This window comes from Aegilops tauschii, chromosome 3 (assembly GCF_002575655.3).
Source record: "Aegilops tauschii subsp. strangulata cultivar AL8/78 chromosome 3, Aet v6.0, whole genome shotgun sequence".
NCBI lineage: Eukaryota > Viridiplantae > Streptophyta > Magnoliopsida > Poales > Poaceae > Aegilops > Aegilops tauschii.
Window position 1 is genome coordinate 509,540,010 of NC_053037.3, and position 72,089 is coordinate 509,612,098.

General features: G+C 44.6%; 2 protein-coding genes across 3 annotated transcripts; both read left to right on the top strand.

The window, feature by feature from the left end:
- The first annotated feature begins 29,798 nt into the window (after positions 1 to 29,798).
- LOC109761611 (peptidyl serine alpha-galactosyltransferase) lies at positions 29,799 to 34,536 on the top strand. Its single transcript, XM_020320423.4, has 8 exons — positions 29,799 to 30,240; positions 30,562 to 30,732; positions 31,183 to 31,426; positions 31,547 to 31,747; positions 31,846 to 32,312; positions 32,385 to 32,549; positions 32,829 to 33,072; positions 33,482 to 34,536. Exons 1-8 carry the CDS (start codon positions 29,936 to 29,938, stop codon positions 34,148 to 34,150), a joined length of 2,466 nt encoding a protein of 821 aa, XP_020176012.1. The 5' UTR covers positions 29,799 to 29,935; the 3' UTR covers positions 34,151 to 34,536.
- Positions 34,537 to 36,402: 1,866 nt separating this feature from the next.
- LOC109761608 (structural maintenance of chromosomes protein 2-2) lies at positions 36,403 to 45,751 on the top strand. 2 transcript variants are annotated; one of them, XM_020320420.4, is made up of 21 exons: positions 36,403 to 36,853; positions 37,375 to 38,055; positions 38,143 to 38,286; positions 38,371 to 38,661; positions 38,789 to 38,974; positions 39,079 to 39,243; positions 39,328 to 39,387; positions 39,511 to 39,573; positions 39,695 to 39,786; positions 40,788 to 40,884; positions 41,356 to 41,472; positions 41,559 to 41,777; positions 42,698 to 42,838; positions 42,939 to 43,106; positions 43,301 to 43,485; positions 43,621 to 43,714; positions 43,800 to 43,888; positions 44,014 to 44,239; positions 45,051 to 45,125; positions 45,248 to 45,384; positions 45,462 to 45,751. In XM_020320420.4, the coding sequence occupies exons 1-20, from the start codon at positions 36,536 to 36,538 to the stop codon at positions 45,362 to 45,364; spliced, it is 3,528 nt and encodes a 1,175-aa protein (XP_020176009.1). In that variant the 5' UTR covers positions 36,403 to 36,535; the 3' UTR covers positions 45,365 to 45,384; positions 45,462 to 45,751. The 2 variants fall into 2 exon arrangements, with proteins under 2 accessions (XP_020176009.1, XP_040260443.1); XM_040404509.3 differs by having other exon boundaries at positions 45,477 to 45,751.
- The last annotated feature ends 26,338 nt before the right edge of the window (positions 45,752 to 72,089 follow it).

Sequence of the window (72,089 nt, forward strand, 5' to 3'; positions counted from 1 at the left end):
GGTCAATAACCAACAGCGGGATCTGAATACCCATGTTGGCTCCGACATGTTCCACGATGATCTCATCGGATGAACCACGATGTCGAGGATTCAATCAATCCCGTATACAATTCCCTTTGTCAATCGGTATGTTACTTGCCCGAGATTCGATCGTCGGTATCCCAATACCTTGTTCAATCTCGTTACCGGCAAGTCTCTTTACTTGTACCGCAATGCATGATCCCGTGACTAACTCCTTAGTCACATTGAGCTCATTATGATGATGCATTACCGAGTGGGCCCAGAGATACCTCTCCGTCATACGGAGTGACAAATCCCAGTCTCGATCCGAGCCAACCCAACAGACACTTTCGGAGATACCCGTAGTGTACCTTTATAGTCACCCAGTTACGTTGTGACGTTTGGCACACCCAAAGTACTCCTACGGTATCCGGGAGTTGCACAATCTCATGGTCTAAGGAGAAGATACTTGACATTGGAAAAGCTCTAGCAAACGAACTACACGATCTTTGAGCTATGCTTAGGATTGGGTCTTGTCCATCACATCATTCTCCTAATGATGTGATCCCGTTATCAATGACATCCAATGTCCATAGTCAGGAAACCATGACTATCTGTTGATCAACGAGCTAGTCAACTAGAGGCTTACTAGTGACACGTTGTGGTCTATGTATTCACACATGTATTACGATTTCCGGATAACACAATTATAGCATGAACAATAGACAATTACCATGAACAAAGAAATATAATAATAACCATTTATTTTTGCCTCTAAGGCATATTTCCAACAGTCTCCCACTTGCACTAGAGTCAATAATCTAGTTACATTGTGATGAATCGAACACCTATTGCGTCCTGGTGTTGATCATGTTTTGCTCTAGGGAGAGGTTTAGTCAACGGATCTGCTACATTCAGGTCCGTATGTACTTTACAAATATCTATGTCTCCATTTTGAACACTTTCACGAATGGAGTTGAAGCGACGCTTGATATGCCTGGTCTTCCTGTGAAACCTGGGCTCCTTCGCAAGGGCAATAGCTCCAGTGTTGTCACAGAAGAGAGTCATCGGGCCCGACGCATTGGGAATCACCCCTAGATCGGTAATGAACTCCTTCATCCAGACTGCTTCCTGTGCTGCCTCCGAGGCTGCCATGTACTCCGCTTCACATGTAGATCCCGCCACGACGCTTTGCTTGCAACTGCACCAGCTTACTGCTCCTCCATTCAAAATATACACGTATCCGGTTTGTGACTTCGAGTCATCCAGATCTGTGTCGAAGCTAGCGTCGACGTAACCCTTTACGACGAGCTCTTCGTTACCTCCATAAACGAGAAACATATCCTTAGTCCTCTTCAGGTACTTTAGGATATTCTTGACCGCTGTCCAGTGTTCCATGCCGGGATTACTTTGGTACCTTCCTACCAAACTTACGGCAAGGTTTACATAAGGTCTGGTACACAGCATGACATACATAATAGACCCTATGGCCGAGGCATAGGGGATGACACTCATCTTTTCTCTATCTTCTGCCGTGGTCGGGCATTGAGCCGTGCTCAATTGCACACCTTGCAATACAGGCAAGAACCCCTTCTTGGACTGATCCATATTGAACTTCTTCAATATCTTGTCAAGGTACGTACTCTGTGAAAGACCAATGAGGCGTCTTGATCTATCTCTATAGATCTTGATGCCTAATATATAAGCAGCTTCTCCAAGGTCCTTCATTGAAAAACACTTATTCAAATAGGCCTTTATACTTTCCAAGAATTCTATATCATTTCCCATCAATAGTATGTCATCCACATATAATAAGAGAAATGCTACAGAGCTCCCACTCACTTTCTTGTAAACACAGGCTTCTCCATAAGTCTGTGTAAACCCAAACGCTTTGATCATCTCATCAAAGCGAATGTTCCAACTCCGAGATGCTTGCACCAGCCCATAGATTGAGCGTTGGAGCTTGCTTACTTTGTTAGCATTCTTAGGATCGACAAAACCTTCCGGCTGCATCATATACAATTCTTCCTTAAGGAAGCCGTTAAGGAATGCCGTTTTGACGTCCATCTGCCATATCTCATAATCATAGTATGCGGCAATTGCTAACATGATTCGGACGGACTTCAGCTTCGCTACGGGTGAGAAAGTCTCATCGTAGTCAACCCCTTGAACTTGTCGATAACCCTTAGCGACAAGTCGAGCCTTATAGATGGTCACATTACCATCCGCGTCTGTCTTCTTCTTAAAGATCCATTTATTTTCTATGGCTCGCCGATCATCGGGCAAGTCAGTCAAAGTCCATACTTCGTTTTCATACATGGATCCTATCTCGGATTTCATGGCTTCTAGCCATTTGTCGGAATCCGGGCCCGCCATCGCTTCTTCATAGTTCAAAGGTTCACCGTTGTCTAACAACATGATTTCCAGGACAGGGTTGCCGTACCACTCTGGTGCGGAACGTGTCCTTGTGGACCTACGAAGTTCAGCAGTAACTTGATCCGAAGCTTCATGATCATCATCATTAACTTCCTCCCCAGTCGGTGTAGGCACCACAGGAACATCTTCCCGCGCTGCGTTACTTTCCGGTTCGGAAGGGGTGACTATCACCTCATCAAGTTCCACTTTCCTCCCACTTAATTCTTTCGAGAGAAACTCTTTCTCCAGAAAGGACCCGTTCTTGGCAACGAAGATCTTGCCTTCGGATCTGAGGTAGAAGGTATACCCAATAGTTTCCTTAGGGTATCCTATGAAGACGCATTTCTCCGACTTGGGTTCGAGCTTTTCAGGTTGAAGTTTCTTGACATAAGCATCGCATCCCCAAACTTTTAGAAACGACAGCTTAGGTTTCTTCCCAAACCATAATTCATACGGTGTCGTCTCAACGGATTTCGACGGAGCCCTATTTAAAGTGAATGCGGCAGTCTCTAAAGCATAGCCCCAAAATGAGAGGGGTAGATCGATAAGAGACATCATAGATCGCACCATATGCAATAGAGTGCGATTACGACGTTCGGACACACCGTTTCACTGAGGTGTTCCAGGCGGCGTGAGTTGTGAAACGATTCCACATTTCCTTAAGTGCGTGCCAAATTCGTGACTTAAATATTCTCCACCACGATCTGATCATAAGAATTTTATTTTTCTGTCACGTTGATTCTCAACCTCATTCTGAAATTCCTTGAACTTTTCAAAGGTTTCAGACTTGTGTTTCATTAGGTAGACATACCCATATCTACTTAAATCATCAGTGAGAGTGAGAACATAACGATATCCTCCGCGAGCCTCAACACTCATTGGACCGCACACATCGGTATGTATAATTTCCAATAAGTTGGTTGCTCGCTCCATTGTTCCGGAGAACGGAGTCATGGTCATCTTACCCATGAGGTATGGTTCGCACGTGTCAAATGATTCGTAATCAAGAGACTCCAAAAGTCCATCTGCATGGAGGTTCTTCATGCGCTTGACACCAATGTGACCAAGGCGGCAGTGCCACAAGTATGTGGGACTATCGTTATCAACTTTACATCTTTTGGTATTCACACTATGAATATGTGTAACATCACGTTCGAGATTCATCAAGAATAAACCATTGACCAGCAGGGCATGACCATAAAACATATCTCTCAAATAAATAGAACAACCATTATTCTCGGATTTAAATGAGTAGCCATCTCGAATTAAACGAGATCCAGATACAATGTTCATGCTCAAAGCTGGCACTAAATAACAATTATTGAGGTTTAAAACTAATCCCGTAGGTAGATGCAGAGGTAGCGTGCCGACGGCGATCACATCGACCTTGGAACCATTCCCGACGCGCATCGTCACCTCGTCCTTTGCCAGTCTCCGTTTATTCCGCAGTTCCTGTTTTGAGTTACAAATATGAGCAACCGCATTGGTATCAAATACCCAGGAGCTACTACGAGTACTGGTAAGGTACACATCAATTACATGTATATCACATATACCTTTGGTGTTGCCGGCCTTCTTGTCCGCTAAGTATTTGGGGCAGTTCCGCTTCCAGTGACCACTTCCCTTGCAATAAAAGCACTCAGTCTCAGGCTTGGGTCCATTCCTTGGCTTCTTCCCAGAAACTGGCTTACCGGGCGCGGCAACTCCCTTGCCGTCCTTCTTGAAGTTCTTCTTACCCTTGCCTTTCTTGAACTTAGTGGTTTTATTCACCATCAACACTTGATGTTCTTTTCTGATCTCCACCTCCGCTGATTTCAGCATCGAATATACCTCAGGAATGGTCTTTTCCATCCCCTGCATATTGAAGTTCATCACAAAGCTCTTGTAGCTTGGTGGAAGCGACTGAAGGATTCTGTCAATGACCGCGTCATCCGGGAGATTAACTCCTAGCTGAGACAAACGGTTGTGTAACCCAGACATTCTGAGTATGTGCTCACTAACAGAACTATTTTCCTCCATTTTACAGCTGAAGAACTTGTCGGAGACTTCATATCTCTCGACCCGGGCATGAGCTTCGAAAACCATTTTCAGCTCTTCGAACATCTCGTATGCTCCATGCTTCTCAAAACGCTTTTGGCGACCCAGTTCTAAGTTGTAAAGCATGCTGCACTGAACGAGGGAGTAATCATCAACACGTGATTGCCAAGCGTTCATAACGTCTTGGTTCTCTGGGATTGGTGCTTCACCTAGCGGTGCTTCTAGGACATAATCTTTCTTGGCAGCTATGAGGATGATCCTCAGGTTCCGGACCCAGTCCGTATAGTTGCTGCCATCATCTTTCAGCTTGGTTTTCTCTAGGAACGCGTTGAAGTTGAGGACAACGTGGGCCATTTGATCTACAAGACATATTGTAAAGATTTTAGACTAAGTTCATGATAATTAAGTTCATCTAATCAAATTACTCAATGAACTCCCACTCAGATAGACATCCCTCTAGTCATCTAAGTGAAACATGATCCGAGTTAACTAGGCCGTGTCCGATCATCACGTGAGACGGACTAGTCAAGATCGGTGAACATCTCCATGTTGATCGTATCTTCTATACGACTCATGCTCGACCTTTCGGTCCTCCATGTTCCGAGGCCATGTCTGTACATGCTAGGATCGTCAAGTCAACCTAAGTGTATTGCGTGTGTTCCGAGGCCATGTCTGTACATGCTAGGCTCGTCAACACCCGTTGTATGCGAACGTTAGAATCTATCACACCCGATCATCACGTGGTGCTTCGAAACAACGATCCTTCGCAACGGTGCACAGTTAGGGAGAACACTTTCTTGAAATTATTATAAGGGATCATCTTACTTACTACCGTCGTTCTAAGCAAATAAGATGCAAAACATGATAAACATCACATGCAATCAAATAGTGACATGATATGGCCAATATCATTTTGCTCCTTTGATCTCCATCTTCGGGGCACCATGATCATCTTCGTCACCGGCATGACACCATGATCTCCATCATTGTGTCTTCATGAAGTTGTCACACCAACGATTACTTCTACTTCTATGGCTAACGCGTTTAGCAACAAAGTAAAGTAATTTACATGGCGTTATTCAATGACACGCAGGTCATACAAAAAATAAAGACAACTCCTATGGCACCTGCCAGTTGTCATACTCATCGACATGCAAGTCGTGATTCCTATTACAAGAATATGATCAATCTCATACATCACATACATCATTCATCACATCTTCTGGCCATATCACATCACATAGCACTTGCTGCAAAAACAAGTTAGACATCCTCTAATTGTTGTTGCAAGTTTTTACGTGGCTTGTATAGGTTTCTAGCAAGAACGTTTCTTACCTATGTAAAACCACAACGTGATATGCCAATTTCTATTTACCCTTCATAAGGACCCTTTTCATCGAATCCGTTCCGACTAAAGTGGGAGAGACAGACACCCGCTAGCCACCTTATGCAACTAGTGCATGTCAGTCGGTGGAACCTGTCTCACGTAAGCGTACGTGTAAGGTCGGTCCGGGCCGCTTCATCCCACAATACCGCCGAAACAAGATAAGACTAGTAGCGGCAAGAAGAATTGGCAACATCTACGCCCACAACTGCTTTGTGTTCTACTCGTGCATAGTAACTACGCATAGGCCTGGCTCTAATACCATTGTTGGGGATCGTAGCAGAATTTTAAAAAATTTCTACGCTCACAAAGATCCATCTATGGAGTATACTAGCAACGAGGGGAGAGGAGTGCATCTACATACCCTTGTAGATCGCGAGCGGAAGTGTTCCAATGAACGGGGTGTTGGAAATATGCCCTAGAGGCAATAATAAATTGGTTATTATTATATTTCCTTGTTCATGATAATCGTTTATTATCCATGCTAGAATTGTATTGATAGGAAACTCAGATACATGTGTGGATACATAGACAACACCATGTCCCTAGTAAGCCTCTAGTTGACTAGCTCGTTGATCAATAGATGGTTACGGTTTCCTGACCATGGACATTGGATGTCGTTGATAACGGGATCACATCATTAGGAGAATGATGTGATGGACAAGACCCAATCCTAAGCCTAGCACAAGATCGTGTAGTTCGTTTGCTAAGAGCTTTTCTAATGTCAAGTATCATTTCCTTAGACCATGAGATTGTGCAACTCCCGGATACCGTAGGAATGCTTTGGGTGTACCAAACGTCACAACGTAACTGGGTGGCTATAAAGGTGCACTACAGGTATCTCCGAAAGTGTCTGTTGGGTTGGCACGAATCGAGACTGGGATTTGTCACTCCGTGTAAACGGAGAGGTATCTCTGGGCCCACTCGGTAGGACATCATCATAATGTGCACAATGTGACCAAGGAGTTGATCACGGGATGATGTGTTACGGAATGAGTAAAGAGACTTGCCGGTAACGAGATTGAACAAGGTATCGGGATACCGACGATCGAATCTCGGGCAAGTAACATACCGATAGACAAAGGGAATTGAATACGGGGTTGATTGAATCCTCAACATCGTGGTTCATCCGATGAGATCATCGTGGAACATGTGGGAGCCAACATGGGTATCCAGATCCCGCTGTTGGTTATTGGCCGGAGAACGTCTCGGTCATGTCTTCATGGTTCCCGAACCCGTAGGGTCTACACACTTAAGGTTCGGTGACGCTAGGGTTATAGAGATATTAGTATGCGGTAACCCGAAAGTTGTTCGGAGTCCCGGATGAGATCCCGGACGTCACGAGGAGTTCCGGAATGGTCCGGAGGTAAAGATTTATATATGGGAAGTCTTATTTTGGTCGCCGGAAAAGTTTCGCACTTTATCGGTATTGTACCGGGAGTGCCGAAAGGGGTCCGGGGGTCCACCAGCCCCGGGGGGCCACATGGGATGTAGGGGGTGCGCCTTGGCCTATATGGGCCAAGGGCACCAGCCCCAAGAGGCCCATGCGCCAAGAGATAAGGAAAAGGGAGAGTCCTAAAGGGGGAAGGCACCTCCGAGGTGCCTTGGGGGGGGGGGGGGGGGGGGGAAGGACTCCTCCCTGGCCGCACCCTTCCTTGGAGGAAGGGCCAAGGCTGCGCCCCCCCTCTCCCTTGGCCCTATATATAGTGGGGGAAAGGGAGGGCAGCAGCAATCCAAGCCCTGGCGCCTCCCTCTCCCTCCCGTGACACCTCTTCCTCCCCGCTTGCGCTTGGCGAAGCCCTGCCGGGATCCCGCTACTTCCACCACCACGCCGTCGTGCTGCTGGATCTCCATCAACCTCTCCTTCCCCCTTGCTGGATCAAGAAGGAGGAGACGTCGCTGCTCCGTACGTGTGTTGAACGCGGAGGTGCCGTCCGTTCGGCGCTAGGATCATCGGTGATTTGGATCACGACGAGTACGACTCCATCAACCCCGTTCTCTTGAACGCTTCTGCTCGCGATCTACAAGGGTATGTAGATGCACTCCCTTCCCTCTCGTTGCTAGTAAACTCCATAGATTGATCTTGGTGATGCGTAGAAAATTTTGAATTTCTGCTACGTTCCCCAACAGTGGCATCATGAGCTAGGTCTATGCGTAGTTTCTATGCACGAGTAGAACACAAAGTAGTTGTGGGCGTAGATGTTGCCAATTCTTCTTGCCGCTACTAGTCTTATCTTGTTTCGGCGGCATTGTGGGATGAAGCGGCCCGGACCGACCTTACACGTACGCTTACGTGAGACAGGTTCCACCGACTGACATGCACTAGTTGCATAAGGTGGCTAGCGGGTGTCTGTCTCTCCCACTTTAGTCGGATCGGATTCGATGAAAAGGGTCCTTATGAAGGGTAAATAGAAATTGGCATATCACGTTGTGACTTTTGCGTAGGTAAGAAACGTTCTTGCTAGAATTGTTGGAAATATGCCCTAGAGGTAATAATAAATGGTTATTATTATATTTCTGTGTTCATGATAATAGTCTTTTATTCATGCTATAATTGTATTGTCCGGAAATCGTAATACATGTGTGAATACATAGACCACAACCTGTCCCTAGTAAGCCTCTAGTTGACTAGCTCGTTGATCAACAGATAGTCATGGTTTCCTGACTATGGACATAGGATGTCATTGATAACGGGATCACATCATTAGGAGAATGATGTGATGGACAAGACCCAACTTAAGCATAGCATAAAAGATCGTGTAGTTTCGTTTGCTAGAGCTTTTCCAATGTCAAGTATCTTTTCCTTAGACCATGAGATCGTGCAACTCCCGAATACCGTAGGAGTGCTTTGGGTGTGCCAAACGTCACAACGTAACTGGGTGACTATAAAGGTGCATTACGGGTATCTCCGAAAGTGTCTGTTGGGTTGGCACGGATCGAGACTGGGATTTGTCACTCCGTGTAAACGGAGAGGTATCTCTGGGCCCACTCGGTAATGCATCATCATAATGAGCTCAATGTGACTAAGGCGTTAGTCACGGGATCATGCATTGCGGTACGAGTAAAGAGACTTGCCGGTAACGAGATTGAACAAGGTATTGGGATACCGACGATCGAATCTCGGGCAAGTAACATACCGATTGACAAAGGGAATTGCATACGGATTGATTGAATCCTCGACACCGTGGTTCACCCGATGATATCATCGTGGAACATGTGGGAGCCAACATGGGTATCCAGATCCCGCTGTTGGTTATTGACCGGAGAGGTGTCTCGGTCATGTCTGCATGTCTCCCGAACCCGTAGGGTCTACACACTTAAGGTCCGGTGACGCTAGGGTTGTAGAGATATATGTATGCGGAAACCCGAAAGTTGTTCGGAGTCCCGGATGAGATCCCGGACGTCACGAGAGGTTCCGGAATGGTCCGGAGGTGAAGAATTATATATAGGAAGTCCAGTTTTGGCCACCGGGAAAGTTTCGGGGGTTATCGGTATTGTACCGGGACCACCGGAAGGGTCCCGGGGGTCCACCGGGTGGGGCCACCTGTCCCGGAGGGCCCCGTGGGCTGAAAGTGGAGGGGAACCAGCCCCTAATGGGCTGGGGCGCCACTTTGGGCCTCCCCCCATGCGCCTAGGGTTGGGAACCCTAGGGGGGGAGTTTCCCCTTGCCTTGGGGGGCAAGGCAACCCCTTCCCCCTTGGCCGCCGCCCCCCCCTTGGAGATCCCATCTCCAAGGGCTGCGCACCCCCCTTGGGGGCCTATATAAAGGGGGGGAGGGAGGGCAGCACACTACAGCCTTTGGCGCCTCCCTCCTCCCCTGCAACACCTCTCTCTCGCGCGCAGAAGCTCGGCGAAGCCCTGCCGGAGAGGCGCTACATCCACCACCACACCGTCGTGCTGTTGGATCTCCATCAACCTCTCCTTCCCCCTTGCTGGATCAAGAAAGGAGGAGACGTCGCTGCACCGTACGTGTGTTGAACGCGGAGGTGCCGTCCGTTCGGCACTCGGTCATCGGTGATTTGGATCACGGCGAGTACGACTCCGTCATCCACGTTCATTGGAACGCTTCCGCTCGCGATCTACAAGGGTATGTAGATCCACTCCTTTCCCCTCGTTGCTAGTAGACTCCATAGATGCATCTTGGTGAGCGTAGGAAAATTTTAAATTATGCTACGATTCCCAACAGTGGCATCATGAGCCAGGCCTATGCGTAGTTACTATGCACGAGTAGAACACAAAGAAGTTGTGGGCGTTGATGTTGCCAATTCTTCTTGCCGCTACTAGTCGTTTCTTGTTTCGGCGGCATTGTAGGATGAAGCGGCCCGGACCGACCTTACACGTACGCTTACGTGAGACAGGTTCCACCGACTGACATGCACTAGTTGCATAAGGTGGCTAGCGGGTGTCTGTCTCTCCTACTTTAGTCGGAACGGATTCGATGAAAAGGGTCCTTATGAAGGGTAAATAGAAATTGGCAAATCACGTTGTGGTCATACGTAGGTAAGAAATCGTTCTTGCTAGAAACCTACAAACCACGTAAAAACTTGCAACAACAATTAGAGGACGTCTAACTTGTTTTTGCAGCAAGTGATATATGTGATATGATATGGCCAGAAGATGTGATGAATGATATATGTGATGTATGAGATTGATCATATTCTTGTAATAGGAATCACGACTTGCATGTCGATGAGTATGACAACCGGCAGGAGCCATAGGAGTTGTCTTTATTATTTTGCATGACCTGCGTGTCATTGAATAACGCCATGTAATTTACTTTACTTTGTTGCTAAACGGTTAGCCATAGAAGTAGAAGTAATCGTTGGCGTGACAACTTCATGAAGACACAATGATGGAGATCATGATGATGGAGATCATGGTGTCATGCCGGTGACGAAGATGATCATGGTGCCCCGAAGATGGAGATCAAAGGAGCATGATGATATTGGCCATATCATGTCACTATTTGATTGCATGTGATGTTTATCATGTTTTTGCATCTTATTTGCTTAGTACGACGGTAGCAAGTAGGATGATCCCTTATAATAATTTCAAGAAAGTGTTCACCCTAACTGTGCACCGTTGCGAAGGTTCGTCGTTTCGAAGCACCACGTGATGATCGGGTGTGATAGATTCTTACGTTCGCATACAACGGGTGTTGACGAGCCTAGCATGTACAGACATGGCCTCGGAACACACGCAATACACTTAGGTTGACTTGACGAGCCTAGCATGTACAGACATGGCCTCGGAACACGGAGGACCGAAAGGTCGAGCATGAGTCGTATAGAAGATGCGATCAACATGGAGATGTTCACCGATCTTGACTAGTCCGTCTCACGTGATGATCGGACACGGCCTAGTTGAGTTCGGATCATGTTTCACTTAGATAACTAGAGGGATGTCTATCTGAGTGGGAGTTCATTAAATAATTTGATTATATGAACTTAATTATCATGAACTTAGTCTAAAAATCTTTACACTATGTATTGTAGATCAAATGGCCCACGTTGTCCTCAATTTCAACGCGTTCCTAGAGAAAACCAAGCTGAAAGATGATGGCAGCAACCATACGGACTGGGTCCGGAACCTGAGGATCATCCTCATAGCAGCCAAGAAAGATTATGTCTTAGAAGCACCGCTAGGTGAAGCACCAATCCCTGAGAACCAAGACGTTATGAACGCTTGGCAGCAGCGTGCTGATGATTACTCCCTCGTTCAGTGCGGCATGCTTTACAGCTTAGAACCGGGTCTCCAAAAGCGTTTTGAGAAACATGGAGCATATGAGATGTTCGAGGAGCTGAAACTGGTTTTTCAAGCTCATGCCCGGGTCGAGAGATATGATGTCTCCGACAAGTTCTTCAGCTGTAAAATGGAGGAGAACAGTTCTGTTAGTGAGCACATACTCAGAATGTCTGGGTTGCACAACCGCTTGTCTCAGCTGGGAGTTAATCTCCCAGATGACGCGGTCATTGACAGAATCCTCCAGTCGCTTCCACCAAGCTACAAGAGCTTTGTGATGAACTACAATATGCAGGGGATGGAAAAGACCATTCCCGAGGTGTATTCAATGCTGAAATCAGCTGAGGTAGAGATCAGAAAAGAACATCAAGTGTTGATGGTGAATAAAACCACTAAGTTCAAGAAGGGCAAGGGTAAGAAGAACTTCAAGAAGGACGGCAAGGGAGTTGCCGCGCCCGGTAAGCCAGTTACCGGGAAGAAGTCAAAGATTGGACCCAAGCCCGAGACTGAGTGCTTTTATTGCAAGGGAAGTGGTCACTGGAAGCGGAACTGCCCCAAATATTTAGCGGACAAGAAGAAGGCCGGCAACACCCAAGGTATATGTGATATACAAGTAATTGATGTGTACCTTACCAGTACTCGTAGTAGCTCCTGGGTATTTGATACCGGTGCGGTTGCTCATATTTGTAACTCAAATCAGGAACTACGGAATAAACGGAGACTGGCAAAAGACGAGGTGACGATGCGCGTCGGGAATGGTTCCAAGGTCGATGTGATCGCCGTCGACACGCTACCTCTGCATCTACCCACGGGATTAGTTATAAACCTCAATAATTGTTATTTAGTGCCAGCTTTGAGCATGAACATTGTATCTGGATCTCGTTTAATTCGAGATGGCTACTCATTTAAATCTGAGAATAATGGTTGTTCTATTTATTTGAGAGATATGTTTTATGGTCATGCCCCGCTGGTCAATGGTTTATTCTTGATGAATCTCGAACGTGATGCTACACATGTTCATAGTGTGAATACCAAAAGATGTAAAGTTGATAACGATAGTCCCACATACTTGTGGCACTGCCGCCTTGGTCACATTGGTGTCAAGCGCATGAAGAAGCTCCATGCAGATGGACTTTTGGAGTCTCTTGATTACGAATCATTTGACACGTGCGAACCATGCCTCATGGGTAAGATGACCAAGACTCCGTTCTCCGGAACAATGGAGCGAGCAACCAACTTATTGGAAATCATACATACCGATGTGTGCGGTCCAATGAGTGTTGAGGCTCGCGGAGGATATCATTATGTTCTCACTCTCACTGATGATTTAAGTAGATATGGGTACGTCTGCCTAATGAAACACAAGTCTGAAACCTTTGAAAAGTTCAAGGAATTTCAGAGTGAGGTTGAGAATCAACGTGACAGGAAAATAAAATTCTTACGATCAGATCGTGGTGGAGAATATTTAAGTCACGAATTTGGTACACACTTAAGGAAATGTGGAATAGTTTCACAACTCACGCCGCCTGGAACACCTCAGAGAAATGGTGTGTCCGAACGTCGTAATCGCACTCTATTGGATATGGTGCGATCTATGATGTCTCTTACCGATTTACCGCTCTCATTTTGGGGTTATGCTTTAGAGACTGCCGCATTCACTTTAAATAGGGCACCGTCTAAATCCGTTGAGACGACACCGTATGAATTATGGTTTGGGAAGAAACCTAAGCTGTCGTTTCTAAAAGTTTGGGGATGCGATGCTTATGTCAAGAAACTTCAACCTGAAAAGCTCGAACCCAAATCGGAAAAATGCGTCTTCATAGGATACCCTAAGGAAACTATTGGGTACACCTTCTACCTCAGATCCGAAGGCAAGATCTTCGTTGCCAAGAACGGGTCCTTTCTAGAGAAGGAGTTTCTCTCGAAAGAATTGAGTGGGAGGAAAGTGGAACTTGATGAGGTGATAGTCACCCCTTCCGAGTCGGAAAATAGCGCAGCGCGGGAAAATGTTCCTGTGGTGCCTACACCGACGGGGGAGGAAGTTAATGATGATGATCATGAAGCTTCGGATCAAGTTGCCACTGAACTTCGTAGGTCCACAAGGACACGTTCCGCACCAGAGTGGTACGGCAACCCTGTCCTGGAAATCATGTTGTTAGACAACGGTGAACCTTCGAACTATGAAGAAGCGATGGCGGGCCCGGATTCCGACAAATGGCTAGAAGCCATGAAATCCGAGATAGAATCCATGTATGAAAACAAAGTATGGACTTTGACTGACTTGCCCGATGAGCGGCGAGCCATAGAAAACAAATGGATCTTTAAGAAGAAGACGGACGCAGATGGTAATGTGACCATCTACAAAGCTCGACTTGTCGCTAAGGGTTATCGACAAGTTCAAGGGGTTGACTACGATGAGACTTTCTCACCCGTAGCGAAGCTGAAGTCCGTCCGAATCATGTTAGCAATTGCCGCATACTATGATTATGAGATATGGCAGATGGACGTCAAAACGGCATTCCTTAACGGCTTCCTTAAGGAAGAGTTGTATATGATGCAGCCGGAAGGTTTTGTCGATCCTAAGAATGCTAACAAAGTATGCAAGCTCCAGCGCTCAATCTATGGGCTGGTGCAAGCATCTCGGAGTTGGAACATTCGCTTTGATGAGATGATCAAAGCGTTTGGGTTTACACAGACTTATGGAGAAGCCTGTGTTTACAAGAAAGTGAGTGGGAGCTCTGTAGCATTTCTCATATTATATGTGGATGACATATTATTGATGGGAAATGATATAGAATTCTTGGAAAGTATAAAGGCCTATTTGAATAAATGTTTTTCAATGAAGGACCTTGGAGAAGCTGCTTATATATTAGGCATCAAGATCTATAGAGATAGATCAAGACGCCTCATTGGTCTTTCACAGAGTACATACCTTGACAAGATATTGAAGAAGTTCAGTATGGATCAGTCCAAGAAGGGGTTCTTGCCTGTATTGCAAGGTGTGCAATTGAGCACGGCTCAATGCCCGACCACGGCAGAAGATATAGAAGAGATGAGTGTCATCCCCTATGCCTCGGCCATAGGGTCTATTATGTATGCCATGCTGTGTACCAGACCTGATGTAAACCTTGCCGTAAGTTTGGTAGGAAGGTACCAAAGTAATCCCAGCAAGGAACACTGGACAACGGTCAAGAATATCCTGAAGTACCTGAAGAGGACTAAGGATATGTTTCTCGTCTATGGAGGTGACGAAGAGCTCGTCGTAAAGGGTTACATCGACGCTAGCTTCGACACAGATCCGGATGACTCGAAGTCACAGACCGGATACGTGTATATTTTGAATAGAGGAGCAGTAAGCTGGTGCAGTTGCAAGCAAAGCGTCGTGGCGGGATCTACATGTGAAGCGGAATACATGGCAGCCTCGGAGGCAGCACAGGAAGCAGTCTGGATGAAGGAGTTCATTACCGACCTAGGGGTGATTCCCAATGCGTCGGGCCCAATGACTCTCTTATGTGACAACACTGGAGCTATTGCCCTTGCGAAGGAGCCCAGGTTTCACAGGAAGACCAGGCATATCAAGCGTCGCTTCAACTCCATTCGTGAAAGTGTTCAAAATGGAGACATAGATATTTGTAAAGTACACACGGACCTGAATGTAGCAGATCCGTTGACTAAACCTCTCCCTAGGGCAAAACATGATCAACACCAGGACGCAATGGGTGTTCGATTCATCACAATGTAACTAGATTATTGACTCTAGTGCAAGTGGGAGACTGTTGGAAATATGCCCTAGAGGCAATAATAAATGGTTATTATTATATTTCTGTGTTCATGATAATAGTCTTTTATTCATGCTATAATTGTATTGTCCGGAAATCGTAATACATGTGTGAATACATAGACCACAACCTGTCCCTAGTAAGCCTCTAGTTGACTAGCTCGTTGATCAACAGATAGTCATGGTTTCCTGACTATGGACATAGGATGTCATTGATAACGGGATCACATCATTAGGAGAATGATGTGATGGACAAGACCCAACTTAAGCATAGCATAAAAGATCGTGTAGTTTCGTTTGCTAGAGCTTTTCCAATGTCAAGTATCTTTTCCTTAGACCATGAGATCGTGCAACTCCCGGATACCGTAGGAGTGCTTTGGGTGTGCCAAACGTCACAACGTAACTGGGTGACTATAAAGGTGCATTACGGGTATCTCCGAAAGTGTCTGTTGGGTTGGCACGGATCGAGACTGGGATTTGTCACTCCGTGTAAACGGAGAGGTATCTCTGGGCCCACTCGGTAATGCATCATCATAATGAGCTCAATGTGACTAAGGCGTTAGTCACGGGATCATGCATTGCGGTACGAGTAAAGAGACTTGCCGGTAACGAGATTGAACAAGGTATTGGGATACCGACGATCGAATCTCGGGCAAGTAACATACCGATTGACAAAGGGAATTGCATACGGATTGATTGAATCCTCGACACCGTGGTTCACCCGATGATATCATCGTGGAACATGTGGGAGCCAACATGGGTATCCAGATCCCGCTGTTGGTTATTGACCGGAGAGGTGTCTCGGTCATGTCTGCATGTCTCCCGAACCCGTAGGGTCTACACACTTAAGGTCCGGTGACGCTAGGGTTGTAGAGATATATGTATGCGGAAACCCGAAAGTTGTTCGGAGTCCCGGATGAGATCCCGGACGTCACGAGAGGTTCCGGAATGGTCCGGAGGTGAAGAATTATATATAGGAAGTCCAGTTTTGGCCACCGGGAAAGTTTCGGGGGTTATCGGTATTGTACCGGGACCACCGGAAGGGTCCCGGGGGTCCACCGGGTGGGGCCACCTGTCCCGGAGGGCCCCGTGGGCTGAAAGTGGAGGGGAACCAGCCCCTAATGGGATGGGGCGCCACTTTGGGCCTCCCCCCCATGCGCCTAGGGTTGGGAACCCTAGGGGGGGAGTTTCCCCTTGCCTTGGGGGGCAAGGCAACCCCTTCCCCCTTGGCCGCCGCCCCCCCCTTGGAGATCCCATCTCCAAGGGCTGCGCACCCCCCTTGGGGGCCTATATAAAGGGGGGGGAGGGAGGGCAGCACACTACAGCCTTTGGCGCCTCCCTCCTCCCCTGCAACACCTCTCTCTCGCGCGCAGAAGCTCGGCGAAGCCCTGCCGGAGAGCCGCTACATCCACCACCACACCGTCGTGCTGTTGGATCTCCATCAACCTCTCCTTCCCCCTTGCTGGATCAAGAAAGGAGGAGACGTCGCTGCACCGTACGTGTGTTGAACGCGGAGGTGCCGTCCGTTCGGCACTCGGTCATCGGTGATTTGGATCACGGCGAGTACGACTCCGTCATCCACGTTCATTGGAACGCTTCCGCTCGCGATCTACAAGGGTATGTAGATCCACTCCTTTCCCCTCGTTGCTAGTAGACTCCATAGATGCATCTTGGTGAGCGTAGGAAAATTTTAAATTATGCTACGATTCCCAACAAGAATCCCATAGCAGCCACGTAAAACTTGCAACAACAATTAGAGGACGTCTAACTTGTTTTTGCAGCATGTGCTATGTGATGTGATATGGCCAGAAGATGTGATGAATGATATATGTGATGTATGAGATTGATCATATTCTTGTAATAGGAATCACGACTTGCATGTCGATGAGTATGACAACCGGCAGGAGCCATAGGAGTTGTCTTTATTTTTTGTATGACCTGCGTGTCATTAAATAACGCCATGTAAATTACTTTACTTTATTGCTAAGCGCGTTAGCCATAGAAGTAGAAGTAATCGTTGGCGTGACAACTTCATGAAGACACAATGATGGAGATCATGATGATGGAGATCATGGTGTCATGCCGGTGACAAAGATGATCATGGTGCCCCGAAGATGGAGATCAAAGGAGCAAAATGATATTGGCTATATCATGTCACTATTTGATTGCATGTGATGTTTATCATGTTTACATCTTATTTGCTTAGAACGACGGTAGCATAAATAAGATGATCCCTCACTAAAATTTCAAGAGACGTGTTCCCCCTAACTGTGCACCGTTGCGAAGTTTCGTTGTTTCGAAGCACCACGTGATGATCGGGTGTGATAGATTCTAACGTTCGAATACAACTGGTGTTGACGAGCCTAGCATGTACAGACATGGCCTCGGAACACATGCAAAACACTTAGGTTGACTTGACGAGCCTAGCATGTACAGACATGGCCTCGGAACACAAGACCGAAAGGTCGAACATGAGTCGTATAGTAGATACGATCAACATGGAGATGTTCACCGATGATGACTAGTCCGTCTCACGTGATGATCGGACACGGCCTAGTTTGACTCGGATCATGTATCACTTAGATGACTAGAGGGATGTCTATCTGAGTGGGAGTTCATTAAATAATCAGATGAACTTCATTATCATGAACATAGTCAAAAGGTCTTTGCAAATTATGTCATGCGCTTTAGTTCTACTGGTTAAGATATGTTCCTAGAGAAAATTTAGTTGAAAGTTGATAGTAGCAATTATGCGGACTGGGTCCGTGAACTGAGGATTGTCCTCATTACTGCACAGAAGGCTTATGTCCTTAATGCACCGCTCGGTGTGCTGAACCTCAGCGTCGTCTGTAGATGTTGCGAAACATCTGACATACACGTTTTGATGACTACGTGATAGTTCAGTGCGTATTGCTAACGGTTTAGAATTGTGGCACCAAAGACGGTTTTGAAACGTCGCAGAACATATGAGATGTTCCGAAGACTGAAATTGGGATTTCAGACTAGTGCCCGCGTCAAGAGGTATGAGACCTCTGACAAGCTCAATCGTTGAGCATGTGCTCAGAATGTCTGAGTACCACAATCGCTTGAATCGAGTGGGAGTTAATCTCCCAGATGAGATAGTGATGGTTCTCCATAGTCACTGCCACCAAGCTAGTAGAGCTTCATGATGAACTATAACATATCAGGGATAGTTATGATGATCCTTGAGCTATTCGCGATGTTTGACACCGCGAAAGTAGAAATCAAATAGGAGTATCAATTGTTGATGGTTAGTAAAACCACTAGTTTCTAGAAGGGCAAGGGCAAAAGGGATACTTCATGAAACAGCAAATCATTTGCTGCTCTAGTGGAGAATCCCAAGGTTGAACCCAAACCCGAGACTAAGTGCTTCTGTAATGAGGGGAACGGTCACTGAAGTAGAACTACCCTAGATACTTGGTAGATGAGAAGGCAGGCAAGGTCGACAGAAGTATATTGGATATACATTATATGAATGTGTACTTTCCTAGTACTCCTAGCAGCACCAGGGTATTAGATACCGGTTCGGTTGCTAAGTGTTAGTAACTCGAAATAAAAGCTGCGGAATAAACGAAGACTAGCTAAAGGTGAGATGACGATATGTGTTGGAAGTATTTCCAAGGTTGATGTGATCAAGCATCGCATGCTCCCTCTACCATCGAGATTTGGTGTTTGCGTTGAGCATGATTGGATTATGTTTATCGCAATACGGTTATTCATTTAAGGAGAATAATGGTTACTCTGTTTATTTGAATAATACCTTCAATGGTCTTGCACCTAAAATGAATCTCGATCGCAGTGATACACATGTTCGTGCCAAAAGATATAAAATAGTAATGATAGTACCACATACTTGTGGCACTGCCATTTGAGTCATATTGGTATAGAACGCATGAAGAAGCTCCATGTAGATGGATCTTTGGACTCACTCGTTTTGAAAAGATTGAGACATACGAACCATGTCTATTGGTATATATGCATGAAGAAACTCCATGCAGATGGATCGTTTGGACTCACTTGATTTTAAATCACTTGAGACATGCAAATCATACCACATGGGCAAGATGACTGAAAGGCCTCGTTTTCAGTAAGATGGAACAAGAGAGCAACTTGTTGGAAGTAATACATTTTGATGTATGCAGTCCAATGAGTGCTGAGGCATGCAGTGGATATCGTTATGTTCTTACTTCACAGATGATTTGAGTAGATGCTGAGTGTATTTACTTGATGAAACACAAGTCTGAATTATTGAAAGGTTCAAGTAATTTCAGAGTGAAGTTGAAGATCGTCGTGACAAGAGGATAAAATGTCTGTGATATGATCATAGAGATGAGTATCTGAGTTACGAGTTTGGCACACGATTAAGAAATTGTGGAAATTGTTTCACGACTAACACCGCTTGGAGCACCATAGTGTGATGGTGTGTCCGAACATCATAACTGCACCCTATTGGATATGGTGCATACCATGATGTCTCTTATCGAATTACAACTATCGGTTATGGGTTAGGCATTAGAGACAACCGCATTCACTTTAAATAGGGCACCACGCAATTCCGTTGAGACGACACCGTTTAGAGAAACCTAAGTTGTCGTTTCTTAAAAGTTTGGGGCTGCGACGCTTATGTGAAAAAGTTCCAGGCCGATAAGCTCGAACCCAAAGCGGATAAATGCATCTTCATAAGAATACCCAAAATAGTTGGGTATACCTCCTATTTCAGATCTGGAAGCAAAAGTAATTGCTTCTAGAAACGGTTCCTTTCTCGAGGAAAAGTTTCTCTCGAAAGAATTGAGTGGGAGGATGGCGGAGACTTGATGAGGTTATTGAACCATAACTTCAACTAGTGTGTAGCAAGGCACAGGAAGTTGTTCCTGTGGCATCTGCACCAATTGAAGTGGAAGCTTATGATAGTGATCATGAAACTTCGGATCAAGTCACTACCAAACCTCGTAGGACGACGAGGATGCGTACTACTTCAGAGTAATGCGTGATCCTGTCTTGGAAGTCATGTTGCTAGACAACAATGAACCTACGAGCTATGGAGAAGCGATGGTGGGCCCATATTCCGACAAATGGTTAGAAGCCATGAAATCCGAGATAGGATCCATGTATCAGAACAAAGCATGGACTTTGGTGAACTTGCCCGATGATCGGCAAGCCATTGAGATAAATGGATCTTTAAGAAGAAGACAGACATGGACGGTAATGTTACCGTCTATGAAGCTCGACTTGTGGCAAAGAGTATTTTCACAAGTTCAAGGAGTTGACTACGATGAGATTTTCTCATCCGTAGCGATGCTTAAGTCCGTCGGAATCATGTTAGCATTAGCTGCATTTATAAAATCTGGCAGATGGATGTCAAAACAAGTTTCCTTACCAGTTTTCGTAAGGAAAGGTTGTATGTGATACAATCAGAAAGGTTTTGTCGATCCTAAGGATGCTAAAAGGTATGCTAGCTCCAGCGATCCTTCCATGGACTAGAGCAAGCATCTCGGAGTCAGAATATACGCTTTGATGGAGTGATCAAAGTTTTTGGGTTTATACAAAGTTTGTTAGAAACTTGTATTTACAATAAAGTGAGTGGGAGTGCTACAACATTTCTGATAAGTATATGTGAATGACATATTGTTGATCCGAAATGATGTAAATTTTTTGGAAAGCATAAAGGGTTGTTTGAAAGGAGTTTTTCAAAGGAAGACCTGGATAAAGCTGCTTACATATTGGGCATCAAGATCTATAGAGATAGATCAAGACGCCTGATAATACTTTCAAAGAACACACACCTTGACATGATTTTGAAAGAGTTCAAAATAGATCAGCAAAGAAGGAGTTCTTGGCTGTGTTACAAGGTGTGAGTATTGAGTAAGACTCAAGACCTGGCCACAGCAGAAGAGAGAGAAAGGACGAAGGTCGTCCCCTATGCTTTAGACGTAGGCTCTACAGTATGCTATGCTGTGTACCGCACATGAAGTGTGCCTTGCCATGAGTTAGTCAAGGGGTACAATAGTGATCCGAGAATGGATCACATGACAGCGGTCGAATTTATCCTTAGTATCTAGTGGACTAAGGAATTTTCTTGGTTATGGAGGTGAAAAGGAGTTCGTCGTAAAGGGTTACGTCGATGCGAACTTTGACACTAATCCGGATGACTCTGAGTAGTAAACCGGATTCGTATAGTAGAGCAGTTATTTGAAATGGCTCCAAGTAGCGCGTGGTAGCATCCACAAGATGACATAGATATTTGTAAAACACACACGGATCTGAAAGGTTCAGACCCGTTGACTAACAACCTCTCTCACAAGCATAACCTGATCAAACCAGAACTCATTGAGTGTTAATCACATAGTGATGTGAACTAGATTGTTGACTCTAGTAAACTCTTTGGATGTTGGTCACATGGTGATGTGACCTGTGAGTGTTAATCACATGGTGATGTGAACTAGATTATTGACTCTAGTGCAAGTGGGAGACTGTTGGAAATATGCCCTAGAGGCAATAATAAATTGGTTATTATTATATTTCCTTGTTCATGATAATCATTTATTATCCATGCTAGAATTGTATTGATAGGAAACTCAGATACATGTGTGGATACATAGACAACACCATGTCCCTAGTAAGCCTCTAGTTGACTAGCTCGTTGATCAATAGATGGTTACGGTTTCCTGACCATGGACATTGGATGTCGTTGATAACGGGATCACATCATTAGGAGAATGATGTGATGGACAAGACCCAATCCTAAGCCTAGCACAAGATCGTGTAGTTCGTTTGCTAAGAGCTTTTCTAATGTCAAGTATCATTTCCTTAGACCATGAGATTGTGCAACTCCCGGATACCGTAGGAATGCTTTGGGTGTACCAAACGTCACAACGTAACTGGGTGGCTATAAAGGTGCACTACAGGTATCTCCGAAAGTGTCTGTTGGGTTGGTACGAATCGAGACTGGGATTTGTCACTCCGTGTAAACGGAGAGGTATCTCTGGGCCCACTCGGTAGGACATCATCATAATGTGCACAATGTGACCAAGGAGTTGATCACGGGATGATGTGTTACGGAACGAGTAAAGAGACTTGCCGGTAACGAGATTGAACAAGGTATCGGGATACCGACGATCGAATCTCGGGCAAGTAACATACCGATAGACAAAGGGAATTGAATACGGGATTGATTGAATCCTCAACATCGTGGTTCATCCGATGAGATCATCGTGGAACATGTGGGAGCCAACATGGGTATCCAGATCCCGCTGTTGGTTATTGGCCGGAGAACGTCTCGGTCATGTCTTCATGGTTCCCGAACCCGTAGGGTCTACACACTTAAGGTTCGGTGACGCTAGGGTTATAGAGATATTAGTATGCGGTAACCCGAAAGTTGTTCAGAGTCTCGGATGAGATCCCGGACGTCACGAGGAGTTCCGGAATGGTCCGGAGGTAAAGATTTATATATGGGAAGTCTTATTTTGGTCGCCGGAAAAGTTTCGCACTTTATCGGTATTGTACCGGGAGTGCCGAAAGGGGTCCGGGGGTCCACCAAGGGGGTCCACCAGCCCCGGGGGGCCACATGGGCTGTAGGGGGTGCGCCTTGGCCTATATGGGCCAAGGGCACCAGCCCCAAGAGGCCCATGCGCCAAGAGATAAGGAAAAGGGAGAGTCCTAAAGGGGGAAGGCACCTCCGAGGTGCCTTGGGGGGGGAAGGACTCCTCCCTGGCCGCACCCATCCTTAGAGGAAGGGCCAAGGCTGCGCCCCCTCTCCCTTGGCCCTATATATAGTGGGGAAAGGGAGGGCAGCAGCAATCCAAGCCCTGGCGCCTCCCTCTCCCTCCCGTGACACCTCTTCCTCCCCGCTTGCGCTTGGCGAAGCCCTGCCGGGATCCCGCTACTTCCACCACCATGCCGTCGTGCTGCTGGATCTCCATCAACCTCTCCTTCCCCCTTGCTAGATCAAGAAGGAGGAGACGTCGCTGCTCCGTACGTGTGTCGAACGCGGAGGTGCCGTCCGTTCGGCGCTAGGATCATCGGTGATTTGGATCACGACGAGTACGACTCCATCAACCCCGTTCTCTTGAACGCTTCCGCTCGCGATCTACAAGGGTATGTAGATGCACTCCCTTCCCTCTCATTGCTAGTAAACTCCATAGATTGATCTTGGTGACGCGTAGAAAATTTTGAATTTCTGCTACGTTCCCCAACACGGGGTTGATGGAGTCGTACTCGCCGTGATCCAAATCACCGATGACCGAGTGCCGAACGGACGGCACCTCCGCGTTCAACACATGTACGGAGCAGCGATGTCTCCTCCTTCTTGATCCAGCAAGGGGGAAGGAGAGGTTGATGGAGATCCAGCAGCACGACGGCGTGGTGGTGGATGTAGCGGGATCTCGGCAGGGCTTCGCCGAGCTTCTGCGAGAGGGAGAGGTGTTGCAGGGGAGGAGGGAGGCGCCAAAGGCTGTAGTACTGCTGCCCTCCCTCCCCCCTTTATATAGGCCCCCTGGGAAGGGGGGCGCCGGCCAGGAACCCATCTACATGGGGGGCGGCGGCCAGGGGGGAGACTTGCCCCCCAAGGCAAGTGGGGCGCCCCCCCACCCTAGGGTTTCCAACCCTAGGCGCAGGGGGGAGGCCCATGGGGGGCGCCCCAGCCCACTAAGGGCTGGTTCCCTTCCCACTTAAGCCCATGGGGCCCTCCGGGATGGGTGGCCCCACCCGGTGGACCCCCGGGACCCTTCCGGTGGTCCCGGTACAATACCGATAACCCCCGAAACTTTCCCGGTGGCCGAAACTTGACTTCCTATATATAATTCTTCACCTCCAGACCATTCCGGAACTCCTCGTGACGTCCGGGATCTCATCGGGGACTCCGAACAACTTTCGGGTTTCCGCATACTCATATCTCTACAACCCTAGCGTCACCGAACCTTAAGTGTGTAGACCCTACGGGTTCGGGAGACATGCAGACATGACCGAGACGCCTCTCCGGTCAATAACCAACAGCGGGATCTGGATACCCATGTTGGCTCCCACATGTTCCACGATGATCTCATCGGATGAACCACGATGTCGAGGATTCAATCAATCCCGTATACAATTCCCTTTGTCAATCGGTATGTTACTTGCCCGAGATTCGATCGTCGGTATCCCAATACCTTGTTCAATCTCGTTACCGGCAAGTCTCTTTACTCGTACCGCAATGCATGATCCCGTGACTAACTCCTTAGTCACATTGAGCTCATTATGATGATGCATTACCGAGTGGGCCCAGAGATACCTCTCCGTCATACGGAGTGACAAATCCCAGTCTCGATCCGAGCCAACCCAACAGACACTTTCGGAGATACCCGTAGTGTACCTTTATAGTCACCCAGTTACGTTGTGACGTTTGGCACACCCAAAGTACTCCTACGGTATCCGGGAGTTGCACGATCTCATGGTCTAAGGAGAAGATACTTGACATTGGAAAAGCTCTAGCAAATGAACTACACGATCTTTGAGCTATGCTTAGGATTGGGTCTTGTCCATCACATCATTCTCCTAATGATGTGATCCCGTTATCAATGACATCCAATGTCCATAGTCAGGAAACCATGACTATCTGTTGATCAACGAGCTAGTCAACTAGAGGCTTACTAGGGACACGTTGTGGTCTATGTATTCACACATGTATTACGATTTCTGGATAACACAATTATAGCATGAACAATAGACAATTACCATGAACAAAGAAATATAATAATAACCATTTATTATTGCCTCTAGGGCATATTTCCAACAACCCCATGTATATCCTCTCCTCCCTGTGCTTCTCTTGCCTGGGAGGCAACTCTTCAGTGTGCTTGACATGGTCCATCTTCTCCTCCCCATTGCTCTCTCTAATCCCCAATGTTCACATTTGGTCTGCTCTTGTCTTGTAGATGTGCAGGAAGAAAAGGGCCATAAGATTGTACAGGCAGAACAGGATGTTGTTCTGTTCAACCACATTGCCCCTGGTAAACACGATGTAGGCAGTGTGGCGTGGATAGCCGATGCTTTAAAATAATTGTAGCGTTGATCCACTTTTCACATACTGAATCCTAATAACAGGGAATAAGGGCTAGGATCAAATACAATGAGTAAGTAGAAAAATTAGAACGATAATTGTTGATTAGAAGCATTCATCCGGATGGATTTATGAGATGCATATATAATGATGGCTCCAGTTCAAGTGATGACATAGCAGTAGCTGAAATAGAAATTCAGTGAGCATCTTCGCGTTAGATTTCATTTAGTTTCAATTAGCATTGGGCACTAGCTGGTTTCAATCTTGCTACCATCTATTTGGGAGCCCCCTTCTAGAGGTTGGCACGGGTGAAGTGGCAGCCACTGATTGCATTGTAAACAACATGAATAGTGAGCCCGATGAGCAGGCTAACGGTGCGGGCGAGATCAGTTAGTATGACAGATAGAATGTTCATGCATATTGAAATGTGCCTTATTGACTAAATTTGATATTAACATGTGTCGTTCACCTTACGCGCAGATATGGTTGCAAAGGTTGAAGAAGAGTATGTCGATCGGAGCCTGAGCAAGCTATATTACCACCCCCAGCCAACAGTAAGTTCCTGCAAGACAAACACAACAACATGTGTGTGGCATAAGTAAATAACTGAGTTAATTTTGTTCCTATGATATGACCTGAAACATCTTCGCGTTAGATTTCATGTACTTACTAATGCTTTGACCTAAAACTGGAACCACTGTAGCTGTTCTGCTGCCAATATAACTTCGTTTGCATTTAGTTTGTCGTAATATTAATTCAGGTTCTATAGTCTGCTAGGTTAAGTTGTTTATTTAGTTAAGTTCCCATCTAATTGCCTGAATTAGTCATGTATGGAGAGCAGCTGAAAGTTAGAACAGGGTATGCAACAATAGTGTGATTTATGTTGCTGGAAGTACTGCCAATGCTCTTGTCATTTTTTAGCTTTGCTCTCGGTTTTGTTGGCAAGGGGTCTTTGGTCATGAATCCATTGTAGAATGGAAATAGTTCAGCACCAAGGGACAATCGAAATTACTATCATGATATTCTAGGTAGTAATTACTCAAAAATAATATTTTTTTGTTCTTCCATTTTTCTCCTTTAGTTTGGTATGATGATGAGTTGATGCCCCCGTCATGTAATTATTCCAAGATAGCCTGACTGTAATATTTCTGGGAGAAATATTATTACGAATGGAGAAAGCTTTATTTCAGGCATCTCAATTATCGTCCTAATATTACAGTCAGACTATCTTGGATGAAAGACATAGTTCGTGTGCATCATGACATTCCCTGCAATATTTCTTTCTACGTAATCATTCATGTGTGCATATGTGGGTATGTTTGTTGGTATCTACTCACTATATTATATACTGTGTTATTCAGAGATCCCGGGCCCTGCTGGGAGATCAAAGGCTGGAAGTGCATGCAAGACGGCATGTTAATCAGGCAGATTATCATTCAAAGTCTGGATCTACGATGTTTGTGGCGCAGGTCCTGTTTCTCTCATTCCTCCCTCCCAATCCTCAACTTTCTGGATCATGGACGTAATATGGGCACAGTCACATCTTTTTTTGGTAAATGCATATGAGCAACGAACTTGGGAGGATTTTTATTCTGTTGTTAGTTTGCTTCATCTAAATATATGATGTATTAATTTGTACGCTGATGAACAATTTGGCTGATACATATGGTTCCTTAGCTTATATTTCCGACCATTACAGTTAGGTGTCTTGATTGGCTTTGTGACTTGATAACATATTGTGGTTCGACCAGATTGGATTGCGAGATGCGACATTATGCAGGGGAGTCCTATTTTTATTTCAAAAGCTCGGTATTTTTTTACAATGGATGGCACAACTTAGGCACGCTTCGCTTCTTTGCCCAACCTGTTCCCGGAATGTTTATTTTAGTTCCTTCCCGCATCAGTTCTTTTTTATCTTTAGGCTGAATGATAGAGTGGAGATGTTAAACTCCTTCATGATTAGAACATGGTGATAAGGAGAACATCTTTTTTGAGTTATGATTTATTTGAGATGTTTAGACAACGATTGCTACTTTCAAATTGATTTGATATGTTTCTCTGAAGTTTCATTCATTTCATGTGTGTTCAGGTATATATATTAGAAGTTGTTATGGCTCACTTCCATTTATATCATGTTGACACGGCGAATCAGCTGGTTAGAATTCTGTATATTTTTCTTCACCTTGTGAGAGGCACATCTTTCAACCAAGAATGTCAATAGTGACTATCCAGAGGACATGGTAAGAATACAATCTCAACACTTGCATTTTCATCTCCTTCTACCTTTTTGTTTCTTGAGGTGTTAGAATTTGTGGGAAACAGTTCTGGATTTTTTTTGTGTATGGTAGTTTGCAAGTGAATTTGCGACTATTTTGGATACTGTCCCTAATTAAGGTTAATTAGAAATTGTGGATGCACACGTGGTTTGTGTTCTTTATCATGGGGTATCTGTTCTTTTGCACATAGGTAGAACGTGCAATATAAAGATTAATTAAAGGTATACATTAGTGTCTATGCATTTCTAATCTCTGTTGAACTGATGAAAGGATGCACAATTATGTTTCTACTTAGGAAAACCAGTTTGATTAGAGTTTTTCGTTCTCGTGAACTTTGGGACGGTCAATGTGATGTTCATTTAGCTTTCGACTATGCAATGTGAGGCAAGCCGCGCCCCCTATATCACGTTTGTGGTAAATGTAGCAAAGCTTGTGCCTACCCTTTTAGTATCAATATGGTTCAGATGCAATATTTTTTATTTCATTTTTTTGCTTCCATCACACACATATGGCATTAAAGTTCTTTATCATGTATGTAGGCAGAGTTGCTGTATCACTTACTGATGCTCTTATGGTAAACTGTACAATATTAAGGTGTTGGGCCCAGAAACAGGACGAGTAATCCTCTTTCAAGGTTAGTTTTGTGCCTACTTCTTTATGTACATAACTCGTGATTTGATGAATAGTTAAGTTCCCTATATTTTAGTATTTCTTTCTCTTTCTCTTTCTCTTCCTCTTTCCTATTTATGGTTCCGGAACTGAACTTCTATCATTTTCTACAAAATTAGAAGAGCAAATAATGTTTACAAATGATTATGATTGCTTATTTATTTTCTTGGTGTTAGATTACTAATGTGGAGAAATGTAATTACTTACATACCAATACCATGAGTCCGTTGTTCATTAATGTTCACCAAATGATGACAAATTTGGTAATTAATTGGTGTCTATTAGTGTAAACTTTATTGAAAAATATTTTGTGTTCCGGGCCTATGAGTCTTTGTTTTGTTTGTTTTCCAGAGCACACAGTAAATACAACAGAGCACAGAGCACAGAGCAGTAGCCTTTGGAGCAGGTTACAGTTTCTACTTGGTGTTGGAAGGATTTGGAGCAGGCTACATCTATGATGACACAGATTGGTTATGCGGGATCTCTTGGTAATGAAACTCTTTCATTGGTTGTACCTAATCTTGTATGTTCCATTCTTTTTCCTTTTGAGTGGACTGCTATATGGAATACCATCTATTTCTAATGAATTTATATGTTGCTTGCTGCCTTTTTTAATTAGATAGATCCAATAACTATACCAATTGATATATTTTTTTGTGACTGATATATGATTCAATGATATAAATGCTATATATTTTGTATCCGATATGCAAGGTTACTTGAATCTCCTCGCATATTTTTTTTGTCATTGTTGCTTTGTATGGAAAATAGCCTACTTAGTTGATTTTGGTTTAGCCCTGTATGTGGTTTGCTTACTCAATATTGACCTCAATGCCACTATGCCTGCTTCTGAAACTCTTTAGCACTGATATATATGCTCTGTTACTCTTAATCAAGCTGCTTTTGTACTGAACTTTATGTCATGCTGCACTTACTCAGGCTAAACCCTTCTGCTTTACCATTAGGACAACAAATAGTGGTTACTTCTCATCTGAGCATGAGCTGTGGTGAATGCGACCGATGTTTCGACCGCATATGAAGATGTAGTTCTTTTGGTTTATCAACTAATATTATCGTATATAGACGTGATGCCTGTACAGAGGCGATTTGAATCAGTATAGTAGCAGACTACCCTGTCCTTATCATAAATTATGTGTGATCACCGCTATGAGACAGTCCTTCAGATGGATTTACCACTTCATGGTTATTGTAAATTATGAACGAATTATGTAGTTTTAGTATCGGTTCTTTAATCTACTTCCTTTGCCTGTGTTATTCTTTGTTAATGCATACACAAAACCTGGATTTCTACTAACTTATCATTATCTGGTTGACCAAAATGTTGGGACCGGCACCCTCGCGCCAAGGCGCGATCCCGATCTAGTTACCCAAAATCGGCACTGGCTTTGACTTTTTAGGGTGTTTACGTAAACCCGCCTGGTTGGCGTACTCCTGAGCACCCGTCGCCTTCCGTCAGTAGACGAATCCTTCAGGGTCAGAGGCTCGGGCACAAAGCAGCGAGAAGACGAAGGTGAGGCCTAAGGCAGGATCCGGGCGCGAGATCCGCCACCCCACCACCAATGGCGGCGGCGATCGCCGGCGCGGTGGCGGCCGCGCTCCTGCTGCCGCTGCTGTGGCCGGCCGTGGCGGTGTCTGCCGCGGGGGAGGGGCGGCGGCTGCACACGCTCTTCTCGGTGGAGTGCGGCGACTACTTCGACTGGCAGGCGGTGGGGCTCCTCCACAGCCTGCGCAAGGCCGGGCAGCCCGGCGGCGTCACCCGCCTCCTCAGCTGCGCCCCCGACCAGCTCGCCTCCTACCGCGGCCTCCGCATCGGCCACACTCTCCAGGTCCCCTCCTACAGCCGCCACCCCCGCACCGGCGACTGGTAGGTAACTCTCCTCGCCGCTTGCACATTCAGCACGCATGCTCCTCTCCTCCTCGTTCCCCCATTTGCTACCCTGCGCCTCGCCGAAGCCGAGACGTCTGGGGTTAGGATTTGGGACGGAGTTACGAAATTAGTTACATCCCGCATGGTGTGCTTCTGCATTTGGTGAAGTTTATAGCGCTTGATTTGGGCGAAGTGCTTGATTTGGCAGGCCCTCTGTGGAGTGAACTAATTGGGGTATAGATGAATACGAGCTTCGAAGATTTCCTCATTTGGAATGGAAGTGGCCTTAGTGCGCCTTGTGTCATTTTGTGTGTGCAGGTACCCGGCCATCAACAAGCCTGCAGGGGTGGTGCATTGGTTGGAGCACAGTCCAGAGGCGGACAACGTCGATTGGGTCGTGATCTTGGATGCAGACCAGATTGTTAGAGGCCCGATTATTCCTTGGGAACTCGGAGCTGAAAAAGGCAAGCCTGTTGCAGCTTATTATGGGTATGGTTTCAGTCAGCAATTTAGAATTGATGATCCTTCTGTCCATTTTCTGCTTAATATGGTAATGAGGAATTGGGCGATGGTAGTAAATTTAGTTACTGAAATAGTACTGTACCACGTCAATGGTTTAGGCACTGGTGACTCATCCTTCCTCGTGGAGCATGCCTTTTGTACTGAGTGTCACTTTGTTAACTCAGGTTCAGTTTGCCGTTGGTATCTGGTACCAAGTGTTTGATTCTTCTTCGTCCTTCTTTCTAAACTTGTTAGAGCAACATAGAAAATTCTAGTATAAATTTGAATTGTAGCACAAAGCAAGTCTATATAACACATTACCTACGCAAACGTTATCTCTGGTTCCTCGCTTGGTAGCTAGGTATTTCATATCATTGTCTGACTGGAAGTCTGGAACTCAGCCTCCGATTTATCTTATTCACGTATTCTCTTAACTAGGTACCTGAAGGGTTGTGATAACATCCTTGCACAGTTGCACACTGCACATCCAGAATTTTGTGACAAAGTTGGCGGAATTCTGATCATGCATATCGATGACTTAAGGGCTCTAGCCCCTCTGTGGTTGTCAAAAACTGAAGAAGTGAGGCAAGATAAGTCCCACTGGTCAACTAATATTACTGGTGATATATATGGCATGGGGTGGATCAGTGAGATGTATGGGTACTCATTTGGCGCTGCAGAAGTAAGCTCGATTACTCTTCTTCGCTATATTATGCATTGTGAAAGCAAATATTACTTGAGTATATTTTATGTGGTTTTACATATTACCTTCATTGTATAATACTATAATCCTCTTCGACAGGTAGGTCTAAGACACAAGATAAATGATGACATAATGATCTACCCAGGCTATACTCCGAGAATTGGCACTGAGCCACTTATCCTGCACTATGGTTTGCCATTTAAAGTTGGAAATTGGTCCTTCAGCAAGTTAGAACACCATGAGGATGGTATAGTTTATGACTGCAACCGCTTATTTCCTCCACCTCCATTCCCTAGAGAGGTAAACAGTCTTCCTAACCATATTTTGGGATGTTCTCACTGGTAGGCAGTAGCTAGCTATGCTGTATGCGACTATTTAATCTTACTAACTTTATATAGGTTGAGGTGATGGAATCTGACCCAAATGTCAAACGGGCCTTATATCTAAGCATTGAGTGCATTAACACATTGAACGAAGGGCTTCTTTTGCATCACACATCTGTTGGCTGCCCGAAACCACAGTGGTCAAAATACTTGAGCTTCCTTAAAAGCAAAAGGTTCTCAGAGCTTACGAAACCAAAGTACTGGAACAGTCTAAAAGTTGAAAACAAATTGACTGTACAGCATGTTGCATTGTCCAAAAGCAGGCACCCAAAAACACACACCCTTTTCTCAACCGAATGTTCGTCGTATTTTGACTGGCAAACTGTTGGGCTCATGCACAGTTTTCGTGTAAGCGGTCAGCCTGGTAATATTACACGCTTATTGAGTTGTACAGACGAGGAATTGAAGAATTATAAGGGACGTGACCTTGCTCCCACACATTATGTTCCATCTATGAACAGACACCCATTGACAGGGGACTGGTATAAACTTCTGACTTAATACTGCGCTGAAAACTTTTGCTCAGTACATAATCTATTATTTGTTCTTCTTAGGTACCCAGCAATCAATAAACCAGCAGCAGTTCTCCATTGGATTAACCATGTGCAGACTGATGCTGAGTTCATTGTTATCTTGGATGCTGATATGATCATGAGAGGTCCCATCACTCCATGGGAGTATGGTGCAAAACTTGGTCATCCTGTTTCAACTCCCTATGAGTAAGATTCTTATCTGGTGCTGTGTAATTTGCAGCATGTGTTGCTGTGGTTTAGTGATATTACAATTCCTGTTTACAAGATATGTTGAGAGGTTCTTCTAGCATCACCTGCATGCTGAGTTTCCACAAATCTTAGTGCACATCCAAGAGTTCGTTGAACCAACTTACCTCTTGCGTACTTCAAGATTTGTGCAAGTCTCATTGCAGGTTGAGGCAGTGATGCATTTAATAACTGCATATGAGAGAACCATGTAATAATATCATCCTTTCTGTTTGTCAGTTATCTCATTGGGTGTGATAACATACTTGCCAAGATACACACTCGCAATCCATCTGCATGCGAAAAGGTTGGTGGTGTCATTATCATGCATATTGATGATCTCCGACGTTTTGCTATGCTGTGGCTGCACAAATCAGAAGAGGTTCGGGCAGACAAAGATCACTATGCGACAAACATTACTGGTGATATATATGCCTCTGGCTGGATAAGTGAGATGTATGGTTACTCTTTTGCAGCAGCCGAGGTATGTGTAGTGGTTTATCTTTTCCCCTTTTGTTCTTGCAACTGCAAGCATATGTCTGCAACTGGCTGCACCGCATTAGAACTTACTGGCTATATTGAATCATTTTAAAACCTCTAGATGTTTACATCAATGCAAATATGGTGCTTGTAACTTCTAGAGATAGTCTATGGAGAGCGTGCGCTAATAAGTTCGAGAAAGCTAGCATGGTTAGCTTCAGTTGGCAGTTAGATCTCACGGTGTCATTATAAGTTTGAAAGCTAGTATGGATAGCACCAGCTGGCAGTTAGCATTCATAAGTTCTAGAAATCTAGTATAGACAATGAACTATAAGGGCCGTGATCTTGTCCTTCTCTGAAAATTGGTTTATCCCCTTATCTTGCTGCTTGACTCTTCTTCACTTGTCATGCAGCTTAACCTAAGGCACATCATAAAGAGTGACATATTAATATATCCAGGCTATGTTCCTCTGCCTGGAGTAAATTACAAGGTTTTCCATTATGGGCTGAGATTTGGTGTTGGTGATTGGAGCTTTGACAAGGCTGACTGGAGAAATGCTGATATTGTAAACACATGTTGGGCCAAGTTCCCTGAACCACCTGATCCATCTGCTATCACGAAAGGCGATCAAAATGCACGGGAGAGGGATCTTCTCAGCATCGAGTGTGGCAAGGCTTTGAACAAGGCCCTATACTTGCACCACAAACGCCGAAATTGCCCTCGACTAAGCACCACCATAGGCAGCATCTCGAAGAAAATTGAGGAAGTTTTAACCTCCAATAAATCAGAGAGAGTTACACAACGGTCGTCCACGACTACAATTGGACGAAATGTGGAGCACATGGATGTGACCAGGCAGCAGGCTGTTGAAAGAGCCACAGACACTGTATCACGTGTACATGGATCAAAGAGACTAGCGAGATCATCAAAAATGTGGATTTTTGCTGTTTGGGCAATATCTGTGGTAGTTTTCTTACTGGTAATCTCGATGTTTTTCTCGGATCGAAGGAGAAGTGCTTCGAGATCTAGGGCTTCCAGAAGCCAGAAGGCCCACAATTTAACTATGAAACAAACAGTATGATCACAAGTTTATGCGTTTGCCAATACAGACATAAAGGGGGTACAGTACAAGGAGTCTAGAAGCTAACAACACCTACATGAGCTATTTGAAGAAGCCGGAGCTGATTAACCATGTGAATTCCTTATTTGTTGACAAGTTTTTTTAGTGCTATTAGTAGATTTTGTTGCAACTACTGTAGCTAACGTTGTTATGTTCAATTCCTATAGGTGTTTGTTTTGCTTGGTGTAATTGATACGCTTTTGTATTGTTTTCCCTAGTCAATTAAGGTGTCTATGTGTAGAAAGTTGTATGTGATTAACTAGCATACAGATAGAATAAACATTTTGGTCACACAATCCCTCTGGACTGTGCTATAGAAAATTACATACGTGTTTTCTTTGATTGCATCTTGTTTCCCTAGGTAATTTAGGATTGTGGTATACATACATATTGCCTTTGAAACTCTTGTGACAACTAGATCAGCACATGCCAGTACATTTTACATGATAATAATTGTTGTAATAACAGGCAAGTTTTTCTAATAACCAAAAAATAAGTACTCCCTCTATCAACTAATATAAGAGCGTTTAGATCACTAAGATCATAGGTTTATCTTTTCTCTCCTTAATTCTGGATCGACCAACTCCATTCATTGGGCGATGTGTAGAGTTGATGTGAGGTTGTAGGTGGACCTTTCTACAATATAGCTACACGGTCGGTCATTGCCGGTGGTCTGTATGGCGGTCGCATCGCTTCGGAGGCTGTTGAGCAGGCCATCAATGTGTTGCCGCTTCGGAGGCTGTTGAGCAGGCCATCAATGTGTTGCCGATGGTGCCTCGTCGGTGGCTGCGAGGGACAACCGTGTGGCCTTGCCGTCATCGGTGCAATGTGTGGCGCCCTGAGATAGAGGGTAGTACCTTCTCACTAGCTCGAATACGACCACTTAGGCCCTGTTCGGCAGGCCTTCACTCCCCGCTTTCCAACTCCTAACTCCGAAAAGGTGGCCTACAAGCCGCTTCGCCCCGCTCCGGGAGAGGCATGGAGCCAACACGTTCGGTGCCACTCCGTAGCTACTCCAACCGCTTCATGAGCTGAGCTACGGAGCGGAGGCCTGCCGAACAAGCACTTACCCTGCGGTTATGGCATTTGTTGCCCCCTAGGGCGCCGTGGTCCGCACAGCCGCTCTGTCTTCTAGTTTTTTCACATCTTTAAATGACAAAAAGTATTCTATAAAAACATCTCTAACAAATTCCCTTTCCCGTCCTTACTCTTTGAGTTGAGCCAAAAAAGCTTCTCCAACGACTCTCCTTTTTCCAGTAAATTATCGGTGATAAAAAACGCAACCTCTCCATATAGAGGGGTCAAGGGGGAGAATAACTCCCCCGTGTGAGGGATGTTGCCCCTCTCACAATACCATCCAACACCATGGGCCCATATGTCACACACTGTCCTCCCACCCGTTGTCGCCGCTGATTAGCACTGCCGTCCATCAGCACCACCGCCAACCGCCATGCCATTGCCGCCGTCTGCCAAAGAGAGAGGAAGGGTATCATACAATACTTCATTTATTTAGATGTAGACTCATTTTGCTTCGGGAGGCGTTATGTTACGGTAACATATTATGTTACCACAAACATCTACTACCTCCGTCCTGGTTTATCGGTCTTCATTGTATTTTGTGCCACATTTCAACCATAAATTTAACTAACAAAATGTTTATGTATGTCACAACAAATTATATCTTGAAAATTATGTTCAAATACAAATTCAACGATATAACTTTTGTTGACATGCATTAACATTTTGTTAGTTAAATATTTGGTCAAAGTTTGGCATAAATTTCAAAGTGGACCCCTAAACTAGGGCGGAGGTAGTATTTCTTTATTAACTACTCCCTTCATCCCATAATATAAGATGTTTTTTGACACTACGTGTACTTTCTATATAAACGAATTTGCTTTGGTATGCGTTATGTTACTAGTTAAGTTACTCCCACTATGACCAGCTTGAGAGGATATACTGGAACCTGTTGAAGATTCTCTTATAGAAATAGCATAACAAGTCAGAAAAAACACCCCGCAAAAATGTGATTTCGCAAAAACGACTCTATTTTTTTTTGATCAAGCAAAAACAAGTCTAGGAAAAACAGAGAACAAACGCCTTACGCGAAGCCCAACCAAAGGCCCATGTTACCATCTCAGCCCAGGAGCATATGATACCACCCGCCCGTCGCCATCTCTCCCTCGCCTCTACTTCCCCACTAGCAGTCGCCAGTCCACTCCACACGGCGGAAACCATTTCGAAACCCCATCCCGAAAATCCCCCGCCCCCCCGAAAACTTTCCCGCTCGAACCCCCCAAACCCTAGCCGGATCTCCCGCCGGCGACGCCCCCGGCGGCCGGCGAGATGCACATCAAGGAGGTCTGCCTGGAGGGCTTCAAGTCGTACGCGGGGCGGACGGTGGTGCCGGGGTTCGACCCGCTGTTCAACGCCATCACCGGGCTCAACGGCTCCGGCAAGTCCAACATCCTCGACTCCATCTGCTTCGTGCTCGGCATCACCGACCTCCGCGCCGTGCGCGCCGCCTCGCTCCAGGAGCTCGTCTACAAGCAGGGCCAGGCCGGCGTCACCAAGGCCACCGTCTCCATCGTCTTCGACAACTCCGACCGCGCCCGCTCCCCGCTCGGCTACGAGGACTCGGCCGAGATCACCGTCACGCGCCAGGTTACGCATCCCCACCCCCCTGCCCCGACTTGCGCTGCCCGCCTGTCCTTTTGACGCCTCCCTATGCGTGTGATTGGGTTCCGTGGGTGAATTTCTGAAGGGGATTTGGTGCGTCCCTTACACTTCTGTCCTTAGTGGTTCAAATTTGACGCTAATTGTTCAGTCGGGAGTTGTTGTCCGTCTGCCCGTTGGTTCTCGAGATCGTGATACTGACTGGAGGTGGATTTTAGAAAGGATTTTAGGAGTTTTGTACTATGGATATGGTCTAGATTTAGGTCGTTGCGGACTTTTGGCATTCCAGTATTTATGCGGAAGAATGTTTTCCACTAACAGGCAATAATGCCTTGTCAAATTTTCTAATTAATTCACATAATTGTGCATGGATCTGCTTTAACTTAAGTCGCTATCTGCAGTTTATTTAATTTTTGATAGGATTCTTAATCTTTGTAGTGTTTCTGTTGTGGACCATTAGTGCCTCCAGCTTTACTGAATACTGACAAGCTACTCTCTTGTATCTGTAGATTGTAGTTGGTGGACGGAACAAATACCTTATAAATGGCCATCTTGCACAACCTTCCCGGGTGCAGACTCTTTTCCACTCTGTGCAGCTTAACGTGAACAATCCCCATTTTCTAATTATGCAAGGACGTATCACGAAAGTGCTGAACATGAAGCCTCCAGAAATTCTTTCCATGTTGGAAGAGGCCGCCGGCACAAGGATGTATGAAATGAAGAAGGAATCTGCTCTTAAAACACTTGAGAAGAAGCAGAACAAAGTTGAGGAGATCAATAAACTTCTTGATGATGAAATCCTTCCTGCATTAGAGAAACTTAGGAAAGAGAGGTGCCAGTACATGAAATGGGCCAATGGTAACACTGAACTTGACCGACTGAAAAGATTCTGTATTGCATATGAGTTTGTTCAAGCTGAGAAGGTGCGAGAAAGTGCACTCAGTGATGTCAAACAAATCCAGGGAAAGATTGTTGAACTGGATGAAAGCACAGAAAAGCTAAAAGCAGACATAGATGAAATGGACAAAAACATAGCTACCTTAACTGCTGAAAAAGAAGCCAAACTGGGCGGTGAGATGAAGGTTTTGTCAGATAAAGTGGATAAGCTCTCACATGCACTTATTAAGGAAACTTCTCTGATGGATAATCAAGAGGAAACTCTAAGGTCAGAGGAAAAGGCTGCTGAAAAGGTAATGCATTATTTATTTTCACGTCCCTCAGTACCCACATTTATTCCAAAATACTTACAGTGTGGCATATATGCCATCTGTTTATAGATCCTGAAGAACATTGAGGACATCAAGAGATCTATTGTTGAAAGAGATGCAGCTGTAAAAAATGCAGAGGACGGTGCATCTGATATGAGTAAGAGAGCAGAGGATCTGACAAAGGAGATAGATGATAGCGAGAAAGAATATCAGGTATGCAAACTTTTGCAAATTATAGAATGTATAAACTGACAACTTGACTTTGAGTTCCTGGATACTAAATTCTACTTTACACAGGGTGTGCTGGCAGGAAAAAGCAGTGCGAATGAGAAGAAATGCCTAGAAGATCAACTTAGAGATGCAAAAGCTGCTGTTGGAGAGGCAGAATCTGGACTAAAGCAGTTGACGACAAAAATAAGCCATTCTGAGAAGGAGCTGAAAGAGAAGAAAGCTCAGATGAAATCCAAGCGTGATGAAGCTACTGCAGCTGAGAAAGAGCTGAAAGCTAGGACAAAAGACTTGGATGCTATCAAGGCATCCATGGGGTCTATAAATTACGGAGAGGGCCAGATGGAAGCTCTGCAAAAGGTATGCAAAAAAGATCATTTTCCTGTGGCATAAATGGTGCATATTACTATTTTAGAAGTTCCTTAACGGGTAAGCAATGTTTGGGAACTGTTTTTCATCACTCTTTGTGTTCTTCCATCATTCATAGGATCGATCAACAGAGGTAGAGGTGGTTCAAAAATTGAAGGACAAAGTTCGTGCACTTTCTGGTGAGCTGGGCAATGTGAACTTCAGCTATCAAGATCCTGTCAAAAAATTTGATAGATCAAAAGTCAAAGGAGTAGTTGCGCGGCTTATTAAGATAAAGGATAGCTCCACGGCAACAGCATTGGAGGTCTGTTTCAGCAAACTCCTCATTTTGGTTCTGAAGTTGATTTCCCCTTTCAGTGAAGGAACTGGTTTGGATGCATCAGTTTAATTCCTAGTCAAATTATGCAGGTTGCTGCTGGAGGCAGGCTATATAATGTGGTTGTTGACACAGAAACCACAGGAAAGCAGCTCCTACAAAACGGAGGGCTCAAAAGGAGGGTAACCATAATACCGTTGAATAAAATCCATACAGGCACTATACCTGATAGAGTCCAGCAGGCGGCTCGTAGAATGGTCAGTGAATGTTTTGTTTTCATTCGTTGGATATAACCTTTTTGCTGACTTTTGAGAATGTTATACTGATTTGTATGTATGTAGGTTGGAGCTGAAAATGTAACATTAGCTCTAGAATTGGTTGGCTATGACGAAGAAGTAAAGGTTAGTATTTTCATCCTATGATTGTATAATTTGTATTAGTTTTTACAGTATTCTGCACTATGTATATGCCTTGTCATTCATTATATCAACAATCTTAAATTTTGAAGAGATTCCTTATTGCAGAATGCTATGGCTTATGTCTTTGGCTCGACATTTGTATGTCGAAATATGGAGGCAGCAAAGGAGGTAATGTAGCTTTCTTCAGAAATATGTTCTAGTCATTCTAGTTCTAATTGAGTCTGCCTATCCAAGTATAATATATATTCAGTGTTGGTTCTTACTGATACAGTTGATTCTCTTGTTATAGATTGCCTTTAATAGGGAAGTTGGCAGTACAAGTGTGACTCTTGAAGGTGACATTTTCCAGCCTAGTGGGCTATTGACCGGAGGTAGTCGCAGGTAATATTATGTCACATTTCACATTTCACTTGGTGTTAATGTATGCATCTGATTTATTTTCAGATGAATTTTGAAATGGGTGTTCCTTTCCTTTGCCTTCCTGTTGTTTCGGATCATGTAGTACATTTCTTTTATCACCCCTCGGCTTTAAAACTGTCAAAGTAGCCCCAAAGGAATTGACTACTGTTTAAATAACCCCCGAGACGGTTTTGGCACTGTGGTAGGTGACATGGCTGAGGAGGTGGTATGTCACCTCCACATCATGTAAAATGTTAGGAAACAAAATAAGTCAGGAAAATTAGTTTACTTTTAAGTTGAATTTACAAAAAGCCTGTAATTTTAATAATTTTTAAAGGATTCCAAAACGGAAAAACTATACTTTTCGAATTGTTTGGAAATATGAATTGATCAGATTTTTGATTCTGGAACAGATTTTACCTGTTGTGTTGAAATTTCAAAATTAGGAAACAAATGAATTTCTTTTGTCATCCTGGGAACTTTTTTCTAAAATAGGAATAATTTTACCTGGGCCATTTCTTTTACCTGTTAGCTTTTTAGATGATGTGGCGGACAAGTAGGTGCCACATGCTGAATTGTCAACCACCCCGCCTGTCATGGTGGTAAAACCACACTCAGAACGATATATTTTGGGATCATTTTAATGGGATTCAACTGCTTAGGGGCTGCTAAGAGGGTTTTGAAGCTCAAGTGGTTATGTTGACTTGGCCCCAAAACCTCAGGGGGGTGATCTAGACTTTTTCTAAAAACAGTTGTTTTTCCTTAGCATTCTTAAGGGGCTCTAGGGTAGGCAGACATGTTCATCAGGCGTTATTTTTTTGGTACTTGTTGGTCATAGTCAAAATTTCGAGCAGATATTGGGCATCTTTGGCATCTTATAGTTGTATTTTCTGGAGACAAGCTAGATTACTTTCAGAAAACAAAACAAGTATATTGGATTTGTTGTCATTTTATCTACTAATCTGATGAGATAAACACTACAGAGGTGGCGGGGACTTGCTAAGGAAACTCCATGAATTAGCTAAAGCTGAGGCTGATCTCTCTGAACATGAGGACAGGCTCTCTGTTATTGAACAGAAGGTATTCACTTAATGCAATGCCACTACATGCTATCCTGTTTTCTTTTGAGTACATATGTATTTATAGTACTCTTCATGATCCGGGATCTTCTTATGTTATGTGATTATGTGATGTGATACTACAATATTCTCTACAAACCACATTTTGCTGTTAAATATCTGCCTTCATCTGTGAACTGAAAGTTTGTAAAACTTTGGTTTTGCAACATAAGAAATAAATGACATTAGCATGTATACACGATGGTCAAGAAGGAAAATTAATTTATGGTGCTACCAATTAAAATCTAATTGATCATGCATTGTACATTAAACACGCATTAGTTTTTGTTTGTTTAGTACTGATAATTATCTCTCTTCATTGGTATAAACATGTTATACATTGGCATCATAACATTGGTTAGATTGATTCTTTTTAATGGAATGCTTTACAATTGTCTGATAAGTAGATATTTTGATTTACCTTGTTTTGCAGATTGCTGTGCTCCTGCCTCTGCATAAAAAGTACGCTGAGTTGAAATCTCAGTTTGAACTCAAATCATATGATCTGTCATTATTTCAAAGCAGAGTTGAACAAAATGAACATCACAAGGTATTATTATTTTTATGCCACCAATATGGTTACCTTACCACATTCAGCTTCAAATTGGATCAACAATTGTTCTATTTGTACTTTAGTTAGGTGAACTTGTGAAGAAACTTGAGCAAGAACTCCAGGAATCAAAAGAAGAATTGAAGGAAAAACAAGTGGAGCATAAAAAATGTGTATCCACTGTTTCTGATTTGGAAAAGACAATTAAGACTTATGGCAGTGAACGTGAAGGTAGGCTCAAAGCTCTAGAAAAAAAGATAAAGTCACTGAAATCGGAAATGCAGGCCATGTCGAAGCAATTAAAGGTTGGTTTTCTGACTCTGTTTTTGCCATAGGTGATTTGCATTTGTCACTTGCAATATTATCTAACTTCTAGCTCTAGAATGATTTCTTTATGGTCAGTAGTGTTCTTTTATAGGATTGTCCTTTTCTTTCACGAATGGATTGTCCGGTTATTTTATGACATGCATGTTCTGTTAGATATAGATAACTGAGATACTTTCATTAATCTGCTTATTGTTAAAGATTATAAATTCCGTTGACTGCCATTAGTCAAACACAAGCTCCTGGTGTAGATGCGTGTAAGTTTGCAGGGTACCGTCCTGTTATTGGTCCAGAATCAATGTTCAAAAAAGTGGAAAGCGTAAGGCCAGCATTGGACGCGCTTAAGCACGCTTAAGCATTTTTTAAAATTGGCCAGAATTTGACTGTTTTTGAATAATATGCACAGGAAAATAGGAAACATAGCACATAGATAATTGAAATAGCATCTAAAATGCAGTTCATACCATAGCAAATACACATCACTCATCTGGTTCACACAGCAAGCAAAATAACAACTAAAATGCAGTTCAGTTCAAATAGATATAGCCTAATAGAGATCATGTTGCCAGAATCTGAAGGAAATAGTTCCCAAACGGACCCTAATAATAAGATAAATGGCATATTGCCATTATTGCGCAAGCAGCCAAACAGAAGTAGTTCAAAAACAGCCAAGTTCTGTCCATTTTTTTAAAATGGATTAATCTACCACTTAGGCTTAAAATGCTTTCTTTAACACTGTGCAGAATATATTTGGACTATAGTGTGCCTGGTGACTACTGAATTTTATGTATTATATTATGTTCACAACTTCATTCTGAGTTTTAGTTCAGTCCTGAGCATTAATCCCAGCAGTTTAATGAATAACATATCTGTTGTTTCTATGTTTGCTTATCCTGAATAGGCTTATCAAAGCGAGAGGGAGAGGCTTATTATGGAGAAAGATGCAGTTGCTAATGAACTTGCTTCGCTTGAAGAGCAATTGATAACTTCGAAAGCTCAGATTACTGCGCTGTCTGAAACCTGGGGCACACATAAGAGCAAGGTAGTTCAATATGCGGTGTAATGGCTTATTTGTACTTAACTACCAGGCGTTACATTTCATTAATTAAAGTATTTCCCTTTGTTTCACTGATCACATGCAGGTTGCTGCCACAAAGCTAGAGTATGACCAAGCTGAATCTGAGCTCAATATTGGTCGCTCCAAACTGAAGGAATGTGACTCACAAATAAACAGCATCTCCAAAGAGCAGCAAAAACTGCAGCAGCTACTGGGTGATTCGAATGTCGAAAGGAAGAAAATGGAAAATGAGGTACTTATTGGGTCTAATCTCTGGTGCATATTTTTGCTTTATAACTGAATTTTTTCAGTATTGTACTTACTGGGTATGTGGTGCATATTTCTACTTTATAACTGATGTTTTTTAATACTGTTCTGATTGTGTAGATGGTGAATATTTCTGCTTTTATAACTTACTGTTTTTTAACTTCTTAATATATCATACAGGTTAAGAGGATGGAGATAGAGCAGAAGGATTGCTCTTCAAGGGTTGATAAGCTAATGGAGAAGTACAGTTGGATTGCAACTGAGAAACAATTGTTCGGAAAAAGTGGTACAGATTACGACTTTGCATCGTGTGAACCACACAAGGCGAGGGAAGAACTTGATAATCTCCAAGCTCAGCAATCTGGGTACATCTTCTATCTAAAAAAAAGTGAAATAAGGAAAATTGCAAGTACATCTAATGTTTCTGGATAGTTGTTCTCTTATCAGCTGTTTAATTTTCAATGCAACGAACTGACTTATTACTTCACTGTCAAATGCAGTCTTGAGAAGAGGGTCAATAAGAAAGTTATGGCAATGTTTGAGAAGGCAGAGGATGAATACAATGATTTGATATCGAAGAAAAATATTATCGAGGTAGGTCTTGCACATCTAAATTTCTTGATAACCTGGGATTAATTTTGGTAGCAGCATGCAATATACCTTTTGTTGTCATCTTCAGAATGACAAGTCAAAAATCAAGAAAGTGATAGAAGAGTTGGATGAGAAGAAGAAAGAGACCTTGAAAGTTACATGGCTCAAAGTTAACAAGTAAGTAACCTTTCTGTAATCTTTCCCAGCAGATGCACCACTGCATGAATATTGCTCATACTCTGTAATGATAGTATTCTCTTTACTCACAAATGTACAAAGTTAACTAACCTCTGCTCCTGTAGGGATTTTGGGTCTATATTTGGTACTCTTCTACCTGGTACAATGGCAAAACTTGATCCTCCTGAAGGTGGTACCTTCTTGGATGGTCTTGAAGTTCGGGTGGCATTTGGAACAGTCTGGAAGCAATCTTTGTCTGAACTTAGTGGAGGACAGCGGTCCCTTCTTGCTCTTAGTCTTATTCTGGCGTTACTTCTTTTTAAACCTGCGCCGCTTTACATATTAGATGAGGTATGTCTGCATGTGATTTTGTATTTCAATTGCTTACCGGTTACCACCATCTCTAATCTGGCTGGTCATACTACAAACTAGCATAGCCAATTAAGATTAGCAAGACTGCGATGCAGTGTTCCTCGAAATCACATAACAGATTTTACAGAGACAGTTCACTGACACTCAAAATCAGCTTCAAGGCTGGCTGGAACTTGATCTGTCTTATGATCAGGCATTTTATGATGTTTGGATTTTGGAAATGATCAGTTAACAGTTAAGACTAAAACAACTATTACTGGCCTGAACATGATTCCATGACACCTGGCTGCAAACATTTAGTTTGCTGTTTTATATTTTTCTAGACCATGGTGGAAAGTATACCATGATATGGATTGGGAAGATTGATAGTCTGATACTGCATAGACTCCATAGTGCACCATTGCATGTTATTGTGATGTTTGATCTCCATTGCTTGATACAGTGATTCTGATCTTAACATATAGTGTGATATGGACCTAAAAGTTTGATTATTACCAACACTAGCTTTCAAAAAGAATCAGGCCAATATTTTTCATTTCATGCTCATATGGATAGACTGGTTTATCTAGAAGTCCCTCTTCTGTCTGGTTGGAACCTTTGTTCCTGGCATGCCACATTTGCTGTAGATGTAAATTCTTGAGTTTGAGCAAGATGATTCTACCATGTTTCTTCTTTTTAGTCCCATATGCTCTATGTTTGAGGTATTTGCAAGTTGTTTTGATGCACAGAATAAAAATCAAATTAATAATAATGTTCCTTTTCAACTGATCTGGATGTCCCTGTACTGCAGGTTGATGCCGCCCTTGATCTGAGCCATACCCAAAACATTGGTAGAATGATAAAGGCACATTTTCCACAGTCCCAGGTAATCTTGCTCCTCTAGATGGTGCAATCTTGTCATGACTCATGTTCAGTTACCGTCTGTATGTGTGTGTTGGGAACATTGTTTCATCCTTTCAGTTGACGATTCAAATTTGGTCATTGCAGTTCATAGTTGTGTCGCTAAAAGAGGGCATGTTCAACAACGCCAACGTGATATTCCGAACGAAATTTGTGGATGGGGTGTCGACTGTGACACGTACAGTCCCTTCGAAACAAAAATGATAGTCATGCTTTATCTGAAGGTATGCTCTGAACTCTAAATTAGGTTGCTTACGACTAAAGGCTGTAATCAAATAATGGCTTACCAATTCTTATTCAGGGGTGCCTAATTCAGGGACACGACTGTGAAGAACTCTTTGGTCATGGCAATCAACTAACCGGCTTCCAATGTTCTGCGGTAGTTGGATTCGCCACAAAGTCTCAAGCCCCTCACTTGTAGGCTATTGGCATCACAATATGTTTGCAAACCTTTGTACTAATTCAATATTAGAACATGTCGTCATGTTGATGTATATATTTTTTTCTTCTGTGTATCTTGGCCTGGTGGCGTATTATATTCACTCTATATTTGTAACTGTTTGTCTCTGTCTAGGGTCTATTTTTGTGTGATACTCGAGCACTTTTACTATTCTAGAGCTAGCTGTTTCCTAAATGGGTGCCATGGCTTCCTTTAGCAGAACCAGGGTGTTTTATATTCCATCCGTGAAAAGAAAGGGTGTTTTATATTTTGGGGATACAAAATATTCTTTTTGTCTCGTAATATGTTAAAAACACTCTTATATTATGGGACGGAGGGAGTAGCACACTCTGGAAGGTCACCAAACCGCAAATAACGGCTCTTTTGACTGACATCCAATCCACCGCGACTGTGCAAGACTGGCTTGGTTCTTTGCCAGATCTGCTTGCCTGCTGCATGCCATGCCGCAGACCAGCGCGTGCTGCAGGAATTAGAAAGGCCACCGTGAAAACAATCGATCTCAAGGCATTACTAGCCCGGGTTGGACACTGAAAGTGTTGGTGAGACCGTGACAACTGACAATCCCATCATTTCCGTACAATCACGTGGTACCGATTATATGAAGCACAAACAAGATTCTAGGAAGCACGCGGCACAGAAGTCATGAACTTGGTATGGTTTGGTACCTCCTGCATGGCTGAACCATCAAAATCTGCATGATCTGGGTGTGATGATCAAATGAACTGCATGCCAGCTCATATAAATAGTAGGACGTGGCTAGGTCTCAGTCGACTAAAATTTAATCAAGTCTTAGTTAATTGATACATGTAAGAAAGAGAAAAGAAAAATCTTAAAAGAAAAGTATGCACGGATCTTAATATAAGATCTCACTAATATAGCATCAACTGAGACATAACCAAGTCTCAGTCAACTGAAATTTAACAACACTGCAAATAGCAGTCTCCCAAAGTTTTAGGTCTTGGACTGCCAATTTTCCACCCTGGTTGGTTGAGCCTCGATCGACATGTACTCAGGCTTCCTATGTTGGTGCCTCTGGATTGAGATACAGGAGTAAACCAAGCCACTTTTTTTAGTTTTTATTAAGTCCGTGCCTGCCAAGCACCGATTTGCTTTAGTGCAACCATCTTGTAGGAGCCATGCCGGCTAAGTGGTCATCCTCCATGTGATTTGGAACACATGAAAAAAGGGGAACCGAAGGATGGATCGCGGCTAACCTACATCGAAGTGGCAAATATGGCCCTTGAGGATATGCGTCAGCGCGAGCTTGCTTTCGGAGCGCAAGGTGAGGTCATTGGCGTGATTCCCGCATAGTGCCCTTTTTCTTTAGTTTGTTCCCCTAAGAAACATCTTTCCTCTTGTAAATGCATGTTTCTCCGAGTAGGGTGTTTCGGTGGCCAGACTCATCTGCACCCGGTTAGAAAAAATTCAAAAAATTACAATTTTTTTGTGCGGTAGACGATTTGATGCGTGAGGCCCGCTCCAAATTTCAAATCATTTGAACATCTGAGCAGCTCTCAGCAAAAAAGACAAATCGGGCCAAAACAGTACAAGAACAGTAAACATTTTTACAGACCCCCAATTTGTCTTTCTTGCCGATAGCTCCTCAAATGTCCAAATGATTTGAAAATTGGAGCGGACCTCACGCATCAAATTGTCTACCGCACAATTTTTTTTGGATTTTTTATGATTTTTTTAGTATTTGTTTTGATTTTTTTCGTCAGCGTGGGTGCACATGAGTTTGGGTGCAGAGATGGATTTTCGTGTTTCTCCCTTCTATCTTAATGAAAAGGCAACGCTTTTGCCGGTTGCTTGAAAAAAATAAATCACCTTGTGAACTTGTAAAAATCATCACTGCAAACTCTATCTACCTTTTCCACTGCTGTATATGCATTTTTTTCTTTTAATGATGCGTGGGCACATTTCTCGAAACCGCAACTCTCCGATTTGAATGAGTTAGTTAAGATGTATCATGTATATAAGCCTAGAAGATTCACTTGTACTCCCAAAGAGTCATGAAGCTGAATCTTTTTGACTTTGGTGTCCATGTTCTCTTCGCATCGTCTCTTCTGCAAGCAAAAAAGGCCACATGAACTGCTAAGTGAGATTCACACTGCGTTTCTTTTGCGCCCCACCCCCATAACTAATATAGTAAAGTACACATGCATTGCACGCACGAACTTAAATAACCAAAGTAATGGATGAATAATGACATATCACATTATAACAGGTAACACATGTATGTTTGGAGTCATATATGCATATGTATTTGTAGATTTAATTCTCGTAGTTCATCCCCTTGAAAATCAAATTATAGCTACAAAATACTCGAAGACTGGACGATATAATACTACACAAACACATGAGAAATATATCCACCATAATTATTTTTGAGTAATTCTACAGAACGGTTTCAACGGATTGTAATTAGGTGACCGTTTTTGATTGGAGATTAGGAGGGAGGCGCGGCTCATCCCCATGGAAATCACGTGTGGGGGGGGGGGGGATTAATTAGCGTTGAGATGCCTGTATTCCTCCGTGCGTCTAGGATCATTGATTATCTTTAGGTATTCCATATTGCAATTTTGAGTAGCTAGTACTGCATCTTCAAAGACAAATGGAATTTTTGAATGATATGTCATAGCCTTGAACGAAAAAAAAACATAAATTCAAAGTCAAGAGCAATTCTTTCAGGGGAAAACAAACTTGGCGGAATATATGGCCGAGTGTAGAACAAATGAGAAGTGCCTTTGATTTGAGGTTTTTGCATATTGTGCATTGTAATTCATAAAGTGAAGATCGGAGTGGTAGCTCGAAGAAAAATGTTGAATAATTGAAGTATGGAATATTCTAGAACAAAGGATGTTTGTGTTTTGACGTTTGTGCATATTATTCGTTGTAAATTATAAAGTCTAAAAGAATGGTAATACATACAGAGGAATTGTTTTGTAAAATTTAAATGGAAGATTTTAGAACAAAGAGGAAGTTGTTTTGAGGTTTGTGCATTGTGATTAAGCTCAAACATGGAATCTTCTACATACTACACATGGCAAAACCTGACGGAGTGAAGAAGATATCCGACAACCAACATTGCTCAGATTTGTTACCTTTATACCGTCGAATTGACTTCATCCAACAATAAATATTCAAAGTATAGATATAGATGTTCTAGGCTCCGACCCAATGAACTATTTGAATGCCAGTCAAATTCTCAAAATTAATGAGTCAGTTTGACAAATTGGACGTAGTCCATTTCTCCAGATCAGATGAACCAAGTGTCGTTTTCTTGAGGACGGGGTGGGTGGGGTGAGGTGGTGTGGGGTTGAGCAGAGACGCGAGGTTCTTGAGTCGTGACCTTTGCCATGCTATTGCCTTGTTGGTTGTTGCTACAAAAAGTCTCAAATCCTGGGAAAATTGTGGTGGAGCTCAGGCTTCACGACACGCCTTATCTAGCCATCCATTTTCTACATCATGATACATGTAGGCATTTTCTGTCTTTTTAACCCCTTGTCGGCGGGCACACACAGGGTGAGGAACCCGAAGGAGAGTGGGGTCGGTGGGAGGCAGTAGGAGAATTGGCTCCCGTACGTCGCCGCCTTCTGCGACAGGAACGACTGCACACCGCTGCCGAGCTGAATGAGGCTGTCAAGCCTAGGGTTGAATGCATCCGTGTGGTTGCAGCCGAATTGGAAGCCTTTGATGGCTTTCGAGCCGGTTAGTGCGAGGGTGTCAGAGGCGTAGCTCCCTAGGGTGTAGGAGCTTTCCAGGTTAATCACGTACTGGCACTGGTCATGAGAATAACCTTTCCACTACCAGCCAAGTTGTGGGCACACCATAGAGGTACAGAAGAAGGGCGTGAGGAGCTTGATGCCGTAGAGTCGAACAGTGTGCCGACATGGGTGTTGTAGCGCACCAGAAGAGGTGGTTTTCCGGTGTCGATGCCGATGGTCTGGCCGAATGCCGGCGACCCAATCCCAATTGTGACCACGTACTCCATCGAGCCCAGTGCGTCTCCCATGAGGGGCAGCATGCTCACGTCAGACTAGTGCAACCCGTTCGCACCGCGGCTTGCTTGACGTAGCCCGCTCGGGCGACGTCATGGTGCAGCCGCTCCGAGAAGCTGCGCTCCTTGGAGGGCACCAGCGTGCAAGGTCGGTGTCGGTGGCTCGACGACACTATGCTCCAGCCGGTGAGAATGATTTTGAACAGAGTAACATATAATGTACTCAACTATAAATAACCATTGAATAAATACTACGTGGTAAAGTGTGCCGGGGGGGGGGGGGGTTGTGTGCATATGCCCTCTGTCCATGTCGATTTTATATTTTGCAAAACTTTTAAATAATTTATTTAAGCATATAGATATATTGGATCCTTATTTAATATGGGCCCAGGTCGGCACACCCCTGTTTCATTACTCAAAACCAAAGACCGAGAGAGGAAGAAGTGAATGGATGGAACTCGGCCAAGGTAAAGGATAATCATTGCAAAAGTGCATTTTGCCATGTTCACCAACTAAACTTTCCACCTCACATCAACTAAAATTGCCATGAAATACGTTCGGGTTGCTATGCTTAAACTCCGAAAGTTCGGAATTTATTATTTCTGCTTTTCTATCGGTCGGTCCAGAGCAAGGAAGAAGTTGCTTAGACGCACATGTTTACCACGTCCAAGTCGATTAGTATCATGTCCCTAAACTGCAGGTTGATGCTGCTCTTGATCTGAGCCATACACAAAATATAGGTAGAATGATAAAGGCACATTTTTCGCAGTCTCGGGTAATCTTGATCTTCTAGATGGTGCAATTCTGTAACTACTTATGTTCAGTTACCCCGTGTATGTGTTGGGAACTCTACCTCGTCTTTTCAGTTGACAATTCAAAGTTGGTCTTTGCAGTTCATAGTAGTTTCGCTAAAAGAGGGTATGTTCAACAACGCCAACATGATATCCCGAGTCCCGAACAAAATTTGTTATGGGGGTCCACTGTGACACGTACCTATTTCGTTAAACCAAATTTTATTATCATCATTCTAAAAACTGTTCTCTGGTTTCAGATTATTGAGTGCAACACTCCTAAGGCTGCCACGTACCTTTTCATTAAGTAATATGCACAGAACCACCATAATATAGACCTTATTAATGAAAATTCACCACTTTATAAAACATGGCAGAAGTCATCGCACCGAATAATTGATAGCCACAGAAAATACTAAGAAAATTTTGGTCACGTTATAGGTGGCAAATCGCCCACGTGCGGAAATAGGTGACGGCGCACCAAAAACGGCCATTAACGGCGCGGTTGGAGGCTGGGATCGGAACATGACTTTCTTTCTCTCACTCACGTGTGGATCGGATCAGGATCAACCGTTAATAGCGCGGTCCGTAGCGGACATCTCCCGGTCCGATCCGGATGCTAGCAGCGAGTAGGTCTTGGCTGCCATCAGATCTGGTGGGCTGGCTGCGGCCAGACCATGCGGGGGCACAACCCTTGACCTGGCCCGAGGCACACCAAGCGCTCCTCCCCTCGCCGCCCCCGCCAACATACAATTACTACCAATTACTTACCAAGCGCTCCTCTGGCCTATTTTTAATTAGAATAAGCCCAAAACAAACCTTGAACTTGTTGACGAAAACTAAATCGAATTCTGAGCTCCCAATCTCTGGAATCAGCACTCTGAACTCTCTGATCCCGGTCTATTTTGAACCTTGAGAGTGTTTAGCTGGAATTTGCTGATGTGGCAAGTCAAACACTGGGATCGATGACTAAGTCATGCGTTCTGATCCCTGCTTGTTTTGCTTGTTTTGCTTTTTTTATTTTATTTGGTTATTTCTTCTGTTTTTTAATTTCTTCACCGGTTTTCTTCGGGTTTTTTAGTTATAGTTTGTTAGTTTTCTTTCTCGATTTTCTCCGGTTTTCTTTTTTGTAATGTTCATTTCTTTCGAGAATGTTCAAGATTACAAAATTTTATTCACTTTCTGTTTTTTTTTTGAACTTTTTTTCTTGTTCCAAAATTTGTTCACAACTTTAAAAATGTTCCCATTTTTCAAAAAATGATTTATTTTTAAAAAATGTTTGAAACTTTCGAAAAAGGTTAAAATTTGAGAAATATAGAATTTTAAAGAAATGCTCATAAATTCAAAAAAAAAGTCCGCGTCTTACAAAATTTCTCGCTACAATACGTCCCAGTTTTCAAAAAAGTTCAAAGTTAGAAAAATGTTTGTGTACCTAAAAATGTTCGCTACATGGCTACAGTACCTGGTTTTCGAAATTGTTTGTGTTTTCAAAAAATGTCCAAGAGTTTTGAAAAATGTTTGAGCTCAATTTATTTGTTCTCAACTTTGCAAATATTCGCATTCTATTTTTTTTTCAGTATTTCCAAACAGATTGTTTCGTGTTTGTTCTCAGGATCTGGCGCTGCTGTTGGCTCATTTTAATACGCCAGGCTGCCTAACGACTTAACGAGACAGATGCGCTCGTTCATTGTACTGGCTAACATCCGGGTCGTGTAAATTGGAACGATCCGATAAAATTGGAACGAACATCTGGCTCGTTTGGTGCCTCGCCTACCTTGTCGTGGGTTCGAATCCCACTTAGCGCATACTTTTCTCACCTAAAAAAAAACCTGGCTCGTGTAGCCGAAGCGTCCGTGTTCAAATCCTGTCGGGGCACCTATTTTTTTGTTACATTTTAACTTTTTTTTTGAGCGGTAAAGCAAAAGCTTTATTGATCATAAACCACAGAATGTGGGATACAACTCGTATCATGGGGATGAACAAGGCACAGGTGGCGCCCCTGATCTAAAGAAAGCGAAAAACGAGCAAGTTTGTGTGCTTCTTTATTAACCAAACGACTCTCATACATAAAGATGCTATTGAAATTAGCAGCTCTGGCTTGGATCTCCTCGATGATGGCCCCATAGCTTCCTCTGCTAGCATTGTTCAGGTCATGTATTGCTTGCTTTGAATCCGACGAGATAACAACATTCTGCACCCCGAGATCCTCTGCCAGTGCTAGGGCTTCCCGACATGCCATGACTTCCAATGTGGCTGGGTCCTGCATACCGTATATGAGCATAGAGGAACTACCCATGTAATTCCCTTGGTCATCCCTGCAAACAGCCGCTGCCGCCCCCCTAGAGCGCGCCACTCCTGCATCGACATGAATCTTCACGAAACCTGGAGGCGGTGCCTTGGGTCGCATGCTTTGAGCTATTCCAGTTCGGGTGCTTGGTTGTGCTGGGGATGGAGACTTGATCATATCAAGTTCAGCAATGAACCTCTGAACGAACATATGGGTAGCCTGTGGGCTTTGGTAGATTCCTTCGTGAATCGCTTTCCTCCTTGCTGTCCAAACCGCCCAAAGTGTTACGGCCAGCTTCACAAACAGCGCATGCGATAATAGGTTCATCATTGTGAATAGCCACTGTTTTGCTGAAGGTTCTGTCGTGCCAGAGATTTTCTGAACTATCTCATCCTCTGTCAGCGCCCATATACATCGAGACGATGTGCATTCCAGCAGCGAGTGACGCCAGGAATCCTGTACTCCGCATAGTCCACATACACTCGACTGCGCCATGTTGCGATGGGCTCGAACATCATTTGTTGGAAGCGATTGTTTTGCAAGTCGCCATAGGAACATTCTCACTTTCCCTGGTACTTGAGTATGCCAGAGTTTCTTCCAGTCCCCGCTTTCCCTGTTCGTGGTGGACGACCCTGTATTGCCTTCCAACCATGCTTCCCTTCTCTTTCTAATCGACACCATCATGTTGTATGCAGACCTGACCGAGAACGCTCCATTCATCTCAAAGTTCCATGCCCAGCTATCTTCTATATTTCTCGTGCATAGCGGAATGCTCAAGATTGGCTGGATATCGATGTGGAGAAACACTTCCTGCAGGCGCTGGATATTCCATCTTGCTGACGTAGCATCGATGAGCTCTGAGACTCGAGATGGTGGGTTTTGTGTTAAACACCCATATGGCCTCATCATTTCATCCCTAGGGATCCAGTTTTCTTCCCATATGCTTGTTTCTGCACCCGTACCTATCCTGCGGATGAGGCCTAGGTTTAGGATGTCGCGCCCTTCGAGAAGTGCTCGCCACACTTGGCTAGGATGCGATCCTAAACTGGCCTTGAGAATTGTGGTGCCCGGGAAGTAAACACTTTGCAATATCCGTGCACTTAATGTCTCCGGGCTCTGTAAGATCCTCCACACTTGTTTCGCAAGCATTGACAAGTTGAACAGCTCAAAGTCCTTAAACCCTAGCCCGCCCATTGCTTTTGGCTGGGTCATTTCCTTCCAAGACACCCAGTGTGGTTTCCGCTGACCGTTCTTAGTGCCCCACCAGAACTTCCTAATCATCATGTTTAGGTTTTCACAAAGTCCTCTGGGCAGCTTGAAACAGGACATAGAGAAGACGGGTATGGCTTGAGCTACTGCCTTGACCAACACTTCTTTCCCGGCAGAAGACATCAATCTTTCAATCCATCCCTTAATTCTACTCCATAGACGGTCCTTCAGATACTTAAAGGCACCGTTTTTAGAGGATCCAACATCCGAAGGCATGCCTAAATATTTCTCATTTAGTGTCTCATTGGGCACTTGGAGCAACCCCTTAATCTCTCCTCTTACACTCTCCGGGACCCCTTTGCTGAAATAAACAGATGACTTATCATAGTTTATCCTTTGTCCCGTAGCCTGACAATAGGTATCCAGCACATGGTACACCTCCGATGCTCCCTCTCTATTAGCCTTGAAGAACAGCAGGCTGTCATCAGCAAATAATAGGTGGTTTACCTTTGGCGCCGTAGGAGCCACTTGCAAACCATTCAGATTGGATGACTCATCTTTGGATTTTAAAAGGCACGAAAGGCCCTCTGCTGCTATCAAGAACAAATATGGAGATATTGGGTCCCCTTGGCGAATACCCCTTGATGGTCTGAACTTCTGTAATTTCTTTCCATTGAACAGAACAGAAAAGGTGACATAATTTATTAGATTCATTACTATACCAACCCACCTTTCTGTGAAGCCCAACTTTAGCATAATTGCCCTCAGGTAGTCCCATTCTACTCTGTCATAAGCTTTCATCATGTCTAGCTTTAAAGCACAGTGTTGGTTTTTCTTTGCCTTGTTCCTTTTCATAAAGTGCAGGCACTCATAAGCAGCAATAATATTATCTGTTATTAGTCTACCTGGAACAAAGGCAGATTGCTCATAGGAAATTATCTCTGGCAGGACTATCTTCAGACGGTTAGATATCACCTTTGACGCAATCTTGTAAAGCACGTTGCAGAGACTGATTGGTCTAAACTGAGTTAGAGACGTAGGGCTCTTTACCTTAGGGATCAACACAAGCAAGGTGTTGTTGATGCATTCAGCCGATTCTGTACCATCTACTATTCGTAGAACAATTCTAGTGACTTCCTCTCCACACACATCCCAATGTCGCTGGAAGAATTGTGCGGGGAAACCATCTGGACCCGGCGCCTTAATCGGGAACATTTGAAACAGGGCTTTCTTCACTTCATCCTGTGTGTAAGGTGCATTTAAGTTGTCATTCATATCCTGTGTGACACGACGGGGGACTGTGTTGATAACCTCCTCCATGTTATGTACTCCCTCTGATGTGTACATATTAGAATAGAAATTGTTTGTCATCTCCTCGAGTTCTTCCATATTCTCTGTGGTTGTCCCATCTGGCATTTGAAGTGCTTTTATTTGGTTTTTCCGCCGGCGTCGGCTTGCCCGAAGGTGAAAGAAATATGTGTTCTTGTCCCCATGTGTGAGCCACTCTAATCTTGCCCTTTGTCTCCACAATATTTCCTCCCTGTGAAAAAGTTCTACCAAGCGATCTGAAATTTTCAGCTCTGCGTGTGTGGGAGCGTATCTACCTGGGATCATGCGCAATGATTGGAGTTCCTGTTTCAGCTTCTGTATCTCTGCCCGCACATTCCCAAATTGATTCCTGTCCCAATGTCTGTACCTTAACTGGCGCAAACTGGTGGTACAATATCTGTCAATGGGCCGGCCCAAAGCGGCTCCACGCAGCCAACAATCCGGGTTCGACCCGCACGTCAACAATCCCTATTTGGAAATGCTCTCAAAATAGACCAGGATCATAGAATTCGGTGTGTTGATTTCAAGGATTGAAAGGGGTTCAATTTAGCTTTCATTTACAAGTTCAAGGTTTTTTTTTCAATTACTAACCCGAGGCATACAGTGTATTTTCGGTATTTATCAAATAAATTGTAATTGGTTAGTAACTTTCCTACCACATTTACCAATGACAAAAAGGTCGGATTAACACTTAATTTAGGCTAAAAAATAAAGTTACTAACCAAGCGCTCCTCGGATCAATTTTTCGGTATTTATCAAATAAAGTGTATTTGGTTAGTAACTTTCCTACCATATACGTATACCAATGACAAAAAGGTCGGATTAACACTTAATTTAGGCTCAGTTAAGTTTTTTGGTTACATTTATAATTTACAATACTAAATTGATGGATTAGACAAGATTGTATGTGACTTCATAAATATCTTTAATAATGCACAATACTAAATTTAACAAATTTGTTTAGTGTGATCAACCCAGTGTACTCTTGTTCTCTAGGCAATGGATCCTTCAAGATCGAATTCGGGTCGTCACCGGCACTTCCCGGGAGACTTCTCGACTAGCTGCGTGGATGCTACTTTTCTTTTCTGACAATAGCAAAAAACTACGACAACGACAACATCGATGTGTCATCGGTATGTGGGGGATGGAGAGGATGAAAAACATTCTTTCAAGAGTTTTCTTATAATATTGGTGTTTGATTAATATAGAGATTCAGCTCCTTTGAAATAAAAAAAAGTTAAACATCACGAGCTACAACGTGTACCCAATGGCGGACCTAGGATCTAGTTACTCGGGGTGCCAAACATTAATACCTAGTTAAAAGTTGTAGAAATTACACAAAAATAGTATGACTGGGCCTAAACTTCATAGTAAATCCAAGAAATAGTACAAAAATTAAGGTTAAATATACTATACCAACTATTTTTCTTTTTACTGCTCCTTTTCATCGGCCCCAGCGTGTACCCTTTCCTTTAGATGCACATCGCCGGGTGATCCCTCAGCAAGAATTTTAAATTCTCCCATAGAGTGTCCGAAAATCGCCCGTGCCACGATCTCCAAAGGAGAAACAACAAGTGATACTTCACCTATCAAAAAAAGAAAAGAAAAAAAACAAGACCGGTGCTGACACCATATTTTGGCATGGTCAAGAACTTAAGTAAGATGGGCTCAAATGGAGAAGTGATCTACACGAAAAAGTTCGGTATTGTCGACATGAACATCTTTGGAGTTTGGACCATCACCATCCGATCTCATCTTGAGGGCTGAAGTTGTGCTCAAAGTACTAGGATTTTGTATGCAGAGTAATGTTCGGCCGATTAGGCCTCCAAGACAGCCTCATATGATAAAAGTTTATACACGGGTTGTCTTCGTCTCGTCGAAATGGTCGATTTTGATATGAAAATCATCTTAATCAAAGGTCATATTCAAAATTTAGAGCCGAAAATGCGTGGCTGCATCAGGATGGCCGGACACTCCAGGGACAATCATCCGGGTTTCAGATTTCTCTGCTGCAGACTTCGGAAAATAGCCAACCCCCCCTCAAGACGGCCTCTGATAAACAAATGTTAAACACGGAAGTTGTTCGTCTTGTTGAAAAGGTCGAAATTGCTTTTGGGCTCGTTTCCATCCAAGGTCGTTTACCGCCTAAAAAAAGACTTTGTAAACCGAACGGTTTTGGAAAGTTTGGACAAAAACATCCGAATTTGACTAGAGTTTTGGATGTGAATCCAAGCCTTTTCCTTGCACGGGAAGTCCAGCCGCCACTTATATACCTAAGGGGTGACGGCCGATTGAACAACACACAATCGATCTATCAATATATCATCTTTTACCTTTACTTTTATCTTCTCCCTTGTTTATTTTCTTCCTCGTTCTTTGTTCGTTCTTCTTGTTGTAGGGCGGTGAACCACGAGGCCCTAGGGGGTGATCAGGCCGATCTAGGGCAGCCCATAGCCGCTGCACGCCCTGACGGGGTCCCTCCCGAGCGTGTGGGGTTTCAGGTCTACAAAAGCGCCCGCTAGATTGCTTGCGTACCGCGCTTCCGGACGGGTCTACTTCGACGTGAGCTGCGGTGCATCACCCTCGGCGTTGGAGGTACACGATGACGTGTTCGTATGCGAACAACTGACGGTCCTTAGAATAAAATAATAAACAAAAATAGGAAACCTACCAGCATGCATTTGCTATCATCATACCAACATACGCGTGCCAACCAATCACGTACTGAGAGTTGACAGGTGCAGTATGTGTTGTATGAATTGGTGCCCATCGTCCCCATGTTGCATCCTGCATGACTGGTCATCCAAATCTGCATGAGCTAGGCTGTGATATCCAAATAAGCTGCATGCCGAGGGCATATAAATGGGCCGATTTCCAGCCTTGATCAATCATTTGTGATAACTGATAAGAGCGTTGGCGAGCCTTCTTTTGAAGCAAGTGGGATGTATTTTAACCAAAAACTTTTTGGGTGTGTACCTTGGTCTTTGAGAAGTGAGATATTGGAGTAAACCAAGCGTAAATTTTGTCCAGCCCCGGCCCAAGATATATCTCCTCGAAGAAGCTGGTCATCACCTGTGACCCCCTATTACGTTTCTAAGATTTGCATGTAGTATGAAACAAGATGAATGCAACGAGGCCGGGACTCGTCCACGCCGCCGGCCAGGACCTCAACAGCATGACGGTGGCGCAGCGCGACGCACTCATGAAGGCCAACGTCGACGGCCTCAAGCCGCTCCAGGTCGTCGGTCTGCGACCACCAAGGCCGCTGGTCGCCTGGGAGTTCAACCTCGCCGACCCGCACGACCAAAAGGCCCTCGACTACCTTGCCAACCGCGGCGTCGACCTCGACATGCTCGGCGCGCTGCTCATGGCCTCCGGCCTCATCGGCGCCGGACACGGGCGGCCGCTGTCGTGGATCACCTACGCCGGTGCCTACTACGTAGCGTACCTGCTCAAGATCGTCACGGGCGGCGCCCCGCTACCGCACGACGTGGCCGGGTTCGTGGGCGGCATGCAGGTTTACCTCGGCCAGCAGGTCTACGACGTTGCCACGATGGCGGCCGGCTGCCCGGGCATGCCGGTGGGGCTGGACCGCATCGCCGCTAGCCTGCGCATCCATCTGCCGTGGGGGAGTCCTCGCCTCGCAGGCGCCGTCTGCGTGCGCGCGCTTCTGGCCTTCAGGATTTGGAAGCACGGGGAGTTCGGCGGCAACGTGGAGAGGTTCCGAGGTCTGCTTCAGGGCCTGCAGTAGTTCTTCGACGGTCGATCAGAAAATCAGACACGAGCAATGTTGGTCAAGAATTCGAATGTGCAACGGACTCATGCCGCCCGCCGCCGCTTAATTGGATACTTGCGTACGTCGATCATTTAATGGTAGTAGTTGAGAAGATTGTTAGTACTAGTTTTATATAGGTCAAGCGTTTGTTTTTCTCATAGAAAAAATAAACATTTGATTTTCATTTTAGTAGTACTAGAAAAAGGCCCGTGCATTGCAACGGGTGAAAATTAAAATCACACGCCCGTGCCATTTCACAGCTTATCCTCACCCCCGCCCTTGTCAGCGATCACTATGATGTCTATGTGATCACAATGCACCCAAATGTGATCAATCCAAAAATGATGAGTTGATCCACCACATAACACACTATCTATGTAGGCTAGCATTGACTCACAAGCTCATGTGGAGTCCGTTATCATACATGGATATCATTAATAGCTAACAACTAACAGATGGAGGCCGACATGGACTTGGACAGTGGCGCCATGGGCTCGGGTGCCAAGCCGGGCGCCCCGACGGCTGGTTCAGAAGGCGACGTGGTCACCGCTAGCGCGGCCTTCTCGTCCCTTGCGACGACTGAAGTGGAGGCCAGGGAGAGGAACAACTCTCTGAGGCTGGAGAAGGGGAAGGCCACTGTTGGTGGTCTGACTGGGCCGGCGATCACCAACACCCCAAAAGCTGCTTTTGGCTTCACGGCTGCGGCGGCGCCTCCCCAACTCTGTAGAAATGGAAAGAGCAAGGAGGCCTCGAGCTCGAGGTCTTTCAACAAGCCGATTGCCATCAACCTGGAGGCGACTATGCGGGGGGTGGCGGGAAAGCTGGTGGTCGGCCGGGTGCTCTCGCCGTACCCGGTTGATCCCAAGATGGTCGTCAACGAGCTTAGAGGCCCGTGGCGGCTGCGGGGTGATGTTGTGGCCCAGCGCGTCACCAGCGAAGACCGCCGCTTTATCATCACCTTCAAGGAGGAGGGGGACCGGACTCATGTGCTGCAAGCTGGGCCATGGCATTTCAGAGATGATGCTGTGGTGCTTGCGGCTTTCGACGGGAGGGGCAACCCAGCAGATGTACCCCTCAACTCCATCAAAATATGGGTACAAATCTGGGGCCTTCTGGTGCCGCTCAAGACGGTGGAGATGGGCTACCTGGTAGGTGACAAGCTCGGCAAAGCTGTCGCGGTTTCGCACAAGGACAAGATGATCGTCGACGAGCACCTTCGTGTTCGGATTGAGCATCGCGTGGATGAGTGATACGTCTCCGTCGTATCTATAATTTTTGATTGTTTCATGCCAATATTATACAACTTTTACATATTTTGGCAAAGTTTTATATGATTTATTGGACTAACCTATTGATCCAGTGCCCAGTGCCAGTTCCTGTTTTCTGCATGTTTTTTGTATCGCCGAAAATCCATATCAAACGAAGTCCAAATGCAATAAAATTTCACAAAGAATTATTTTGAAATATATGTGATTTTTGGGAGTTGGAATCACTGCAAACGGAGGCCCACACAGCCCACAAGACACCAAGGTGCGCTAGAGGCCCCTGGCACGTGGTGGTGGGTTGTGCCCTCCTCGAACGTCGGTTGAGGCTCTACTTCGGGCGCAAGGAAGCTTATATCCGGAAAAAAATCGTGTTAAAATCTCAGCGCAATCGGAGTTACGGATCTCTGGGAATATAAGAAACGGTTTTCGGCCAGATCCGGAGAACGCGAAACAGAAGAGAACAGAGAGGGAGATCCAATCTCGGAGGGGCTCCCGCCCCTCCACGGCCATGGAGGCCATGGACCAGAGGGAGAACTCTCCTCCTATCTAGGGGGAGGCCAAGGAAGAAGAAGAAGGAGGGGGGCTCTCTCCCTCTCTCTCCCGGTGGCGCCGGAGTGCCGCCGGGGCTAGGATCGTGACGACGATCTACACCAACAATCTTGCTACCGTCAGCACCAACTTTCTCCCCCTCTATGCAGCGGTGTAACACCTCTTCTCCCCGCTGTAATCTCCACTTAAACATGGTGCTCAACTCCATATATTATTTTCCAATTATCTATGGTTATCCTATGATGTTTGAGTAGATCCGTTTTGTCCTGTGGGTTAATCGTGATCTTGGTTGGTATGCTTGTATATTTTATTTATGGTGCTGTCCTACGGTGGCCTCCGTCTCGCGCAAACGTGAGGGGCCCCCGCTGTAGGGTGTTGCAATATGTTCATGGTTCGCTTATGGTGGGTTGCGAGAGTGACAGAAACTTAAACCCGAGTAGGTGGGGTATGACGTATGTGAATAAAGAGGACTTGATACTTAATGCTATGGTTGGGTTTCACGACCTTAATGATCTTTAGTAGTTGCGGATACTTACTAGAGTTCCAATCATAAGTGCATATGATCGAAGTAGAGAAAGTATGTTAGCCCATGCCTCTCCCTCATATAAAATTGCAAGAATGATTACCGGTACTTGTTATCGATTGCCTAGGGACAAATAACTTTCTTGTTGACACAAACCCTTTTACAAAACACCTAACTTTTATTATCTTGCAAAGTACTTCTAGTTTTATTCTTGCAAAATAGTTCTAACATCACTCCTAAAAAATAGTTTCATACTTGTTCTAGGTAAAGCAAACGTTAAAGTGTGCGTAGAGTTGTATCGGTGGTTGATAGAAGTTGAGGGAATATTTGTTCTGCCTTTAGCTCCTCGTTGGGTTCAACACTCTTATTTATCGAAGCAGGCTACAAACGATCCCCTATACTTGTGGGTTATCAATGAGCCACTGAGAAAGTTCATCGACACCGTCGAAACAACCCCGGATGGCAACAAAACTGAGGTACTATATGATGTAAAGTATGAAAAATTACCTAAGTTTTGCTTTTGCTGTGGTGTGTTGGCACATACCACGGCGAGTTTCTGCAGCATGCCCAAAGAGCTCCGGCAGCCTACTTTCTCCATCGACATCAAGGCGCCGGCGCTCTAGAAAAGGCCACATGCGATGGCTGGTCCGGAGCGACGCGGAGGACGGCCGCTCTCCATGGTGGCCCAAGAGAGTGAGTCCAGGGAGCCAATCAAGCTGCCAGAGAAGGTCGTCACGGCCATGTCAACTGCTGTGCAGAATCTGACAGTGGAGGCTTCCCCGCTGTTACGGGGCAATCCGGTCCATGGCGGACTGGAGGACAACCACGAGTTGGGGTCAGGGGTTGCCCAGGTGGGGTGGCCTTCGCTGACTGACCCCAATAAGGGACGCGACCAAGGCGTGGAGGGCGCCATTCAGATGCTGTCCAAGGAGTTGGCTGATCATGACAGCCAGCTTGCACTGCTGGCGGTTGATGCGGAGGCGCAACCTGTTGCTGGTGTCGCAGATGGGATGGAAGTTACTCCCTCTGGTCATGCTGCACATGATGGAGGTCCGGCTGCTACTGATGGCAGCCAATTTGGGCCTGATGCTGCTCCGCTCCTTGATGGGGTGAATGGAACCAATGTGAAGCCTGGAGCTGATGCTCGGCCTTGCACAAAGATGGACAGGGCTGCTGGGGGTGGCGATCATAGCCTGGCTGCCCCTGGTGGATCGACGAACTTGGTGCGGTGGAGATTGCATAGGGAGGAGCAAGAGGAACATGATGTCTTCCACACGGCTTGCGTGACGCATGTCCAGTTTGGGGTTCCTACACCCCCGAACAGTGGCAACAGCCTCTCCAGTGGCAAGGCGGCTTTTGCTCAAATGCTAGACGGGCAACAAGAGATGCATGTCTGATGGCCAGGACCTCGTGGTTAGTTTTAAAAGTACTAGTTATGAGAGTATAGAGTCCAGGGGTTTCAATGTAGTGCCTCCTGCATGTAAAAAAGTGTGTGGTGAGAGGGTGGAAACTATGGTAGGTATAGATGGGAATATGGTGCATGTAACAAAAGAGGTAGATGAAGGATAGTAGGCGGCTGAGGGTAGAAGGAGGGAGTCTGTGGGGGAGGGAAAAGAGGAGGGCTCTGTTAAAGATGCTACCAACTTAGGGGCTGTCGGTCAACTGACGGGCGCGTGTGATGACGCCCGTCAGGAGCCATGAAAATGACCAGCTGAAACTGTAGAGGGCTGGGTCGGCCTCGTACAGTTCAAGAATTAGTTTGCATCAATAAGTCTTACCGACCCAACATCATTTTCCTTTCAGAAACTAGAAAGAATAAAGATTATGTTGAGAGCTTGCGGTATCGTTTGGGTATGAAAAATGTATTTACTGTTTTGGGTAAAGGCAAAGGTGGTGGTTTAGCGATATTATGGGATGAGTGTTTCTCTGTGGAATTAAATAAATTCGGTGACCATTTTATTGATCTGTACATATGTAAGAGTGATGGATCAAGATGGAGATGCACATGTGTGTATGGGGAACCAAAGGCGAGCCAAAGGTACGTCACGTGGGAGCTTTTGAGACGAGTTAAATGTCTTGGTTCTGGCCCCTGGTTCATGGTCGATGACTTTAATGAAGCTGTGTGGCAATATGAACATTTTTCTCGTAATAAAAGATCGCCTAAACTCATGGAAAAATTTCGGGAGGTTCTCTCTGATTGCAATTTATTTGATCTGGGTTTTCATGAAGTACCTTGGATGTATGATAATTTTGGGGAACGTAGTATTTCAAAAAAATTCCTATGATCACGCAAGATCTATCTAGGAGATGCATAGCAACGAGATGGGAGAGTGTGTCCACGTACCCTCATAGACTGAAAGCGGAAGCGTTTAGTAACGCGGTTGATTTAGTTGAACGTCTTCACGATCCAACTGATCCAAGTACCGAACGTACGGCACCTCCGTGTTCAGCACACGTTCAGCACGATGACGTCCCTCGAGCTCTTGATCCAGTAGAGGGTCGAGGGAGTGTTCCTTCAGCACGACGGCGTGGCGACGGTGTTGGTGATGTGATCCATGCAGGGCTTCGCCTAAGCACTACGACAATATGACCGAGGTGGTAAACTGTGGAGGGGGGCACCACACATGGCTAAGAAACAACTATTTTGTCTTTGGGGTGCCCCCCGCCCCCGTATATAAAGGAGGAGAGGAAGGAGGCCGGCTCCATGAGGGGGCGCGCCAAGGGGGAGCCCAACTAGGATTCCCAATCCTAGTTGGACTCCATCGGTGTCAAAACCGGTAGATCTTGGGTAGGGGGTCCTGAACTGTGCATCTATGGATCGAGGTTAACATGAGGCAGGGGACACAATGTTTACCCAGGTTCGGGCCCTCTTAACGGAGGTAATACCCTACTTCCTGCTTGATTGACTTTGATGAGTATAGGGGTTACAAGAGTTGATCTACCTCGAGATCGTAACGGCTAAACCCTAGATGTCTAGCCTGTATGATTATGATTGCCTCTACGGACTAAACCCTCCGGTTTATATAGACAAAGGAGGGGGCTAGGGTTGTATAGAGTCGGTTTACAGAGAAAGGAATCTTCATATCCGAACGCCAAACTTGCCTTCCACGCCAAGGGGAGTCCCATCCGGACATGGGGGAAAGCCTTCTGTCTTGTATCTTCACGGCCCATGAGTCCGGCCCACGTCACATAGCCCGGACACCCGAGGACTGTAGGATCGAAAGTATGTCTAGAGGGGGGAGGGTGATTAGACTACTTGACCAAATAAAAATCTAGCCTTTTCCCAATTTTAATTCTTGGCAGATTTTAGCAACTTAGCACAAGTCAAGCAATCAACCTACACATGCAATTCTAAGAGTATAGCAGCGGAATGTAAAACAATTGCATATGAAGGTAAAGGGAGGAGTTTGGAGGGAGCAAACGCAATGTAGACACGGATATTTTTTATCCGTGGTTCCGATAGGTGGTGCTATCGTACATCCACGTTGATGGAGACTTCAAACCACGAAGGGTAACGGTTGCGCGAGTCCACGGAGGGCTCCACCCACAAAGGGTCCACGAAGAAGCAACCTTGTCTATCCCACCATGGCCGTCGCCCACGAAGGACTTGCCTCACTCGGGTAGATCTTCACGAAGTAGCCGATCTCCTTACCCTTACAAACTCCTTGGTTCAACTCCACAATCTTGACGGAGGCTCCCAAGTGACACCTAACCAATCTAGGAGACACCACTCTCCAAGAGGTAATAGATGGTGTGTTGATGATGAACTCCTTGCTCTTGTGCTTCAAATGATAGTCTCCCCAACACTCAACTCTCTCTCATAGGATAGGATTTGGTGGAAAGATGATTTGAGTGAAAAGCAACTTGGGAAGGCTAGAGATCAAGACTTATGTGGTTGGAATGGAATATCTTGACCTCAACACAAGTGTAGGTGGTTCTCTCTCAGAAAATATATGTTGGAAGTGTAGGCATGTTCTGATGGCTCTCTCCACGAATGAAGAGTGGGTGGAGGGGGTATATATAGCCTCCACACAAAATCTAACCGTTACACACAATTTACCAAACACGGTGGGACCGATTCAGAGAACTCGGTCAGACCGATTTGGTTCATAATGTGACCATTAGGATTTTCGGTGGGACCGACATGTCAACTTGGTGGGACCGATATCATTAGGGTTAGGGCATAACATAATCTCGGTGAGACCGATTACACAAACTCGATGGGACCGATTTTGGTAATAAGCTAACCAGAGAGTTAGTCAGGCAAACTCGGTGGGACCGATTCGCTCATCTCGGTAGGACCGAAACGTTACGAAAGGGAAACAAAGAGTTTGCATTGCAATCTCGGTGGGACCGATCACTCATCTCGGTTAGACCGAAACGTTACGAAGGGAAACAAAGAGATTACAATCCCATCTCGGTGAGACCGAGATCCCTATCGGTGAGACCGAAAAGACTAGGGTTTGTGGCAGTGGCTATGTCAAGTGAACTCGGTGGCGCCGGATAGATCAAATCGGTGGGGCCGAGTTTGACTTTTGGTTTGGGACATATTTGGATATGAGAAAGTAGTTGAGGGTTTTTGGAGCATATCACTAAGCATTTTGAGCAAGAACCTCATTAAGCAACACCTCACCCGCTCTTAATAGTATTGGCTTTCCTATGGAGTCAATGTGATCTTGGATCACTAAAATAGAAAAATGAGCTTTGAGCTTGAGCCAATCCTTTTGTCCTTAGTATTTTGAGGGGTCCAGTTTCTTAACCCATGCCATGCCAAACATTGAGCTTTCCTGAAATATTTATCTTGAAATAGCATTAGCTCAATGAGCTATATGTTGTTAGGAATTACCAAAACCACCCAGGGATAGTTGCACTTTCAATCTCCCCCTTTTTGGTAATTGATGACAACATATAGATCAAAGCTTCGACAAATGATCATAGGATTGAAAAACATCGTCGCTTTGAGAAGTATGTGATAAGCAAGAGCTCCCCCTAAATTTGTGCATTATTTAGAAATTTGCTTTTGAATGCAAATGCACAATCGATTAGGATCATGGGTTACTCTTCCATGTCACATACATCTTGGTGGAGCGCTCAAAATGATATAATTTAAAAACGTGCACTCATCACCAAGCAAGTGAATGATCATATAATGATATGGGAGATAATATCATCCAACAAGCATTAAGGTAGCATATGATCAAACACATGATCAAACAAGTATCTCACAAGGACATAAAGTATCTCACACAAGAACGCAATAAAGTAGTTTGACCAAAAAAGCAAGAGAGATAAAAAGCAACACTCTCTCTCGAAGCCTATGATCTATACATTTTTCTCCCCCTTTGGCAACAAGTTACCAAAAAGTTCAAAAATGCATAGTACTAAACGTCTCTCAGGCTTGATCTTCGGGAGGTTGTATAGATAGAACACCGAGAACGAAGGCATCTGTTGATGTAGATGGAGCTGGTGGAGTGGCTGCTGGAGGTGGCACTGGAGCTGTAGCTGCTGGTGCTGATACTGTAGCTCTAGTATCTATGACTGGTACTGCAGCAGACCTCTGGCTTTGGGGCACTCTAGCAAAAGCATCTGTAGTTGACTTGCCCTTCTTCTCCTCTGCTTCCTCCTGAAGCTGCTCAACTGCCGTTTGAATCTCAGTTACCTTGAGATCAAGGTCATAGAATTTCTGCTTAATGATCCTCTCCAAGCTCTCCTGGTTTTGAGTTAGAGTGGCCAAGCCCTTCTCAATCCTCAAAGTGGATTGGATCAGATATCCAAGCTGATCTTGCTTGGTCTTCAAGAACACTTGAGATGCCTCTTCAACAGTTGGCATCCTTGCAATTTTCTCTGCTCTTGCCTTCTCTCTCTTCTCATGTGCTTGCACAGATGTGGGGTCTTCCTCATTCATCACAACAGTGTTATCTTCAAAATGAGGATGTAGAGGAAGGTGCTCCTTGTCCAACAAGTATGTACCTGTGCCCATCTTGGAGTTGATGAGCTCCTGAATGTGTGGAGCATACCCACAACTTCTCTTCTGATCAGCAGTTGTCCTCTTGATTGTTTCCACAATCAGACTCATCACTTTGAACTTCTGAGGCACATCAAACAAGTGTAGCAAATTGATAGCATGTCCTCTGATCATCTTGTGATCTCTAGACTTGGGTAGCAATGTGTGCCTAAGGATCCAGTTGATGGTAGGCAGACCAGACAACAAGAAGTGTACTGATCCAAGCTTGTGAGTCTCCAAAGCTTTATCTGGGATCTCTTTGTACATGTTGGCCATAGTGTTGTGGTCTTTCTTCTTGGTGGCATACACATCCAAGTCATCTTCATGTTCTTCAGGGGCATTTATCAGCTTGGCCCATTCTTCAACTGTGGATTGGTACCTAGTACCCTCAAACATCCATATAATCCTCCCATCTGGATAGAAATGAGCAGTAGAATAGAATTGCACGATCAGCTCATCATTCCACTTGGTGAGCTTCTGTCCAACAAATGTATCTACTCCACAAGCCTTGAAACTGTCATAGACTTCTGGATAGTGATCTTCATTTTCTTTGATGTATTCCCAATCAACCCATCTCATGTCACACACTATGGGCTTCTTGTCAAGCAGAATAGTCTCATAGAGATCTTGCTGTTCCTTTGTGTGGAACCTGTAATCCACAACAATTCTCCTCCTGACAGCATATGGATCAGACTGTCTCCACAGTCTCAGTCCTGCATCCTTTCTGATCCTCATATCAACAGGATGTGCATCATTATGGTCAGGGATCTTTGGCTTCAACTTTCTCAAAACAAGTGAATCATCATCTTCTTCTTCTTCTTCAGCTTCAGGCACTGGGGCCTTGTTCTTCTCCTCAGCTGGAATACTCCTGGTGTTTCTCTTGGGTTTTGGGGGCTTCTGAGTTTGAGCTTTGGGAGCAGACTTGGGCTTTGATGGAGCAGCCCCTGATCTGATTGCATCTCCCATAAGCTTCTGAACTTTGGGTGCTGGTGCAACATCCTCTTCCTCTTCCTCTTCTCCTTCAGAGTCTCTCTTCATTGAGGGCTTGCCAAGAACTCTGGCAGTAGTGGTTCTTTCCCTCTTCTTCTTCTTGTCCTCACCAGCTTCTTCTTCTTCAGGTTCAATGGTGAACTTCATAGTTTCACCTGTTGCAACCTTCCTTGGCTTTGACATTGGCATCCTCCTTGCAGGTGCCTTCTTGTTCAGTCCTGGCTTAACTGCAGCAGCTGTGCCATACTCCCTTTTCAGCATCTTTTTCCTTAAATTGGCCTCATCCTCAACAGCCACATAATCCTCATCCTCAGAATATGAGGTTCTCTTCTTCCTGGATCTGGTTGCTGCCTTTGGCAAGTTGCTTGGAGTGCTCCTACTTCCATCATCAGAAGTGCTGGAGGGATCTGAGCCTTCACTCATCTGCACTTGTTCCTCAGACTTGTTCTGGCTGTCACTTTGATCAGACATCTTGCAGGCAAACTGTCAGCAGACCCTGTGAATAGGTTGTAGATGAGGTAGAGTAGATGAGCGTCACAAAGTGCAGAGTTTTTGCAAAACAGATGACTTAAAAACTTAGTTTTAGTTCTTCACAGAAAGCATTTCGGATATACCGATTTGTAAACTCGGTGATTGATACGTCTCCAACGTATCTATAATTTATGAAGTATTCATGCTATTATATTATCAACCTTGGATGTTTTACATTCATTTATATGCTATTTTATATGGTTTTTGGGACTAACGTATTAACCTAGTGCCCAGTGCCAATTTCTGTTTTCTCCTTGTTTTAGAGTATCGCAGAAAAGGAAAACCAAACGGAGTCCAATTGACCTGAAACTTGACGGAGCTTATTTTTGGACCAGAAGGAGGCCACTGATGTCTACTACACAACCTTCTTCTTGTAGACGTGTTGGGCCTCCAAGTGCAGAGGTTTGTAGGACAGTAGCAAATTTCCCTCAAGTGGATGACCTAAGGTTTATCAATCCGTGGGAGGCGTAGGATGAAGATGGTCTCTCTCAAGCAACCCTGCAACTAAATAACAAAGAGTCTCTTGTGTCCCCAACACACCCAATACAATGGTAAATTGTATAGGTGCACTAGTTCGGAGAAGATATGGTGATACAAGTGCAATATGGATGGTAGATATAGGTTTTTGTAATCTGAAAATATAAAAACAGCAAGGTAGCAAGTGGTAAAAGTGAGCGTAAACGGTATTGCAATGCTAGGAAACAAGGCCTAGGGTTCATACTTTCACTAGTGCAAGATCTCTCAACAATAATAACATAACTGGATCATATAACTATCCCTCAACATGCAACAAAGAGTCACTCCAAAGTCACTAATAACGAAGAAAAAACGAAGAGATTATGGTAGGGTACGAAACCACCTCAAAGTTATCCTTTCTAATCGATCTATTCAAGAGTCCATAGTAAAATAACATGAAGCTATTCTTTCCGTTCGATCTATCATAGAGTTCGTACTAGAATAACACCTTAAGACACAGATCAACCAAAACCCTAATGTCACCTAGATACTCCAATGTCACCTCAAGTATCCGTGGGTATGATTATACGATATGCATCACACAATCTCAGATTCATCTATTCAACCAACACAAAGTACTTCAAAGAGTGCCCCAAAGTTTCCACCGGAGAGTCAAGACGAAAACGTGTGCCAACCTCTATGCATAAGTTCACGACGTCACGGAACCCGCAAGTTGATCACCAAAACATACATCAAGTAGATCACGTGATATCCCATTGTCACCACAGATAAGCACATGCAAGACATACATCAAGTGTTCTCAAATCCTTAAAGACTCAATCCGATAAGATAACTTCAAAGGGAAAACTCAATCCATTACAAGAGAGTAGAGGGGGAGAAACATCATAAGATCCAACTATAATAGCAAAGCTCGCGATACATCAAGATCGTATCACCTCAAGAACACGAGAGAGAGAGATCAAACAGATAGCTACTGGTACATACCCTCAGCCCCGAGGGTGAACTACTCCCTCCTCGTCATGGAGAGTGCCGGGATGATGAAGATGGCCACCGATGAGGGATTCACCCTCCAGCAGGGTGCCAGAACAGGGTCCCAATTGGTTTTCGGTGGCTACAGAGGCTTGCGGCGGCGGAACTCTCGATCTATTCTGTTCCCCGATGTTTTTAGGGTATATGGACATATATAGGCGAAAGAAGTCAGTCAGGGGAGCCACGAGGGTGGGGGGCGTGCCCAGGGGGGCAGGCGCGCCTCCCTGCCTCGTGGCCACCTCGTTGCTTCCCTGGCGTACACTCCAAGTCTCCTGGATTGCTTTTGTTCCAAAAATAACTCTCCCGAAGGTTTCATTCCGTTTGGACTCCGTTTGATATTCCTTTTCTTCGAAACACTGAAATAGGCAAGAAAACAACAATTTGGGCTGGGCCTCCGGTTAATAGGTTAGTCCCAAAAATAATATTTAATTGTATAATAAAGCCCATAAACATCCAAAACAGATAATATAATAGCATGGAACAATCAAAAATTATAGATACGTTGGAGACGTATCAGCCACAGAGTCAAAGAGTTGGGCCAGAAGGGTCCCGGGCTGCCCACGAGGGTGGGGGCGTGCCCACCCCCCTGGGCGTGCCTCCCTGCCTCGTGGACAGCCCGGAGACCCCCCTGACTTGGTCTCGATGCCAACATCTCTCACATATACCCAAACTTCCAGAAAGAAACCTAGATCGGAAGTTCCACCGCCGCAAGCCTCTGTAGCCACGAGAAATCAATCTAGGCCCCTCTCCGGCACCCTGCCGGAGGGGGCCATCATCACCGGTAGCCATGGAGGAGTATCCCGGAGAGGCCATCATCGCTATGAAGGCCAAGGACCAGAGGGAGAACCTTTCCCCATCCAGGGGGGAGGCCATGGAGGAGGAAGCACAAGGGGGAGAACCTCTCCTCCTCTCTCTTGGTGGCACCGGAGTGCCACCGAGAGGGGAATCATCGCCGCGGTGATCGTCTTCATCAACATCACCACCATCATCACCATGCTCATCTCTTTTACGCGGTCCACTCTCCCGCACCCCGCTGTAATCCCTACTTGAACATGGTGCTTTATGCCACATATTATGATCCAATGATGTGTTGCCATCCTATGATGTTTTCAGTAGATATCCTTTGTCTTTGGGTTGATTGATGATCTAGATTGGTACGAGTTGTATGTTTTATTTTGGTGCTATCCTATGGTGCCCTCCGTGTCGCGCAAGCGTGAGGGATTCCCGCTGTAGGGTGTTGCAATACGTTCATGATTCGCTTATAGTGGGTTGGTGAGTGACTGAAACACAAACCCGAGTAAGGGGGTTGTTGCGTATGGGAATAAAGAGGACTTGATGCTTTAATGCTATGGTTGGGTTTTACCTTAATGATCTTTAGTAGTCGCGGATGCTTGCTAGAGTTCCAATCATAAGTGCATATGATCCAAGTAGAGAAAGTATGTTAGCTTATGCCTCTCCCTCATATGAAATTGCAATGACGACTACCGGTCTTGTTAACAATTGCTTAGGACAATTCCGCACACCGATCCATCATTACTCCACACTCGCTATTTATAATATTTAGTAATATATTCTAAATTTATGATAACAGCACCTACTTTTATGTTCTAGCTCTCCGATACCATAGAAAGTTATCCTCTTCATACCCGCAACGTAGTTTTATTTCTCATTTCTAGTTGGAAGCAAACGATCGGTGTACGCAGAGTCGTA

Bases quoted from the DNA above. Each gene is read 5' to 3' on its own strand.
- LOC109761611 (XM_020320423.4), top strand. From the start codon at position 29,936: ATGGCGGCGGCGATCGCCGGCGCGGTGGCGGCCGCGCTCCTGCTGCCG. The intron at 31,427-31,546 runs GTAAGCTCGATT...CCTCTTCGACAG, and splicing joins ACTCATTTGGCGCTGCAGAA to GTAGGTCTAAGACACAAGAT. The intron at 33,073-33,481 runs GTATGTGTAGTG...CTTGTCATGCAG, and splicing joins ACTCTTTTGCAGCAGCCGAG to CTTAACCTAAGGCACATCAT.
- LOC109761608 (XM_020320420.4), top strand. From the start codon at position 36,536: ATGCACATCAAGGAGGTCTGCCTGGAGGGCTTCAAGTCGTACGCGGGG. The intron at 41,778-42,697 runs GTTGGTTTTCTG...TATCCTGAATAG, and splicing joins CCATGTCGAAGCAATTAAAG to GCTTATCAAAGCGAGAGGGA. The intron at 42,839-42,938 runs GTAGTTCAATAT...GATCACATGCAG, and splicing joins GGGGCACACATAAGAGCAAG to GTTGCTGCCACAAAGCTAGA.